Below are 72,089 nucleotides of genomic sequence, written 5' to 3'. Positions count from 1 at the left end.
TGGACATGTAATGACCTTGCTGAACAAAACGCAGAATAGTCCTTATAGTCACCATCTTGAAAGGTGGGACCCTTACAAAGTGATTGAAAAACTTCAGATCCAGAACTGGTCTGAATGAATTTTCCTTTTCGGGACAATGAATAGATTTGAATAAAAACCCAGACCCTGTTCCAGAAGTGGAACTGGTACAATTACCCCCGAAAGCTCCAGATCTGAAACACATTTCAGAAAGGCCTGAGCTTTCATAGGATTTGTTGGAACGTGAGAGAGAAAAAATCTTCTCACAGGAGGTCTTATTCTGAAACCTATTCGATACCCTTGAGAGACAATATTCTGAATCCAATGATTCTGAACAAAACCTGCCCTAACGTCTTGAAATAATTTCAATCTGCCCCCCACCAGTAGAACTGGATTGAGGGCCGCACCTTCATGCAGTTTTGGGGGCTGGCTTTGGTTTCTTAAAAGGCTTGGATTTATTCCAACTCGAAGATGGCTTCCAATTGGAGCCAGAGTTCTTAGGGGAAGGAGTGGTTTTCTGTTCTCTATTCTGACGAAAGGAACAAAACCAATTAGAAGCTCTAGCTTAACCCTTAGATTTTTTTATCTTGGGGCAAAAAATTCCCTTCCCCCCAGTAATAGAATCCAACTGAGAACCAAATAAATTATTACCCTGGAATGATAGAGATAGCAACCTAGATTTAGATACCATGTCAACATTCCATGATTTGAGCCATAAAGCTCTTCTAGCTAAAATAGCCAAAGACATATTTTTAACATCAATCTTGATGATATAAAAAATAGCATCACAGAGAAAATGATTAGCATATTGAAGCAAACAAACAATGCTAAACAAATCAGAATCTTTTTCCCATTGTGCTAAGCTATCCAACCAAAAAGTCGATGCAGCCGCAACATCAGCCATAGAAATGGCAGGCCTGAGAATATAGCCAGAATGTAAATAAGCTTTCCTTAGATAAGATTCAATTTTCCTATCTAAAGGATATTTAAAACAAGTACTATCTTCCATAGGAATCGTAGTACGCTTGGCAAGAGTAGAAATAGCCCCATCAACCTTAGGGACGTTTTCCCAAAACTCCAAATTAGCCATTGGCAAAGGGTACAACCTTTTAACCCTAGAAGAAGAAACAAAAGAAGTACCAGGCTTAGACCATTTCTTAGCTATCACATCAGAAATAGCACCAGGAACAGGGAAAACCTCAGGAATAATCAGAGGAGGTTTATAAACAGAATTTATATGTTTACTGGATTTGTTATCAAGAGGACCAGACTCCTCAATATCCAAAGTAACCAATACTTCTTTCAACAAAAAATGAATATACTCAATCTTAAAAAGATAAATTGATTTATCAATGTCAATGTCTGAAGCAGGATCTTCTGAGTCAGAAAGATCCTCATCAGAAGTGGATATATCAGTATGTTTTAGGTCATTACAAAATTCATCAGTATCATGAGTTTTAAAAGACCTTTTACATTTATTAGAAGGCGGAATAGCAGACATAGCCTTCTGTATCGCATCAGCAATATAATTTTTCATATCAACAAAAAAATTTTGCCGCCAAGTATGACGCATGACGCAAAAGGAAGTATAAATATTTTTGGGCGCCAACAAACATCCAGAAATGACGCAACTCGCGTCATAACAAACACAACTTTGCGTCAAACAACCAGGCGTCAACTAAGACGCAGGAAATTACTAACTTGCGTCATCATAGACACACATTCGCGGCAAAAAATTCTCAAGCCAAGAATGACGCAATAAATAACAGCATTTTGCGCCCTCACAAGCCTAATTTTCCCGCAGAATTAAAAAACAAGTCAAATTGAAAAAGAAGACTAAACCCCAGGTAATAAAAAAACTTCCTAAAACATGATTCCCATACTGAAACTACTAGACTGCAAAGGGAAATATACAAAGACCTGACTCATGGCAAATATAAGTAAATACATATATTTATAACTTTATATAAATACATAAAGCGCCAACCATAGCTGAGAATGTCTTAAATAATGATATATACTTACCGAAATACACCCATCCACATATAACAGACAACCAAACCAGTACTGAAAACTATCAGCAGAGCTAATGGTATAAGAGTATATCGTCGATCTGAAAAGGGAGGTAGGAGATGAATCCCTACGACCGATAACAGAGAACCCTTGAAAAGATTTCCCGTGAGAAAAACCATAAAATCAATAGGCGATACTCTCTTCACATCCCTCTGACAAACACTGAACTCTGAAAGAAATTGGGCTTCAGAATGCTTAGAAGCGCATATCATAGAAGAAAACAAAAAATCAAGCACAAACTTACTTCACCACTTCCATAGGAGGCAACGTTTGTAAAACTGAGTTGTGGGTTTGGTGGGAGGTGTATTTATAGGCATTTTGAGGTTTGGGAAACTTTGCCCCTCCTGGTAGGATTGTATATCCCATACGTCACTAGCTCATGGACTCTTGCCAATTACATGAAATAAAGTTATTTTAAAATGAATATTGTTCCTCACAACTTTGATGACCACTGATGGCATCATGATCTGGACTGCATATGGCTTCCAATCACAAAAGACTCACTAGTTGGATTTAAAAGACTATGCTATTCAGCAGAGTGCCTAGAGGCAGCCCAGATTGTGATGTCATCAGTGAGTGGAGCTTAGCAGCCATTTCAAAATGGCCAAAAAACAATATTCATTTTAATCAGTGCTATACATAATTTAAGGGCTCTTTTACCTATACATTTAGGAGGAAGAAGTGTTAGGTTATTGTGTCTATAACAAATCTAGGAAGAAACTGCTAAAAACAGTGGTATTGAAATGTATTGGGGAAGTTTTACTCAATGTGATTTAGATATTTTTGTGATCTATTTCTAGGCTGAAAGGGTTATTTGGTTTGTATCTATTCTTTCTGATTAATTTGCTAAGGAATTAGATCTTGTAGATCTAGGAGTCTCTTCTTGAGATAGAAAAGTCAAAAATGAAATCTGCATGGGAGCATTTTAATTTGAAATAGAAGAATTTTTGCAATATACTTCAATTAGCAAAAATGCTTCTAGTAAAAGTTAATGCTGTTTTTCAGCAGCATATGTACATATCCTATGAAGGTCTGTGCACCAGTATTCAAACACATTTTGAATCTATTGCCACTGTTTTTTTCAGTTTTGATATTATTCATCTTGCTGCTTTTATGAGAAGATAATAAAGTTTCTGTTTTTATTGGAACTACGGCTGGATCCTTTTTACTTTACCTATGCTTCAAACACATTTTCTCAAAAAGTCAGCAGTGGCTTGTATGACACAAATTACATCTAAACAGAAGCAATACACACCACCCCCAGCTCTCTGAGCAAGCATCGTGTTTGAATGTTAGTGCACAGGCCTTCACAGCATATGTGAGTATGCTGCTGAAAAACAGTAATGAGGTTTACTAGAAGCATGTTTGCTAATTGAAGAATATTGATAACATTCTATTTCACACTGATTTTTTTTTTTTAAATCATTTTTTATTCATTATTTGGTACATAGGGAATAAATCATACAAAAAGGAGAGAAGAAGAAAAAAAGAAAAAAAAAAGAAAAACAGCATTTCGTACATCTTGTCTGGAGACACAGCTCCACGTCGCTATATATCTAGCAAATCTGTACATATCTAAACAAATAATACATTAACATTGTGGAAATCATCAACACTAATTCCAATCTTCACACAGACTGAATGGTTCTAAACAGCTACCTGCCTACAAGGAATATGATTAGTGCTTCTGTCTAAAATAACTAAAAAATAGACAGTTGATGCCTTCCTTAGATGGATTTTCCTTACATTCCTGTCCACATATTCCTTGCCTTCAAAAAAAAAAAAAAAAAAAAAAAGCGGAAAAAAAGGAAAATAGTTATAAAAATCAATATTTCTCTCTCCCTCCCCACCCCGGACGCCACCCCCACCCCCCCAGTACGCAGCCGACCAGGGAACGCCTACCGTATAGTAATCCAAGTGTGTGGAAAAATATTAAGTAAAGTTAGTTCCGCAAAACTTACTGAAGATAGGAAAGAAGAGAGGATCCGCTTTTGCAAAGGAAGTGAATAAGATAAGATAACTGGCGTCCATTTCCAGAGAAACTTCTTGATTCGTTTCTCCGAAGCTTCATAGAAATGGTATGATTCAAAAACAATTTGATCTTGTAACATTTTAAAGACCATAGCTAATCCCGGTAGACGGCTAGCTTTCCAGTTTTTAAGTAAGCAATATCTAACAGTCAAAATAATAGTATTTAAACTATTTATAGTAATATCATTAACAGCCTCTTGTGGCGGAAGTAAAAAGATAACATCTTCCGCAGCTAATCCAATTGTTGTTTTATAAAGCTTATTGAAACCAGAAAATAACCTTTAACCATAATTGTCTTGCCATAGGACATGTCCAGAACATGTGAATCAAATCTGGCCTCTCATGTGCACAACAAGGACATAAACTAGCCGAAGTCGGATAAAATTTAGAAACTTTCCACGGCGTGAGATAAAACTTATTAATCAATTTCATGTGGGATTCGTTCCATGATGTCGGAACTTTACACTTACGTAGAGAATTAAAACTCTGAGTAATTTTTTCATGATTTACCGAGGGAATAACAGGAAGCCAGGCCTTACAAATATTATCCCTAAATAGGAGACTCTGCTTATTCAACATGATATCATACATCAGGGATATCGAAGAGTTTCCTGCAACAAATTTTTGTACAGCGAGCTTAATATCCGACCAGGCGGCAAAAGACGAGCAAGACCAGCTATGTGACGAGATAAAGTGGCGGATTTGGAAATATGCAAAAAGATTAAATCTAGGCAGATCAAATTTGTTAAAAATAACATCTGCCATTAATAATTGATCATTCTCATCAAATAACTGTTTTACATAGAGTAGTCCTTTATCAGCCCAGTCTTTGAAAACTTTTTGATAGAGACCTGGCAAAAAATTTGGATTATTTGCAATCGGGAGCCATTCAGAAAATGAAAAATCTATATCAATAATTGCACAAAACTTTTGCCAGGCTGAAACTATATTTCTAAAAGTGATAAGACTGCAAATATTCTGAGGAAGCTTCTGAATTGGAGAATGTAATATAGCTTTTAACGCGAATGGGGCGATCAAATAATTTTCTAGCTCTTCTGATGAAACCAAATTGGTGCCGGCAAGCCAGTCTATTGCTGTTTTAACCATCGCAGCCAGATTATACAATTTAAGGTTAGGAAGTGCCAATCCCGCTGACCCACGATTTTGCATTAATTTTGCAAGTGCAATTCGAGGCCTTTTATTATTCCAAATAAACTTAGAAATTTGAGCGTTGAAGAGCTTTAAATCTTTATTCAGTAAAAATAAAGGTAGATTCTGGAGAGGATATAATAGCCGTGGGAAAAATGATTGATTTTATTAGATTAACCCTGGCTGTGATGGACAAAGGAAAAGCGGCCCAGAGAAGCAGATCCATTCTTATTTTATGAAATATGGGCTCAAAGTTAACTTTATACCAGAGTTTAGGATTTTTGTGTAAAACTAAACCAAGATACTTAATAAGCTCAACCTGTTTGAATGGGATATTAAGTCCTACTAGCTGGGAATTATTTATACACATTAATTCACTCTTCTCAATGTTTATCTTATAACCGGAAAAAGAGCTAAAAGTTTCCAGCACGTTAAGGATCAAAGGGATAGACTGCTGAAAATTGGCCAAAAAAAACAACACATCATCTGCATAAAGCAGTGTTTTAAGACGCTGTAGACCAAAAGGGACTCCTATCAATACATCTCTGAATCGTATCACGAGAGGTTCCAGCGCGATATTAAAAAGAAGTGGCGACAGGGGGCAACCTTGCCTGGTACCTCTCTGCAATGTTATTTTAGGAGATAAAGATCCATTGATAAGTAAAAAGGAAATTGGATTACGATATAAACGCAAAATAAATTGTAAAAGTTCCCCTTTAAAACCAAACTTCTCCATCGCGCTAAATAGATATTCCCATACAATCGAGTCAAAAGCTTTGACCACATCCAACGAAAGAATAGCAACGTCTTGCCAAAGTGGCTTCTTCCTAGCCTTATCCACATTCCATGCATAATCCAAAAAGTTAATCAGTTTACGGATATTTTTTACTGGATTTCTGGCAACCATAAATCCTGTTTGATCTGGATGTATAATTTTATGTAAGCAGGTAGATAATCTTGAAGCAATAATGGCCATTAAAATCTTATAGTCAATATTCAGAACCGATATCGGCCTATACGAGGCCAGGTCCTCAGGGTTTTTACCTTTCTTCAAAATGAGAGATATATTAGCCGCCGAGAAGTAGCTAGAAATAGCATTATTTGAACTATAATAGAAATTGAAAAGTTTTTCTAATATTGGAAGTAAGACCTCCCCAATACATTTATAAAGCTCCGCTGGAAACCCATCTGGTCCAGGAGCCTTATTCAATTTCAGATGATCTAAGGCTTTTCTAATTTCATCCGATGAGATTGGGGCATTAATCATCATTAAATCGTCACTACTTAATTGGGGAGTCTTTATCATAGACCAAAAAGTGTCTTGATTATCCTTATTTATTTCAGCTCTAGAATATAGTTGTTGATAGTAAACAAAAAACGCCTCACTAATCTCATTAGTCTCCATATGTCTTCCCTTATTTGTTTGAATCACGGGAATAAAATTTTTCTTTTTTCTAACTTTGGTAAGTCTGGCCAAATATTTTGCGGAGGAGCCATGGACTCCTTTAAAGTGAAGATTTATTTTTACTTCTTCCTCTAACAGTTTTTGTTTTAAAAATACATCCCTTTCCTTCCTATTATCTTGATACTTTTTCCAGTTTGCCGAGGTACGATTTACACAATATTTTCTATATGAGTCCCTAATTTTATTCACGAGTTGTCTTTCACGTACTCTACTCTTTTTCACAGCTATGCCAACATATGTCTGTATTTCCCCCCGCATAACAGCTTTAAAGGCTTCCCAAAAAATTTCCGGTTTATTCCAGTAGCTTAAATTGTCGGCATAATATCGTTGCCACAAAGATCTTAAAAAGTTAACGAATTTGGGATTAATATATAAATGTCGGGGGAAGAAAAAACTAGACGATTGAGTCCTATTTTTAAGACAGGTGGGAAATGACAAAGAAATAATCGCGTGATCTGATATGATAATGTCTCCGATTTCTGTTTCTAGTTTCTGAATAGCGAGTTTCTCTGTGATTAGAAGAAGATCTATTCTAGAGAAAGTAGCGTGTACTTTAGACTCACAAGAGAATAACTGTTTATCTGGATTTTTTAAACGCCATATATCTACTAATTTCAGCCTCCTACAGAATTGTGATAAAAATTTTGCCTGTTTTTCGTAGACTGACCTATTTTTGTTAGAGAGTCTATCCAAAGCAGGACATAGAGTAGCATTAAAATCCCCCCCTATTATTACATTTTCAGTGATAAAAGGAAATAATTTAATTTTTATATTTTCCCAGAATTCTCTAGAAAATTTATTTGGCGCATAGACATTACATAATACAAATTTAATATTCTTTATAAACACTTGAATGAGAATATATCTAGCCGCAGGATCTACATCTACCTTATCTATCTTATACTCCAATTCTTTACGAAAGAGAATAACAACCCCACATTTTCTAGACACGCCAGTAGTCGAGACTACTTCCCCTACCCATTTTATCTTCAGTTTAAACGCTTCTTGCTCGTTAAGATGCGTCTCCTGGAGGAGAACCACATCTGGTTTATACTTTGCCAGGGTTTTGATAACTAATTTGCGTTTGATGGGGGAAGATATCCCCTCTATATTCCAGGATAGGATTTTAATTCCTTCCACCATCTAAACTCGGATAAATAGCCAATTTATACGGTACAACCCAGTCAAAATGCACCGCGGGCAAGCGGATTGCCGGGAGGGGTAAGCGGCGGAGAGGGGGAGAGAGAGAGAGAGAAAAAAAAAAAAAGAAAAAAAACACACAAAAATAAAATAGTTTAACTGTCCATAGACAACATCGCATGAGACCCAACAGAGTGTTTACGCCTTTTAAAACACTTTCCCTCATAGCTTGATATTTAAATCAATACAGTATTGTCTAGCTTCTTGTTCATTAAGTAAAATATGTGAAGTATCTGCATCTTCTATTACTATTCTTGCTGGATAGATTAGCCTAGCCTTATGTCCAGCATTAATTAACTTAGTGCAATAGGGAGCCATAACCTTCCTACTTTGTGAGGTTTCGCTAGAGTAGTCCTGAAATATCAGGATTTTCGCCTCCCCTATTTGCACTGAGCCAATTTTCCTATACAGTCGCAGGAGAGTCATTTTATCCTGATAATTTTGAAATTTGATCATGATCGCTCTGTGATGAGTCCTTCCATTTGTTCCTTTCTTATATGGACCAATTCTATGCGCTCTTTCTATAAGTAGGGGAATGTTTTGTTGTTGTAGCCCCAAAATTAAAGGTAGAGAGGTGGAGGAAAAATGTAGAAGATCAGAGAACTCACTAGTCTCTGGGAGCCCTACTATCTTTAAGTTATTACGGCGAGAGCGATCCTCAAGATCTGTCAGCCGGCCTTGTAAAAATGTAATCTGTTTAGTTTGCTCTAATAATTGAGAAGCTTGGCCATTTAAAGTATCCTCTGTTTCAGAGACTCTGTTTTCGACCTCATTAAGTCTATTAGAGAATTGTCTTACCTCAACAGTAAGATTAGCCATCTGGGACTGTATCAACTCAAATTGAGGAAGGAATATTTCTGAAAGCTGGCTCACTAATGGTTGAGTATCAATATTAGAGGGCACCTTCTCTTTTGCTATTTCGAGTGCCACATCTGAAATACGGTTCTTCTTATCTCTTTGTTTAACCGGCATGATTGGCGAATTAAGTTTAGGAGCCGAAAGATATCTGTCCATATATAGTACTCACTTTCTCCCTTAGAGCGCACACTATTACAAAGAAGTGCAACGTATAGTGGAAGAACCAAATAGAACCCAATAGTGATACGATAACTATGTGAAGAAAGTGGAGGTAAATTCCTCGTGAGAAAAAAAAAATAATATATACCAGTGCGTGACCAAATAAAGAATATAAAACTATTTGTGATTTAAGTTGGCGTCTTAGTCTTGTACGCCTTTACACGTATATGTGTAAGTAGCTGAAACCAAAGTTCAGAAAAGTGAATAAATTATCCCAGTGATAAAGTGAATACAATATAGGGGGAGAAAGAGGGCTCATTAGGTACGAAGTATTCAGAGGTCGCCGTTTAATATGTAAGCTACCAAGGGTAAAATAGAGAAGGAAGTGCCACAAGGGACATATCTATGGAAATCACTATATGGTATAATCGTAAATGGTACTTAAACCAGGCTTATAAATGTCACAGTGGGTTACTGAAAAGAGAGCACTATAGATTTAGTAATAACTTTCCTACCAAGCTATACATCCTAGTAAGTATTTCCCATAACAATTAGGGCTAGTAAATAAAGGATAGTATGCCCTGAATCCTATCAAGAACAGGCTAGTTATTTAGTAATAGCCTATATAATATATAGAAAGCAGAATGATATAACTGTAGTACCTAAGCATATACAAGCTTGATTGAATATCAAAGAGAAGAGAAAAAATAAATAAAAAAAAATAAAATATATGCATACAGAAAATAGGGATGCCACAGGGTTACTGTGAATACATCTATATAGCTGGATCTTACCAGGTCAGCAATAAGCTGCTTATATGTTAACCTAATGCCAATACAACCATAGACATATCCTATTGGCCAGCTTTCATATTGCACATGAAAATTTGTAGTGTGAGCGAGACTAAATTCAGCAGCCCCTAGACACCAATAATCATAAAGACTTTTCACAAAAAAACATGCAAATTCTTAATGGCTTAGTATAACTTATTATAAGCAATTAAGTTCAGTGGAAGTCCAGTCAAAAGAAAATTTTTCCCATAGCTCTGCTCCAGACTTATCTCAGTACTAAATTGGCTTCCCTGGGCAAACCCAGGTAGTTTGCTAGGATAAGAGGCAGAGTATAGATAATGCTTTTACAGTCAGCACACGAAAAAACTGAAAATAATGTTAGTTAGTAATATGTACTCCATAAAGTAAACACAATGGCCTGAGCTATGTTATGTCCAGGCAGCCAAGCGTGGATGGAGGGATCACAAGCTGGGACACTTTTTAAACAGGGAGAGGAAGATTGCAGATAGCTCGGTTAGTAAAGCTTTATGAGATAACACAAATACTTGCGCTTTTATGTCCCAGAGCCAACTTCAGACTCGTTGTATTAGTCCTCTTTCCTTTCAAGAGATCCGCACTTGCGAGGCCACCCGAGATCCTTATATGTAAGCTATTTTCCTGCTTATCTTCTGGCGGCGTTGCTCATCTGGGCAGCGTCTCGACAACTTTATAGAACAGACTTTATCCAAGGATCTCCTTTGTACAGGCATACAGCCTGATAAAAGCGCTGACCATTCCCGCTGCGCCTGTCTTGTCCGCACGAGTCGTACAAAGCACTGTGTCCCCCAGGGTGCAGCTCTCCAGGGAGATAACGGAGCCGCAGGGCATTCACATCGGGCCCGGCACAAATAGCCCTTCTTCCCTCCTGCTAGAAAGAATATCCCTCAGCTTCCGTTAGTTACCAGCCTCTTGCGCGTACGAGGTCAGAGTTGCACTGACAATACAGCTGATGGAGGTGCGTGAGGGGGAACACTAGCACGAACAGGTAAACCTTTGTTATCCTTTAATCAGCCGAAAAGTTCAGCCCGGCTCACCACCCGGTCAAGATCCCTCAGACTCCGTTAGTTACCAGCCTCTCGCCCATGCGAGGTCAGAATTACACTGACAATACAGCTGATGAAGGTGCGTGAGGGCGAGCACTAGCACAAACAGGTAAACCTTTGTTGTCCTTTAGTCAGCCGCAAAGTTCAGCCCGGCTCACCACCCGGTCAGGATCCGGCTCAATATAGAGAGCGCTCACTTGCGGCTCTAGGGACAGCCAAAGTCGAGCTCATGCGGTGTGTCCATTTGCGGCTCTAAAGACCGATCCGATGTTCAGCACTTCATAGGCTTCCTGCTTAGGCTAAGATGATGGTTGCCCAGCTCCCTAGGATGCAAGACCGCACCAGCAGCGGGAGAAAACAGCAGAGGGAGAAGTTTGAATTAGCGGCTGTCGATGCACCACGCCAGCATTCAGCGTGTTCCACTCTCAGACAGCACCTCCCACCGGAAGCCACTCCCTATTTCACACTGATAAGCACCCATTCATATTTCAAGTTTCTATCACTTTAAGCAGTCGGTCTGGAAATGCTTTTCCAACAGAAAGAACTAAAATGACATGTGAGTCCGACATGATCCGGAAAAACAAAAAAGCTCACAATATTGATAACCAATATCGTGACAGAGGTGCGCACACAGATATAATCTACGATGGTTGAAGATTGAGCCAGTATAAATACATATAAATAACCACACAATATTCACTCAAAATAAAAATGGTTAAACATCAATAGAATGAATGTCCTTAACCCTCGGTAACAGTCAGCACTCTCCGATAGAATGGAATAATGTAAACAATGTTCTGGAAGATAAAAAATAAAGAGGCAACTAATGGTGCATGATCCGGTCTCTGAAGTTTAGTAACGATCAGCAGGTTTCATACCAAGATGACCAGGTCCTGCAACAGTCAACCGAAGAGGCTACAGCCATGATGAGAGTTTAGAAGCCCTCTATGGACTAACAAAACAAATGCTTGTGATCTGTTGACCAGCACAGAGCACAACCTGACTGACTAGGCTGCAGTCGATTTAGTAGATGATGATACCTTGTCTGAGAAAACCATCAAGAGAGAGTAGAACCTGCAGGGAAAATCTATTCCAGATCCCTTATACTTTTCCAGTCATTTGGGGGGGGGGGGGGGGTTCTTTGCCCAGTGTGCTCTGCAACTCTACCTTAGAGTTCTTCTAGAGAAATAACTGGTACATTGGGTTAACCTGGTTGAAAAACAACCAGTAGTCAGCCATGAGCGACAAATGCCGTTATGTACATCCCAGTTGTGATTATGGTATTTCCTTTCTTCTGTAATACAATAAAGAAGTAACCAAGCTTCAATGAGACAAACATAAGAGGAAGAATGAACAGACATTACAACATGACTGGTATACGGAAGATAAAAGTGTTGGTGTATTTATCAGCAGCAGTTGCCACCAACGTGTTACGTATTGTAATTAGGAAAATTAATAATTAATAGCAGTATAAAATTATTGTCAAATTGATATAGCAGAATCTTGTCAATACATCCCAGTAAGATGTTAAATCTATGTAGTGTACCCCAAAATAACACTATTGAGAGATCTATAAATTTGACAACAATATTATTATTAAAAAATAATATGTAATCTCAATATAAAATATTCCTAAATTCCGTCCAGTTAATCTTTATATACACATTGATTATATTTATGTAGTAACTGAAAATCACCTATGACCAGTTATATCTATCAATTGAGCAATACAATATTAAAATAGAAATCAGGCTTTAGAGATATTTAGATTAAAGGGACACTAAACCCAATTTTTTTTCTTTCATGATTCAGATAGAGCATGCAATTTTAAGCAACTTTCTAATTTACTCCTATTATCAATTTTTCTTTGTTCTAATGCTATAGCGGTACTGTAAACTTTAGAGCCAGCCCATTTTTTGTTCAGCACCTGGGTAGCACTTGTTGATTGGTGGGGTATGTAGTAAACCAATCAGCAAGTGCTACCCAGGTTCTGAACTAAAAATGGGCCAGTTCCTAACCTTCCATTACTGCTTTTTCAAATCAAGATAACATGAGAACAAAGAAAAAACATAATTTATGCTTACCTGATAAATTTATTTCTCTTGTAGTGTATCCAGTCCACGGATCATACATTACTTGTGGGATATTCTTCTTCCCAACAGGAAGTTGCAAGAGGATCACCCACAGTAGAGCTGCTACATAGCTCCTCCCCTCACTGCCATATCCAGTCATTCAACCGAAACAAGACGAGAAAGGAGAAACCATAGGGTGCAGTGGTGACTGTAGTTTAATTAAAATTTAGACCTGCCTTAAAAGGACAGGGCGGGCCGTGGACTGGATACACTACAAGAGAAATAAATTTATCAGGTAAGCATAAATTATGTTTTCTCTTGTTAAGTGTATCCAGTCCACGGATCATCCATTACTTGTGGGATACCAATACCAAAGCTAAAGTACACGGATGATGGGAGGGACAAGGCAGGAACTTAAACGGAAGGAACCACTGCCTGTAGAACCTTTCTCCCAAAAACAGCCTCCAAAGAAGCAAAAGTGTCAAATTTGTAAAATTTTGAAAAGGTGTGAAGCGAAGACCAAGTCGCAGCCTTGCAAATCTGTTCAACAGAGGCCTCATTTTTAAAGGCCCAGGTGGAAGCCACAGCTCTAGTAGAATGAGCTGTAATCCTTTCAGGGGGCTGCTGTCCAGCAGTCTCATAGGCTAAGCGTATTATGCTCCGAAGCCAAAAGGAGAGAAAGGTTGTCGAAGCTTTTTGACCTCTCCTCTGTCCAGAGTAAACGACAAACAGGGCAGATGTTTGACGAAAATCTTTAGTAGCCTGTAAGTAAAACTTCAAGGCACGGACTACGTCCAGATTATGCAAAAGACGTTCCTTCTTTGAAGAAGGATTAGGACACAATGATGGAACAACAATCTCTTGATTGATATTCCTGTTAGAAACCACCTTAGGTAAAAACCCAGGTTTGGTACGCAGAACTACCTTGTCTGAATGAAAAATCAGATAAGGAGAATCACAATGTAAGGCAGATAACTCAGAGACTCTTCGAGCCGAGGAAATAGCCATCAAAAACAGAACTTTCCAAGATAAAAGTTTAATATCAATGGAATGAAGGGGTTCAAACGGAACTCCCTGAAGAACTTTAAGAACCAAGTTTAAGCTCCACGGAGGAGCAACAGTTTTAAACACAGGCTTAATCCTAACCAAAGCCTGACAAAATGCCTGGACGTCTGGAACTTCTGCCAGACGCTTGTGCAAAAGAATAGACAGAGCAGAGATCTGTCCTTTTAAAGAACTAGCTGATAAGCCTTTGTCCAAACCCTCTTGGAGAAAGGACAATATCCTAGGAATCCTAACCTTACTCCATGAGTAACTCTTGGATTCACACCAATAAAGATATTTACGCCATATCTTATGGTAGATTTTCCTGGTGACAGGCTTCCAAGCCTGTATTAAGGTATCAATGACTGACTCTGAGAAGCCACGCCTTGATAGAATCAAGTGTTCAATCTCCATGCAGTCAGTCTCAGAGAAATTAGATTTGGATGATTGAAAGGACCTTGTATTAGAAGGTCCTGCCTCAGAGGCAGAGTCCATGGTGGAAGAGATGACATGTCCACTAGGTCTGCATACCAGGTCCTGCGTGGCCACGCAGGCGCTATCAGAATCACCGATGCTCTCTCCTGTTTGATTTTGGCAATCAGTCGAGGGAGCAGAGGAAACGGTGGAAACACATAGGCCAGGTTGAAGAACCAAGGAGCTGCGAGAGCATCTATCAGCATTGCTCCCGGGTCCCTGGACCTGGATCCGTAACAAGGAAGCTTGGCGTTCTGGCGAGACGCCATGAGATCCAGTTCTGGTTTGCCCCAACGATGGACCAGTTGAGCAAACACTCCCCCGGATGAAAAGTCTGACGACTTAGAAAATCCGCCTCCCAGTTCTCTACGCCTGGGATGTGTATCGCTGACAGGTGGCAAGAGTGAGACTCTGCCCAGCGAATTATCTTTGAGACTTCTAACATCGCTAGGGAACTCCTGGTTCCCCCTTGATGGTTGATGTAAGCCACAGTCGTGATGTTGTCCGACTGAAATCTCATGAACATCAGTGTTGCTAACTGAGGCCAAGCTAGAAGAGCATTGAATATTGCTCTTAACTCCAGAATATTTATTGGGAGGAGTTTCTCCTCCTGAGTCCACGATCCCTGAGCCTTCAGGGAGTTCCAGACTGCGCCCCAACCTAGAAGGCTGGAATCTGTTGTTACAATCGTCCAATCTGGCCTGCGAAAGGTCATACTCTTGGACAGATGGACCCGAGAAAGCCACCAGAGAAGAGAATCTCTGGTCTCTTGATCCAGATTTAGTAGAGGGGACAAATCTGAGTAATCCCCATTCCACTGACTTAGCATGCATAATTGCAGCGGTCTGAGATGCAGGCGCGCAAATGGCACTATGTCCATTGCCGCTACCATTAAGCCGATTACTTCCATGCACTGAGCCACTGACGGGCGTGGAATGGAATGAAGGACACGGCAAGCATTTAGAAGTTTTGATAACCTGGACTCCGTCAGGTAAATTTTCATCTCTACAGAATCTATAAGAGTCCCTAGGAAGGAGACTCTTGTGAGTGGTGATAGAGAACTCTTTTCCACGTTCACTGTCCACCCATGCGACCTCAGAAATGCCAGAACTATCTCTGTATGAGACTTAGCAATTTGAAAGCTTGACGCCTGTATCAGGATGTCGTCTAGATACGGAGCCACCGCTATGCCTCGCGGTCTTAGAACCCACAGAAGTGAGCCCAGAACCTTTGTAAAAATTCTCGGGGCAGTGGCCAACCCGAAGGGAAGAGCTACAAATTGGTAATGTCTGTCTAGAAAGGCAAACCTTAGGAACCGATGATGATCTTTGTGAATCGGTATGTGAAGGTAGGCATCCTTTAAGTCCACTGTGGTCATGTACTAACCCTCTTGGATCATGGGTAGGATGGTCCGAATAGTTTCCATTTTGAATGATGGAACTCTGAGGAATTTGTTTAAGATCTTTAGATCCAAGATTGGTCTGAAGGTTCCCTCTTTCTTGGGAACCACAAACAGATTTGAATAAAATCCCTGTCCTTGTTCCGTCCGCGGAACTGGATGGATCACTCCCATTACTAGGAGGTCTTGCACCTAGCTTAGGAATGCCTTATTCTTTATCTGGTTTGCTGATAACCTTGAAAGATGAAATCTCCCTTGTGGAGGAGAAGCTTTGAAGTCCAGAAGATATCCCTGAGATATGATCTCCAACGCCCAGGGATCCTGAACATCTCTTGCCCACGCCTGGGCGAAGAGAGAAAGTCTGCCCCCCACTAGATCCGTTTCCGGATAGGGGGCCGTTCCTTCATGCTGTCTTGGGGGCAGCAGCAGGCTTTCTGGCCTGCTTGCCCTTGTTCCAGGACTGGTTAGGTTTCCAGGCCTGTCTGGAATGAGCAACAGTTCCCTCTTGTTTTGAAGCGGAGGAAGTTGATGCTGCTCCTACCTTGAAATTTCGAAAAGGTACAAAAATTAGACTGTTTGGCCTTTGATTTGGCCCTGTCCTGAGGAAGGGTATGACCCTTGCCTCCAGTAATGTCAGCAATAATTTCCTTCAAGCCAGGCCCGAATAAGGTCTGCCCCTTGAAAGGAATGTTGAGTAATTTAGACTTTGAAGTCACGTCAGCTGACCAGGATTTAAGCCATAGCGCCCTACGCGCTTGGATGGCGAATCCGGAATTCTTAGCCGTTAGTTTAGTCAAATGAACAATGGCATCAGAAACAAATGAGTTAGCTAGCTTAAGCGTTCTAAGCTTGTCAATAATTTCATTCAATGGAGCTGTCTGGATGGCCTCTTCCAGGGCCTCAAACCAGAATGCCGCCGCAGCAGTGACAGGCGCAATGCATGCAAGGGGCTGTAAAATAAAACCTTGTTGAATAAACATTTTCTTAAGGTAACCCTCCAATTTTTTATCCATTGGATCTGAAAAAGCACAACAACTGCCACAGCTCTACTGTGGCTTTTTACCTCCCTCAATACGACTTTTGAAGCCTTTTGAGCCCTTCAGAGAAGTCCTGGATCATGCAGGAAGAAGCTGGATGTCTGTGTCTGTAATTTTTGCTGTGCAAAAAAATGCCAAAATAGGCCCCTCCCACTCATATTACAACAGTGGGAAGCCTCAGGAAACTGTTTCTAGGCAAAATTCAAGCCAGCCATGTGGAAAAAAACTAGGCCCCAATAAGTTTTATCACCAAACATATGTAAAAAACGATTAAACATGCCAGCAAACGTTTTAAAATACACTTTTAAAAGAGTATGTATCTCTATTAATAAGCCTGATACCAGTCGCTATCACTGCATTTAAGGCTTTACTTACATTACTTCGGTATCAGCAGCATTTTCTAGCAAATTCCATCCCTAGAAAAATATTTAAACTGCACATACCTTATTACAGGAAAACCTGCACGCTATTCCCCCTCTGAAGTTACCTCACTCCTCAGAATATGTGAGAACAGCAAAGGATCTTAGTTACTTCTGCTAAGGTCATAGAAAACGCAGGCAGATTCTTCTTCTAAATACTGCCTGAGAAACAGTACACTCCGGTACCATTTAAAAATAACAAACTTTTGATTTTAGAAATAAACTAACTATAAAACACCACAGTCCTCTTACGACCTCCATCTTAGTTGAGAGTTGCAAGAGAATGACTGGATATGGCAGTGAGGGGAGGAGCTATGTAGCAGCTCTGCTGTGGGTGATCCTCTTGCAACTTCCTGTTGGGAAGGAGAATATCCCACAAGTAATGGATGATCCGTGGACTGGATACACTTAACAAGAGAAATTGATAATAGGAGTAAATTAGAAAGTTGCTTAAAATTGCACGCTCTATCTGAATCATGAAAGAAAAAAATTGGGTTTAGTATCCCTTTAATTACTATTCAATAGATAGTCTATTATCCCATGAATGGACGAAATATATCTATAAATTAACCTTAACTCAAAATTAATTAAATATCAAATATTACCATTAAACTTTACAAGAACCATTTGTAGTTAGCCATAAATATTAAACAATCCAATTTATAGCTTATTTAACGTTATATCCAAATCTCACAGTAAAATCTTAGCTTAACTCCCACAAATTTAATTAAACGTCCAGGGAATACAATTCACTATATTATCCAAACTAGTCATTTTATACTTCAAATAATCAACCAGAGATTGCTACACAATTATCAATTCAAAATATAGTAAGAAATAAGTTCAAATTTAGCCACAATGACTAGTTCAATTCCTAAGAGATATCACAGTGAATAAAAATAAATTTGTGAATATTAATACCTAATCCTTTCCTAAATAATAATTGACAACACTAGTATATTTAATATATGAAATAGCATGAAATATCAAATTAAGCCACAATGACTAGTGTAATTCCTAAGAGATATCACAGTGAAAAAAAATAATAATTTGTGAATATTAATGCCTAATCCTTTTCTAAATAATAATTGACTTAACACTAGTGTATTTAATATATGAAATATACTGGTCTATTTAATACTAGTTTACAACTATAAAGTACCTATTAAATCGCAAATACACTTGAACTATGGCTATAAAAATATCTTTGCTAAAGTCTACGAAAAATATACACTTTTAAAAGTATTAGACTGCGATACTTTACCAGATGATCAATATAAGAGTTAAGCTTTTTCAATCAGAGTTTTCCAAAGTCATACGTGAAGGTATTTTTGCAAACAGGGTATCACAAACACAGAGGTATTTCTCTCTTTCTAACAGAGAGTTATTCCAAGTCAGGCCCCAAACCAAAATATGTGAGTTTTTTGTGTCAATTCTTGACATCAGAACTGTAATACAAATGAATGTATTTAGCAATGGTCAAACAATATCCAAGTTTAATATTTCATTATATAAATTCATTATTCTATCTTATCATATATATGTATAATAATACCCTGACAAAAGTCTTACAGAGCTGAAGCAACCATATTTAGTAAAAGGTCTATGTTCAAAAACATTCCTGTCATCCGTTTTTAGATTTCGTTTAAATTATTTAATCAGGCATTTTGTTGAAATCCATTAGGTTCCAGCCTTTGCCATCTTCTCTAGTAGAAAGCAAATTTCACCCACTAACAAGGCATTCATATACGTAATATTTAAAATCTACAATCTCTTATCCAACACCCCCATCAGATTTGAACTCTGGCAATCCGGCATCGTCCTTTAGAGGAAGGGGAGTTGACTAATTTATAGTTAACATTGGTACAAGCAATTGGAGCAGTATAAAGGTTAATGAAAAGCTGAAGCTATAAAATTATTTATTTGTAACTTTATTTTAACCTATATTGCTAGTTGCATAAACAATTTAAGTCCATTCATCTTTAAAATATATTAATGTTGCAGTTTAGTTACATAGCAGTCATTGAACAGGTCTCCCTCTGTATTCATTCCACCAAATATTAGGCAGAGGTGGACCTGCTGCTCTTCATTTGTTTGGTTTTCATCCGCACAGCTCTTTTTAGTGTCCTCACTGAATTTGACTTCACAAAGTTCTGGTTTTGGAGGCTCTGTCCGTATTTTCCAGGGAATGACACACATGGAATGGTCTAAACGCCCAGCGGGGCCAGGGGAGTTGAACTTCATCTGTGACCAGCACTGTGTATCTGCAGAAAGGTAGAAAACGGATACATTTAGGCACGGACTATAAGGCTAGTAACAACTATGATGGCAATGAACTATTGTAAATGATGCACCAGTCATGCATTCCTTGTTTTATGGGCAATCCATTCTTTCAGAAGCACCCCAGTAAGCAGTGGTTCACGATAATTTAAGACAGAACCTTAAATGAACAGTCTATCTTTTTAAACAAGAAAAAGTTACAAGTAGATAATCCATTTATTACCCATTCCCCAGTTTTGCATAATCAACAGTTATATGAATATACTTTTTACCTCTGTGATTACCTTGTATCTAAGCTTCTGCAGACTGCCCCCTTATCTCAGTGCTATTTACAGACTTGCATTTTAGCCAATCACTGCTGATTCATAAATAACTCCACATGAGTGAGCACAATGTTATCTCTATGGCACACATGAACTGCGTAGCTGTTAAAAACTGTCAAAAGAGGAGGCCTTCAAGGGCTTGGAAATGAGCATATGAGCCTGGCTAGGTTTAGCCTTCAACAAACAATACCAAGCAAACAAATTTGATGATAAAAGTAAATTGGAACATTGTTCAAAATTGCAGACTATCTGAAACATTAAAGTTTAATTTTGACTAGACTGTCCCTTAAACAGGCCAGATATTAATTATATCTTAAAGGGACATTAAACACTTTGAGATGGTAATATAAAATGATAAATTGTATATAATAAAACAGCTCTGCAATATACTTTCATTATTTATTTTGTCCTCTTTGCCTGTAATTCCATTCTGAAATTGTGAGCTTTTCAGTTCCTGTTAGAAATGGAAGTGCAGAACACTGTTAAATCCAGCACAGCCATTGGCTGCACACTCTAATGACCTATTTATAACTGTCTCTAATTGGCCACAGCAGAGAAGGTAACACAAGTTACAACATGGCAGCTCCCAGTGTTTTATAGACACTAAAACTTTACACTTATTTTGTCACTTTTTAAACAACTAATGAAAGTTTAAAAAATACATCTTCATGTTAGTCATGGGCTAATCTTTTCTTTGAATGCATCATTCTATCTAGCATGTATTTAGTGTTTAATGTCCCTTTAACTAGAGCACAGGTGAAATAATCAGTAACCACGGTTACTAACCTGCTCTTGCCCATAGCATTTGTAAAAAAATACTACCAATAAGAAGGCCCCAATAGAAGGGATCTGGGAGATGATTGGGAATGTATCTACCAATGTTGTTAAAGACCGCAGCAAAGCGGTTTTATGGGCCCTTATTGAACTGTAGGTTAAGACGTTGATAAAGATGCTGGCCATAATGTACCTAACGCGTTTCAGCTAGAGCCTTACTCCTAGATGCTTGGATTCACAGCTTGCTGTGTACATAGTTAAAAGCTAAACCAAGCTTCCATTGCATAGTCACAACCCACCTGACCTGCTAAAACAATCTATTAAGGTGTACTTACAATAGTACATAAACATTGTTGCAAATAATATGACAACAAAAACAGTACAAAGCTATATCAAAAGATAAATATAGGTCATATATACAATTTGTAGAAACCACATTCAGCAGTAGGGTAAGCAATGAAGAGACATAACAAGTGAATCACACCCTTAATATAAATCAAAATATATGACCTGTATTTATATATATCTTTTTATAAAGCTTTGTAATGTTTTCTTGTAATATTATTTGCAACAATGTTTATGTATTATTTTAAGTCCACCTTAATAGAGTGTTTTAGCAGGTCAGGTGGGTTGTAACTATCCAATGGTGGCCTGGTCTAGCTTTTAAATATGTACACAGCAAGTTGTGATTCCAAGCATCTATGAGTAAGGCTCTAGGTGAAACTCATTAGGTGCACTATGGCCAGTCTGCATTGAACATGTTTTTAAACGAACAAATCAATAAATGTGATTAGATTTCCAACAATAATTCTTTTTTTACTTAAGTGTAAACAAATCTCTGGTAGCCACAGCATGTCTAGTAGAGAATTAGGGATCTTAGTGAATACCTTTGGGCCTGAGGCTAGATCAGGTGGAATGGCCACAAACCAAAAATGTTGGTGACTACAGGCAAAACGAAGAAAACCTATACTGAGTGAGATGAACAGGCATATGTAGGTAAATGTTTTCCCTGTCAGTTGTAGACCTGGGTTCTATAGCTTTCAAAAGGGTATTGGCATCTAGAATTGGATGGAAATCCAACAGGAATTTTGAATAACATTATCGATCCCATTCATGTCAGAGGGCAGGATAAATGACTCTTGCAAGACGGAAATCCTGCACTGTGGCTTGAAAGGCTGAACAAAAAAGAAGATCTGAAGAAGAGAGAAACCTGGTGGTCAGAAGGGAGGAATATGTATTTTATAGCTAAAGGAAACAACATTATGGTTAAACTTATCTGGCACATAACTCCCCACAGAAATGAAATAAGCAATTATTCTTCCACTGCAAGGGCCTCTGGCAAAGAGTTTGGCTTTCATGTGTTTGGCCCTAAAGGACTTTGGGGACAGTTGTGTGTAGGGTTGGGAAAGACCCTTTTGTTTTTATGTGGATTGTGAGAAAAGCTGATAGAGAGAGAAAATGAGAAAGAATGGAAGAGAGAAATAAGAGACAGAGAGTAAATCAAAGAAAGAGAAAGAAGGAGAGGAGAGAAAAAGCGAGAAAGAGAGAGAAAAAGGTGAGACAAATGGTATGACAGACAAAAACACCCCTTACTTTCACATACCTGTATCGTATCTGTACATACTGTCTATAGCCCCCATACTCGTCATGCCACCAAAGATGTAAATGTACTTTTCCCAGACCACATTAGCGTGGGCAGCGCAGGCAGGGGGGATATCTCCCTTCACTTGTAGACACTCCCACTTCAGTATATCTGCAAGTAAACCTATGTTTTATCACTATATTTTTGCACATACACAGATTAGTTTAAGTTGACACTTACTTGTGTCGATGCAGAAAGTATCACTGAAAAATGTTTCCTCTGCCATTCCGCCATGCACAAACAGCCTTGTACCTACTGCCGCCATAATGTGTCCATGTCGGGGCTGTGGGGGTTCACCTGTGGTCTCCGGCTGTGTCCATGTCATGGAAGCTATATAATAATTATAATATTAATAACAATAACAACCTACACTACATTAAAACTAGACTAAAGCCAAAATAAACCCTTCTGCCAACCCATTGAAGGTCACAAAAATGAATTTCTCCATGATTTAGGCGTGTACTACTACTAACAATTGGTTATGTATAGGGACAGTAAACTTGAAGCATGTGTTCACAGTAACACGTAGTATGTGCCTTGGGAAAACTTATGGGAGACCAATCTTTTTAAAGGGACATGAAAACCAATTTTTTTCTTTCATAATTCAGAGCATGTGATTTTAACCCCTTGAGTGAGTGCTAACGCTCTGAGCCGTTGCAAATTTTCCCACTCAGGTGCTAACGACGGCTCAGAGCCATCACTTGCACTCCCCCAACTTGATGAAGGTCTAAGGACCCCCATCCACTCCTACCCCGATACTCACAGGCATTGCCGGGGCTTCACGTTACATGCAGTGACGTCACGCGCAATGACGCGATGATGTCATCACACAACTTTATTTAAAACGGATAATTGTCAGTTATAGGGAGATGGGGGCATGCTGCTTGGATGCCTGTATCTTGGGCATCTAAGCAGCTACAGACCCCCAAGACCCACCATTGGAAAGGAGGTAATCGTCTACCCTTTCCAATGGTATAAGTGTTTGGGGTGAACAATAAAAAAAATAAAAAAATATTTATAAAAGTGAAAAAAAAAAAAGATTTGGGGGTCTCTCAAGGCACATAAATAAAGATCAAAATTGTCTAGAGACCTCTAAAATACATTTTATAAAAATAAACTTGTTTATTTTTTAAAAATAAATATCAGTTAAAGTACTATGGCTAAATGATCACCGTGGTAAACAGCGTTACCACAGTGATCACCTAGCTGAGAAATGTTGCATTCTCTTTTACAATACAAACCGATATTATATTTGTAATCCCATGATCATCTGGATAATGTGGTTACAAATTAATAAATGGTAGAGGAATGCGATTTAAAAAAATACCAAATAAGTGAGTGAAACACCCTTTTTATGCAGTTCTCTCCATCTTTCAAAATTTCTGTATTTTGAATTCACAGAAGCTTATTTTTTGCAACAAAAATTATATATTTTCTAGCGACATAATTGCTTTAAAAATATCTATTTATTTTGTAAAGAGAATTATGGTGAAACGTCTCTATGAACTCAGACTCTGATTCCTTTACTAATGATGCATACGATATATAAACTAAATATTTCTAGTAAGTACACAACAAGCCGCATCAAATGAGGGGTCACAGGTATTGCTAGCACAAATATAGACAATGTAATAATAAGTGGAATATGACTTTGCTAAGAAAAATGTTTTTTTATGCAAATCACCATATTCCATTAATTGTTGTGCACCTCAATTATGTGCTAGAGATACATGTAGCCCCTCATTTGATGCGCCAAAGGGTGTACTTTCTACAAATGTGTGCTTTGTGTACCATATTTCAATTTTCCAAGTGGAAATTAAGATAGATTAAATAAAGTTATTTTTTTTGGAAAGAAAACCCCTTGGCGCATCAAATGAGGGGAAACATGTATTGCTAGCACAAAAATAGACAATGTAATAAGTGGAATTAGTTGGCAATGCAACTTATTCCATTAATTGCTGCACACCCAAAATCCATGCTAGAAATACTTGTAGCCCCTCATTTGATGCACTAAGGGGTGTACTTTCTGCATATGTGTGCTTTGTGTACCCCATTTTAATTTCTCAGGTGGCTAGAACTGTTTAATTGCTGAAAACTACAACAAATTCTAAGATGCTGTTTTTGATAATTTATCAAATTGGCATGCCTGCAATAAAACAGTAAGGGAGAAAACAGTGAAATGTTCCAGACAGGTTACCTACTACAAATATTTATCCACACAAGTTTTGATGATAGAGCTTAGAAAAATAAAATTACATACTATTATTTATTTAGTCAGGAGTAAAAAAATACACTTTTTTCACATTATACGTGCTATTTTTTAAATCTGATGATACATACACATATAATAATGGTATATTTTGAATCTGCTGATATTACTAGTGGGAATATCACTCCTGGCCAGCAGGAGGAGGCAAAGAGATCACTTCCCTTCCCATAATCCCCAGTCATTCGACCGAAGGGAAATGGAAAAAAGGAATAACACAGGGTACAGAGGTGCCTGAGATTTAGTAAAAAAATACCTGTCTTAAAATAAATTAAGGGTGGGGTCGTGGACTCTCCTTATCCGTAAAGAAAGAAATTTTTATCAGTTAAGCATAAATTTTGTTTTCTTTCCTAAGATATGGAGAGTCCATGACTTCATCAATTACTAGTGAAAACCAATACCCAAGCTAGAGGACAGAGATGACTAGGAAGGGAGAACAAGACAGGCAGACCTAAACAGAAGGCACCCCCGCTTGAAGAACCTTTCTCCCAAAAGAAACAATCGGCCTAGGCAAAAGTATTACATTTGTAAAATAAGGAAAAAGTATGCAGAGAGGACTAAGTTGCAGCCTTGCAATTCTACTCCACAGAAGCTACATTTTTTAAAGCCCAGGAAGAAGAGACAGCCCTAGTGGAAAGAGCTGTAATTCTCTCAGGAGGCTGCTGACCAGCAGTCTCATAAGTAAAACGATTTATACTTCTCAACCAGAGAGAAAGAGAAGTAGCTGTAGCTATCTGACCTTTACGCTTTCTAGAGAAACAAACAAACAGGGCAGAGGACTGGCGAAAATCCTTAGTCGCCTGTAGGTAGAATTTTAGAGCACGCACAACATCCCAGTTGTGCAACAAACGTTCCTTATGAGAAGAAGGATTAGGACATAGAGAAGGAACTACAATTTCATGATTAATATTTCTATTGAAACCACTTTAGGAAGAAAACCCAACTTAGTACGAAGAACCGCCTTATCAGCATGAAAGATAAGGTAAGGCGAATCACACTGCAAAGCCGAGAGTTCCGAGACTCTCTGAGCAGAAGAGATAGCAATAAGAAACAAAACCTTCCAAGATAACAACTTAATATCTATGAAATGCAATGGCTCAAACGGAGCCTGCTGCAAAACTTTAAGAACAAGGTTAAAGTGAATGTAAATTTTTCCAGATTGTATAATATATTGTTGTAGAGAATCATACGATAAAGCATACCGCCACAATCCGTTTTTAATAAAATTTATTATTTCAATGTTATTTTATATAACAATTATCGATCATTCACTTACCCGCTCCTCCCACTCTCTGTTTGCTTATTCTTCCCCATATTACGTAAACAGCGGTCCCACCCGCTGTTTACGTATCGGCACTGCGCGCTCCCGCTGACCCTTCAGAGAACTAGCTGGCAATCCTTTCTCCAGTCCTTCCTGGAGAAAAGACAAAATCCTAGGAATCCTGACCCTACTCCAAGAGTAGCCCTTGGAATCGCACCAATAAAGGAATTTATGCCATACCTTATGGTAAATCTTTCTAATAACAGGCTTGCGAGCCTGAATCATGGTCTCAATGACCGACTCAGAAAAACCACGCTTAGACAGAACTAAGCGTTTAATCTTCAAACAGTCAGCTTCAGAGAAACGAGATTTGGATGAAGTAATGGACCCTGAGTTAGAAGGTCTTTCCTCAGAGGCAGCGTCCAAGGTGGAAGAGATGACATCTTCACTAGTTCTGCATACCAGATCCTGCGAGGCCACACAGGAGCAATTAGAATTACCAATGCTCTCTTCTGTTTGATACAAGCAGTGACTCGTGGAAGTAGACCAAACGGAGGAAACAGATATGCCAGACTGAAATCCCAAGGAAATGCCAGAGCATCTATCAGGGCGGCCTGCAGGTCTCTCGACCTTGAACCATACTTTGGAAGCTTGGCGTTCTGCCGAGACGCCATCAGATCCAACTCCGGCATCCCCAATTTGAGGATTAACCTGGAGAACACCTACGGATGGAGAGCACACTCCCCAGGATGAATAGTCTGCTCAGGAAATCTCCCAGGTGTCCACTCCTGGAATGTGGATGGCAGATAAACAACAATTGTAAACTTCCGCTTACTGAACAATTTGAGCAACCTCCTTCATGGCTAAGGAACTCTGAGTTCTCCCCTGTTGGTTGATGAAAGCCACCAAGGTGAAATTGTTCGACTGGAACCTGATAAACCAGGCTAAGGACAACTGAGGTCAAGCCATAAGAGCATTGTAAATCGCTCTCAACGCAAATATGTTTATGGGGAGAGCAGACTCCTCCCGAGTCCATAGTCCCTGTGCCTATAACGAGTCGCAGACTGCTCCCCAGCCCAGCAGGCTGGCGTCCATGGTCACAATCACCCAGGAAGATCTCCAGAAGCATGTGCCCTGAGACAGATGCTCCTGAGAAAGCCTCCACTGAAGAGAGTCTCTTGTCAACTGATCTAGATCTATCCTCTGAGACAGATCCAAACGGTCCCTGTGCCATTGTCTGAGCATGCATAACTACAGAGCTCTCAAATGGAATCAAGCAAAGGGAATGATGTCCATGAAAGCGACCATCAGACCAATTATCTCCATACATTGGGCCACTGATAGCCGAACAGTAGAATGCAGAGAGAGGCAAGAGGAAAGAGCCTTGGATTTTCTGACCTCTGTCAGAAATATTCTCATAGATAGGGAATCTATTATGGTCCCTAAGAAAACTACCCTTGTAGCTGTAACAAGGGAACTCTTTTCCAGATTCGCTTTCCATCCGTTGGAACGTAGAAAAGACAACAAGATCTCTGTATGAGAGTTTACTTGTGATGATCCCTGTGGATGGGAACATGAAGATACGCATCCTTCAGGTCTATGGTCGTCATGAACTGACCCTCTTGGACCAAAGGAAGAATGGAACGAATGGCTTCCATTTTGAAGGATGTTACCCTGAGAAACTAGTTAAGACACTTTAGGTCCAGAATAGAACGAAAAATTCCTTCTTTTTTGGGAACCACGAACAGATTTAAATACAGTTGTATGCAAAAGTTTAGGCACCCCTGACAATTTCCCTGATTTTCATTTATAAATAATTGGGTTTTTGGATCAGCAATTTAATTTTGATCTATCAAATAACTGAAGGACACAGTAATATTTCAGTAGTGAAATGAGGTTTATTGGATTAACAGAAAATGTGCAATATGCATCAAAACGAAATTAGACAGGTGCATAAATTTGGGCACCCCAACAGAAATATCGCATCAATATTTAGTAGAGCCTCCTTTAGCAGAAATAACAGCCTCTAGATGCTTCCTATAGCCTGTAATGAGTGTCTGGATTCTGGATGAAGGTATTTTGGACTATTCATCCTTGCAAAACATCTCCAGTTCAGTTAGGTTTGATGGTTGCCAAGCATGGACAGCCTGCTTCAAATCACCCCACAGATTTTCAATGATATTCAGAACAGAACATTGTACGTGTTCCTCTGCATAAATGCCAGAGTAGATTTTGAGCAGTGTTTTGGGTCGTTGTCTTGTTGAAATATCCAGCTCCAGTGTAACTTCAACCTTGTGACTGATTCCTCAACATTATTCTCAAGTATCTGCGGATATTTGTCAGGGTGCCAGGAATCAGACTGAGACGAGAAGTGCAAAAATAATCACACCTTTATTAATAGCAAAAAATAATAAAAAGTCCACAAGTCAAATAAGCCAGGAGTCAAAACTAGAGCTGGTAGTCAGACAATTCGAGTCAGGAGCCAAAGCGAGTAGTCAGACGAGCCAGAATCAGGAACAAGGAGAACAGCAGAGTCAGGAACAAGCCAGGGATCAGGAACCAGGAGGGACGTCAGACAGCCAGGTAATACACAGGAGCTCTCACAAACAGGTCTGAGACAACGCAAGGGCAAAGCATACTGAACAAAGGCCCTTTAAATAACAAGTGATGACATCACAATTCTGAGACTGCATCCTGTCTCACATGGATGATGTAAACCAGTCTGGCCATAAAAGGAAGTACAGGAAGTGAGCAGCATCTCCCAGAATGCACCAAAGTCAGCAAGAGAGGTGAGTAAAATGGCTGCCAGCAGCACATGGCAAACAAGTCAGGAAAAAACCCTGACAATATTGAGTGGAGTCCATGCAAACCCTCAACTTTAACAAGATTCCCAGTACTGGCACTGGCCACACAGCCCCACAGCATGATGGAACATCCACCAAATTTTACTGTGGGTAGCAAGTGTTTGTCTTGGAACGCTGTGTTCTTTTGTCGCCATGTATAACGCCCCTTGTTATGACCAAATAACTCAATCTTTGTTTCATCAGTCCACAGCACTTTCTTCCAAAATGAAGCGGGCTTGTCTAAATGTGCGTTTGCATACCTCAAGCGACTCGGTTTGTGCAGAAAAGACTTCTTCCACATTAGTCTCCCATACGCTGAATTGTTGAACGATACACAGTGACACCATCTGCAGCAAGATGATGATGTAAGTCTTTGGAGGTGGTCTGTGGACTGTTGTTGACCATTCTCACCATCCTTTGCCTCTCCAATATTTTACTTCTGGTCTTAACAAGAACTGTGCCTGTGGTCATCCATTTCTTCACTATGTTCCTCACAGTGGACACTGACAGCTTAAATCTCTGCAATAGCTTTTTGTAGCCTTCCCTTAAACCATAATTTTGAACAATCTTTGTTTTCAGGTCATTTGAGAGTTGTTTTGTGGCCCCCATGTTGCCACTCTTCAGAGGAGAGTCAACGAGAACAACAACTTGCAATTGGCCACCTTAAATACCTTTTCTTATGATTGGGTGCACCTGTCTATGAAGTTTAAGGCTTAATGGCCTCACCAAACCAATTGTGTGTTCCAATTAATCAGTGCTAGGTAGTTACAGGTATTCAAATCAACAAAATGACAAGGGAGCCCAAATTTATGCACCTGTCTAATGTCATTTTGATGCATATTTCACATTTTCTGTTAATCCAATAAACCTCATTTCACTACTGAAATATTACTGTGTCCTTAAGTTATTTGATAGATCAAAATGAAATTGCTGTTCCAAACACACAATTATTTATAAATGAAAATCATGGAAATTGTCAGGGGTGCCTAAACTTACTTGCATACAACTGTAGAATCCTAGAACCTGTTCCCTGACTGAAACTGAGACTATCACTTCCAGGGAAGAAAGGTCCCAAACTCAATTCCAGATTGCCTCTCTTTTTTATATGGAATGCAGATAATCTTGAGAGGTGGAACCTGCCCCTGGGAGGAAAAGTTTTGAATTCTATTTTGTAACCCTGAGATACTATGTCTACAGCTCAGGGATCTGGGACATCTCATATCCATGTTTGATAAAACAGAGAAAGTCTGTCCCCCACTTGATCCGATCCCGGATCAGGCGCAAACCCTTCATGCTGACTTAGACGGGTTTAGATTATTTTCCCTAGTTCCAAGACTGACTGGTTTTCCAAGAAGACTTGGACTGTTCCTGTTTGGAAGAGGAAGAGAAAGACTTCCCTTTGAAGTTACGAATGGAACCAAATTGTTTTGACGTCCTTTAGGTCTACTCTTCTTGTCTTGTGGTAGAAAAGACCCTTTTCCACAAGAAATATCAGAAATTATTTCTGCTATACCAGGTCCAAACAAGGTCTTACCCTTGTAAGGAAGTACCAGATGACCAAGATATTAGCCAAAACGCCCTACGGGCTAGCATAGCAAAGCCAGATATCTTGGCTCCCATGATAGCATCAGAAATAAAAGAATTGGCATGCTTAAGAGCATTAATTCTGTCTTGGATCTCCTCCAAAGGAGTCACTCTCTACCAAAATTGAATCAGACAAGTCGTCGCACAAATAAGATGCCGCACTAGACACAGTGGCAATAAAAACTGCAGGTTGCCATTGGAGACCTTGATGAACATTTCTGCAAACAAACCTCTAGCTTTTGTCTATTGGATCCTTAAAAGAGCAACTATCCTCTATAGGGATAGTAGTTCTCTTAGCCAGAGTAGAAATGGCCCCTTCTACTTAAGGCACCGTGCGCCCCTTAATGGAGTCAGCGACAGGAAACATCTTTTGAAAGACAGGAAACGGGGAAAAGGGTATCCCTGGCTTCTCCCATTCCTGTTAAATAATATCCATTACATGGTCTGGAACAGGAAACACTTCCACAGTGGAAGGAATATGATAGTATTTATTAAGTTTACTAGATTTCTTAGGGTTGAAAATGATAGGAGTATCGGAGTTGTCCAAAGTAGCCAAAACCTCCTTTAAAAATACACAAAGGTGTTCAAGCTTAAATCTGAAGGTTACTACTTCAGCATCAGATGAAGGAATTATACTGTCAGAATCTGAGATTTTACCCTCACAGATTTTACCCGACATATCCTCCTCATCAGACTTATGAAGGAGGGCAACCTAAGTAGCAATTAAAAGAACAGTAACCTTGTTATCTGAATTACTAATTTTCCTCTTGTGTTTTCCTTTTAGCATAGGAAAAGCAGAAAATATGATACCTGGGCAGCAATTTCTGCGGGGAAATAAACTCCTCCAGGAGGTTGAAAGGAGCTGCAGGGCACTGCATGTGACGCCATAGAGGCTTGGGACATTTGAGCAGAAAGCTGTGGCATTGCCTGAACAGCATCATCCTGAGAGACATTTGGCTCAGTGGGCAAAATTTTACTTTTACACTCTATGGTTCTAGCTAAACAAGAAGCACAGGATTGCATGTACAAAACAATTTGTGCCTCCAAACATAGAAAACATCTGTCAGTAAAAATTCCCAAAATTAACTGAGAGAGAAAAATAAATAAAATGACTACTGTCACTTTAAATCTCTTAAAACCCCAAGAGCGTTATTTTTCTGTAGCATAACACGCTAAACAAAACATTGACAAGATTTAGAGGTATAGTCTCTTGATTAATAAGAAATTCCACGCTCTCACTGTTTACAGTACTTAGCCCCAACCACTCTAGCAATATAAGCTGGGCAGCAATAATATTGAGATACGGTTGTACTAAATAACTACAGCCTCTACACCTCAGCATGCGACTGAGGCACCTAACTGCCCCTTTGTTAAAAAAACTGACAGCTTAACGAACATCTAACAGATTAGCCGGACTCACGCTTTCAGTTCAGCAGCCGCCACCGATCTGATCAGTCTGTGAGGAGCGGAACAAGGAAGTCACATGACCGGCCATCAATGAAGCTGCGCCATAGGATGGAAAGCGCGTGCTTCAAGCCAGATCAAAACTAACACTACAGTGAAAAGTGATCCACTTCCTGATAAAGTACAGTGTTTAAGCCGGCTGAATGATCGAATCCAATGTGATAAAAAAAAAGTGCTTTAAACACTTGATAGCCACACACAGAGTAAAACAGTGAACTGCTGACTAAATACAACCAACCCATGAGCCACCAAAATAGGGTTAACTCCTTCCATAAAGGAAATTAACCCCTAGTCTCTATGTCACATACATAATGTGCCTGCCCACTGCCGGAAAATAATCCTGTACCAAGGATTCTAGTCCCAAATATAAATACAGAGTTTTCATTATAACCCTTTCAGTGCCAGTCTCCCAGACCCAGAAGATAAAAGGCACTTTACCTGCAATCTAGCCTTCCGGCAGGAGGACAGCTTACACGGTGTGAAAGGACACATACTCCTTACAGAGACCAGTAGAAAAAGAAAGAGCAGATTAAACCTACTCTTGCTTTCTATACTACGGCAGCAAAATGTTAGGAAAATGCAGTGAGGCCCACCTCACAAGTTACTAACTGCTTTAAAGCCACCACTACCCTAATGAAGAGATTAACGTGGACAACGTCTAGACCCAAAAATCTTGCTTGTAGCTAAAGAAATCCAGTTTTCTTCAGAAACCAGAACTTCGCCTCCTGCATTGAGAGAGGCAAAGAGAATGACTGGGGATTATTGGAAGGGAAGTGATGCTTAACAGCTCTGCTGTGGTGCTCTTTGCCTCCTCTTGCTGGCCAGGAGTGATATTCCCACTAGTAATTGATGAAGTTGTGGACTCTCAATATCTTAGGAAAGAAAAAAAACAATATATAGTTTGTATAGTTTATTCACACAAACTTTATTTTTAAAAGTGTTTACACGTGAACTGCAACAAAAAGCTTAAAACTGGCTTAGCACACAGGTGGGAAATGGCTTAGCAGCCAAAGGGTTAAACAACTTTCCAATTTACTTCTATTATCTAAATTTGTTTTGTTCTCTTGGTATCCTTTGTTAAAACGGATACCTAGGTAAACTCAGAAACTGCTGATTGGTGGCTGCACATATATGCTTGGCTCACCCAATGCATTTAGCTAGCTCCAAGTAGTGCATTGCTGCTTCTTCAACAAAGGATACCAAGAGAATGAAGCAATGTTACTGTAAAACATTATTCATTTGTATTTTTATCAGCCAATGAGCATTAGTAGGTGGTACATATCGCCTAATGAGCATTAGTGGGTGGTACATTTTAGCCAATGAGCAAAGTAGTAGGTGGTACATATCAGCCAATGAGCATTAGTGGGTGGTACATTTTAGCCAATGAGCAAAGTAGTAGGTGGTACATATCAGCCAATGAGCATTAGTGGGTGGTACATTTTAGTCAATGAGCATTAGTAGGTGGTACATTTTAGTCAATGAGCAGTAGTAGGTGGTACATTTTAGTCAATGAGCAGTAGTAGGTGGTACATATCAACCAATGAGCATTAGTGGGTGTGACATTTTAGCCAATGAGCATTAGAAGGTGGGAAATGTTAGCCAATGAGCATTAGTGGGTGGTACATTTTAGCCAATGAGCATTAGCAGGTGGGAAATTTTAGCCAATGAGCATTAGTGGGTGGTACATTTTAGCTGAAGGGAATTAGTAGGTGATGCAGATTAGCCAATGAGCATTAGTGGGTGGTATTTTTAAGCCAATGAGCATTAGTGGAAAGTACATAATTAGTACTGCTTTATTAGTCCCAAACTTAATTTAAACAGATTTAAATTTATATTTTTTTTCTAGGCACAAAAATCAACATGTTTAAATGCTGCTCTTTTATATGATAGAAATATTTTGTACAGTATCCCTTTAATAGGAAAAAATCTAATATGTAAAATGAACATTAAACAGCACATTTCTATCATGCACATGGTACTGTTGCTTACATATAACTCAACCTTTGCAAATGGGTCAAAACACAAGGTCAGCTTCAGAGCAACAATGCACTACTGGGAGCTAGCTGAACACATCTGATAAGCCAATGACAAGCGACATATGAGTGTAGCCACCAATCACTAGCTAGCTTCCAGTAGTACGTTGCTGAGCCTACCTAGGTATGCTTGTGAACAAAGGTCACCAGTGATGATTAGTACATAGTAGTGTCCCTTCTACGGTATTCCCATAGCACTGAGCTCTATTACCTGCATCGAACACATGAAGTCTGGGGTCTGTTACTGGTTTGGCCATTTTGTCTCCTCCACCAAATACATAAAGTTTATCTCTGATGGCAGCTGAGGAGGTATGAAAGGTCCTGGGAGAGGGGGCTGCGCCTTCAACCTTAGGGCTTTTCCATGAGCAGCTACCTAAATAACACAAAACATTCAGTTGTAAGTGTAATCGCCACCCAGACAGTTTTCTCAACTAAAACAACTTTATTGACTAGTTCTAAATGAACACAAGTCAGTGGATAAAGTTTGTATGGTACTGAAGCCTAACTAACATACTTAAAGGGACATGAAACCAAAAAAAAATTCTTCATGATTTAGGTAGAACATAACATTTTAAAGAACTTTTCCATTTTACTTCTATTATCAAATTTGCTTCATTCTCTTGGTATCATTTGTTGAAGGAGCAGCAATCCACTACTGGTTTCTAACTGAACACATGAGTGAGCCAATGACAATCGGTATAAATATGCAGCCACCAATTAGCAGCTAGAACCTATGTTCTTTGCTGCTCCTGTGGTTTCCTAGATAAACCTCTCAGCAAAGGATAACAAGAGAAGGAAGCAAATTAAATAATAAAAGTAAATTGGAAAGTTGTTTAAAATGGTATCTTCTGTCTAAATCATGAATGTCTAATTATGACTTTACTGTCCCTTTAACTTACTGAAAGTGTATTACATGCAGCTCAGCCTTAAAGGGACAGTAAAGTCCAAAAAAAACTTTCATGATTCAAATAGGGCATGTAATTTTAAACAACTTTCCAATTTACTTTTATCACCATTTTTCCTTTGTTCTCTGGTTATTCTTAGTTGAAAGCTAAACCTAGGAGATTCATATGCTAATTTCTTAGACCTTAAAGGCTGCCTCTGCATTTGACAGGTTTTCACTACTAGAGGGCATAAGTTCATGTGTTTCATATAGATAACATTGAGCTCATGCACGTGAATTTACAGAGGAGTGAGCACTGATTGGCTAAAATGCAAGTCTGTCAAAAGAACTGAAATAAGGGGGCAGTCACCAGAGGCTTAGATACAAGGTAATCACAGAGGTAAAACGTGTATTATTATAACTGTGTTAGTTATGCAAAACCAGGGAATAGGTAATTAAGGGATTATCTATCTTTTAAAACAACAACATTTATGGTGTTGACTGTTCCTTTAAGCACTTTGCACCACACACCAAGAGGTATATTCCTGAGAATTACAACTGTATTGGCTCTAAACTGGCTGCTGCTAGTCAAGAAAAACATATATTTGAGTTGCCTCCCCTAATCTTCCAGGAAACTTATTTGTTTTACTTAGCAGGTTCTCCAGCTAAATGACTGTACACCCTCTATGGGCACTAAATGAACCCTACACAGAAGTCAGGGCTAACTATTGATGTATCAATGCTTTCCAAAACAGGTAACTCAATTCCGCATATCCTTTGAGTAATAACCACTTCATTATTTTTGCAACAAAAGAAAATACTTTGATCTATACTGACTGTTGTGTCCTCTTATTATTATCATACTTTATTTATGAAGCGCCAACATATTCTGCAGCGCTGACGATAGATACAATTCATTTAAAGGGACAGTCTACTCCAGAATTTTTATTGTTTAAAAAGAAAGAAAATCCCTTTATTACCTATTCCCCAGTTTTGCATAACCAACACAGTTATAATAATATACTTTTTACCTCTGTGATTATCTTGCATCTAAGCCTCTGCAGACTGACCCCTTATTTCAGTTCTTTTGACAGACTTACATTTTAGCCAATCAGTGCTGACTCCTAGGTAACTCTACAGGAGTGAGCATGTTATCTATATGGCACATGTGAACTAGCGCTGTCTAACTGTGAAAAACTGTCAAAATGCACTGAAGTGGCCTTCAATGGCTTTGAAATAAGCATATGAGCCTACCTAGGTTTAGCTTTTAACAAAGAATGCCAAAAGAACAAAGCAAATTTGATGCTAAAACTATCCTTTTAAATAAAACAATGATACAAAATTTAACAAATACAGGAGTAATTGAGGGCCCTATTCCCATGGGAATTTACAATATAAAAGGAGTAGGAGGTTGAGAAACATGAGGTGAGGACTGCAAGGGTGAGAATAATGTTAATACAGAGTTAGATGAGGGCAATTATTAGGTAAGTGGAATTCATTTGTTACTGAGTTGGGTAATAGGTAGACATGTGCGATTTGTTTCGGATCGATTCGGAAATTCGGAGATTTGGATCGATTCGAATTTCCGAATTAAAATACTGCCGAATCTACCGAATACATCCGAATCGATTCGAATACATCCAAATCGATTCGGATGTATTCGGTAGATTCGGATGGCCATGTATTACACTAGTATTGTACAGTATATTAGGTTTTATCACTCTGCTATGGGTTAAACCTAATATACAGTACATAATACTAGTGTAATACACAGCACATCCCACCTAACACTTACCGAAATTCCGAATCGATTCGAACCGAATCGAACCGGACCGAACCGAACCAAATTTTTCCGAATCCGAAAGAATCCGAATGAATCCGAAACAAATTTATTCAAATTTTTCCGAATTCGAATAGATCCGAATCGAAATTCGAATAGATCCGAATCGATCCGAACCGAAACGAAACAAATTTTTTGAAGCTGCACAAGTCTAGTAATAGGCTTCCCTGGATAGAAATGTCTTTAGGGAGTGTTTAAAAGAGGACAGATTAGAGGAAAGTCTGACAGCGCGAGGGAGAGCGTTCCAGAGAGTAGGTGTCGCACAAGATAAGTCCTGCAGTCTCGCATGGGAAGAGGTTAAAATCAAAGATGCACCTCTAGTAAATAGCAGAGTCTTAGTTCACAGTTTAAGAATTCAGTCTTACATGAAAACAAAGATACTGGTGTGAATTACACAACGTGTGATATAGTTTATGTATATTTGTTAAGCTAGAATAGGGGCCAAAGTAACCTGCCTGGGTTTAATACTTGAACGCAGTTTCTGTTTTCTGACTGTTGGGCTCCACCAAAGACCCAGATGCTTCCTAGGTTTGAGGAACTGATGAAGCTGGCATGTTCATAACGAGGTAAAAGACCCTCCCATTCCGGTGTATCCCACTCATACGCATCTGTAGAGAAAGAGTGAACGTCAGTGTAACCCGACTCTGCTCGCATTTGGACAACAATTATGGTCAGGGCAGCATAAGCTCTGCTCAGATATTTTTTATATATTCTACTAATTAAAAAGATTGTAACATATAAAAAAGCAACAGAACACAAAAAAAAAACCATTAAAGGGACATAAAACCCAATTTTTTTTTCATTTTTCAGATAGAACATACAATTTTAAACAGCTTTCCAACTTACTTCTATTATCACATTTTCATGTTATCCTTGGTTGAAAAGCAGGAAAGTTCAGGAGCGTCTGCAGCAATATATGGCAGCACTGTTTCCTGTCATGTAGTGCTGCAGACATGAGCATGTTACCTATCTCTTCAACTAAAGATAGAGAACAAAGTAAATTTGATAAAAGAAGTAAATTGGAAACTTTTTAAAAATCTGAATCATGAAAGAAAATGTTAATGTTTCATGTCCCTTTAAGAAATACATATATTTCATTGAAAAACTTACAACAGGTCACTAGAGTTAGTGCTAAAAGTATTTGAATGTAAATTAAAATGTAAAAAATAGCCTGGCCAATCTTTTTTTATTAGATGTGCATATGTATGTAATTCCGCTAACGAATAATGACGCTGCACATGGTTTATGCCATTCAGATAATTCCGACACCAGATATAACAGAATTGCAATGCAAAATATTTGTTAAAACGCACTGTTCTAAAATACCCAGTGCCAGAAACCGCAGGTAATTTCATTATTTGTTCACAAAAGAATAACGAATATGTGCACGTGTCTACTTATTATTGTGCGCACTCCAGGATTATCTGTCTGGATTCTACAAGTAGAGCTGCGCACACGCTCACACTCACCAGACACACCATGCCGATAATCAAAGTCCAGGAGCGCGCACAATAATAAGTGAATGAAGTGGATGGTACGGCTTCCTTTTTGCTGTGCCAACAGCGGTTTTGGAGTTGCCAGAAAGAGCGCGCCGAAAACAGTTCAAAAGGTAAATTTGGGGCATTTATACACTATGTTGCTTATCATTATTGAGGCAAGCTTTAAATGCTCATAATAAATATTTTTTAGCTTTACTGGCCTTTTAAATAGTTTTATTAGGCGGCATCAATGGTTTATTATTGTTTTTAAATTGCACTTTAAAATGTGTTTGAACAAAGAGTACTTGAGATTGAAAAGCAACAGTCAGTGTAAAAACGCTCAACTAATTAAAAAGAAGAAACCGTCTATATTAAACATCCTATCGTGCTATTACAGTTGGAAAATGACGTGCTTTAATTCATTAGAGCATGTCATTTTAAGACTAACAACACTTTAATGCTATATTAAGGGCCATGATACAAAATGATGAAGCACTTGAAAGTGATGCAGTATAGCTGTAAAAAGCTGACTAGAAAATATCACCTGAGCATCTCTATGTAAAAAAGGAAGATATTTTACCTCAAAATGTCCTAAGTATTCACACTCCATTGTAAAGGACTTTAAGCATCAAATCAGTATGTCTGTCCCGAGACCAGCAAGGGAGCGTGCCTCATGCACACTCGTGTTATTTCCCTATTCAGTTTAAGGAAGTTTACTATGAAATCTCATGAGAGTTAAAGGGACAGTAAACCTAAAAAATAATGTTATATAATTCTGCACATAAAAAAAATATGCCGGTTTTACAGACCAGCTCTCTGCAGAGCGGGTCTGTTTTTTTTACACAGTGCATCGGGCCAGCTGTATAGTCACACAGACAGAGCTGCTGTCAGACAGAGCAGGAGCGAGCTGCACTTAATGTTATGGCGCGGTCGCGCCGGCGTTGTGACTATACAGCTGGCCCGATGCGCTGTGTAAAAAAAACAGACCCTCTCAGCAGAGAGTGGGTCTGTAAAACCGGCATATTTTTAAAAAATTCAAATGGAAAAAAAGCTTTTATAACAATAGCACTAAAATAATGTTATATAATTATGCACTATGTGCAGAATTATATAACATTATTTTTTACGTTTACTGACACTTTAAGTGAAATCTCAAGAGATCACAGTAAAAGAGTTCATGACCTCAGCATTGTTGATGCTGATTGGCTGCTGTTCATTCTTCATTATTTTTTCTTACCTGCAGCTGGGCAGTAACTGAAAGATAACGTTTTACACAGCACTTACTCTGGTGAGCTGAGAGATGAAAGAGATGCTCAGGTGATATTTTCCTATCAGGCTTTTACAGTTATGCTGCATCAGTTTCAAGTGATTTAGCACAAGAGTATTATGTTCCTTTAACCCCTGCAAATAGGTTAAACACATAGGGCTAGATTACCAGTGCAGCTCCTAATTATCGCGTTACAGTAAACAGACAAATTTGCCGTTTGCGGGCACGCAAGCTCGCGGTAGCAATTAGCGCTTATAAAATTAAACAGAGATGAAAGTGTTATTTAGTGCTCTACTGTAATCTGGTACATAGTAGAAATGCTGCTCGGGACCTGCAGAGCACTGCTGGTCGGTAGAGGAAACTGACGTCAAGTCAAACAACTCAGCTATGTGACTAGTTGCTGCCGACTGGATCACCAGCAGTTTCTGCTTGGGACCAGGTGTCGAGCAGTACTTCTACTATTTGTTTAAGCCCTTTGCAAGGGTTAAACACATAGCATTAAAGGGGTGCTAGTCTTAAATGAATGAATTAATTAAAGCATGTAATATGTTTTGACTATTTATAAAAATAATGTTAAAGGGACATTAAACTTAAAAAAAAAATTCTTTCATGATTCGGATAGAGCATGCAATTTTAAGCAACTTTCTATTTTACATCTATTATGAATTTTTCTTCGTTCTCTTGGTATCTTTATTTGAAAATCAGGAATGAAAGCTTAGGAGCCTGCCCATTTTTGGTTCAGCACCCTGGGTAGAACTTGCTGATTGGTGGCTACATTGCTTAAAATTGCATTTTTTTATCAGAATCATGAAAGAAAAAATGTGGGTTTAGTATTCCTTTAAAGGGACAGTCTACAATAGAATTTTTATTGTTTTAAAAGATAGATAATCCCTTTTATTTATCATTCCCTGCTTTGCATAACCAACAGAGTTATATTAATATACTTTTTACCTCTGTGATTACCTTGTATCTAAGCCTCTTCTGACAGCCCTCTGATCACGACTTTTTATTTATTATCTATTGAATTGCATTTAGTACTGTGCTGACTCTTAAATAACTCCACGGGCATGAACACAATGTTATTTATATGGCCCACATGAATTAGCAGTCTCCTTTTGTGAAAAGCTAATAGAAAAACATGTGATAAGAGGCTGTCTGTAGCAGCTTAGAAACAGGCAGAAATTTAGAGGTTTAAATGTTATAAAGTATCCTATATAATAAAAGGCCAGGTATGTTTGTCAGATGCAGTCATGCGCAGTAGAGACTGCACAAGGACAAACATACCTGGCCTTGAGCAGCAGAGGAGTGCGCACTGCTGAAGCTTCCTGGTGGGGGCATGGCCGGGCGTGCTGTGATGGGGGAGTTACCGCGCGTGCCGTGCCGTGATGGGGGCGTGACTGGGCGTGCCGTGATGGGGGCGTGGTCGTGCGGTAGCGCGCGTGAAGGGGCATGGCCAACGGGAGCATCCGTGGTGGCAGTGGCATGGTCAAGTGAGAGAGAGAACAACAGAGGGGAGAGGAGGGGGGGGGGAGAGACCAAAAGAGAGGAGGGAGAGACCAGAAGAGAGGAGGCAAAGAGCAAAAGAGAGGGGGGAAAGAGAGAAAGTGGGGGAAAAGAGAGGGGACAGAGCGCAAAAGAGAGGGGGAGAGAGAGCAAAAGAGAGGGGGAGAGAGAGCAAAAGAGAGGGGGGGAGAGAGAGAGAGCAAAAGGGGGGGGAGAGAGAGAGAGCAAAATAGGGGGAGAGAGAGAGAGCAAAAGAGGGGGAGAGAGAAAGAGCAAAAGAGGGGGAGAGAGAGCAAAAGAAGGGGAGAGAGAGCAAAAGAAGGGGAGAGAGAGCAAAAGAATGGGAGAGAGAGCAAAAGAGGGGGAGAGAGAGCAAAAGAGGGGGAGAGAGAGCAAAAGAGGGGGAGAGAGAGCAAAAAAGGGGGAGAGAGAGCAAAAGGGGGAGAGAGAGCAAAAGGGGGAGAGAGAGCAAAAGGGGGAGAGAGAGCAAAAGGGGGAGAGAGAGCAAAAGGGGGAGAGAGAGCAAAAGAGGGGGAAAGAGAGAGCAAAAGAGGGGGGGGGGAGAGAGCAAAAGAGGGGGGGGGAGAGAGAGCAAAAGAGGGGGGGGAGAGAGAGCAAAAGAGGGGGGGAGAGAGAGCAAAAGAGGGGGGGAGAGAGAGCAAAAGAGGGGAGAGAGAGCAAAAGAGGGCAGAGAGAGCAAAAGAGGGGGGGGGGGAGAGAGCAAAAGAGGGGGGGGGAGAGAGAGCAAAAGAGGGGGGGGGAGAGAGAGCAAAAGAGGGGGGGAGAGAGAGCAAAATAGGGGGAGAGAGAAAGAGCAAAAGAGGGGGAGAGAGAGCAAAAGAAGGGGAGAGAGAGCAAAAGAAGGGGAGAGAGAGCAAAAGAGGGGGAGAGAGAGCAAAAGAGGGGGAGAGAGAGCAAAAGAGGGGGAGAGAGAGCAAAAGAGGGGGAGAGAGAGCAAAAGAGGGGGAGAGAGAGCAAAAGAGGGGGAGAGAGAGCAAAAGAGGGGGAGAGAGAGAGAGCAAAAGGGGGAGAGAGAGCAAAAGGGGGAGAGAGAGCAAAAGGGGGAGAGAGAGCAAAAGGGGGAGAGAGAGCAAAAGGGGGAGAGAGAGCAAAAGGGGGAGAGAGAGCAAAAGGGGGAGAGAGAGCAAAAGGGGGAGAGAGAGCAAAAGGGGGAGAGAGAGCAAAAGGGGGAGAGAGAGCAAAAGAGGGGGAAAGAGAGAGCAAAAGAGGGGGAAAGAGAGAGCAAAAGAGGGGGAAAGAGAGAGCAAAAGAGGGGGAAAGAGAGAGCAAAAGAGGGGGGGGGGGGGGAGAGAGCAAAAGAGGGGGGGGAGAGAGAGCAAAAGAGGGGGGGGGAGAGAGAGCAAAAGAGGGGGGGAGAGAGAGCAAAAGAGGGGAGAGAGAGCAAAAGAGGGGAGAGAGAGCAAAAGAGGGGAGAGAGAGCAAAAGAGGGCAGAGAGAGAAAAAGAGGGGGAGAGGGCAAAAGAGAAAGAGCAAAAGAGGGGGGAGGGGAGGAGAGAGAGCAAAAGAGGGGGAGAGGGCAAAAGAGAGAGAGCAGCAGAAGAGGGGGGAGAGCGAGAAAGAGCAAAAGAGGGGGGAGAGAGCAGAAGAGGGGGGGAAGAACGAGAAAGAGCAAAAGAGGGGGAGAGAGCAAAAGAGGGCGGGAGAGAGAGCAAAAGAGGAGGGGAGAGAGAGAGCAAAAGAGGAGGGGAGAGAGAGAGCAAAAGAGGAGGGGAGAGAGAGAGCAAAAGAGGAGGGGAGAGAGAGAGCAAAAGAGGAGGGGGGAGAGCAAAAGAGGAGGGGGGAGAGCAAAAGAGGAGGGGGGAGAGCAAAAGAGGAGGGGGGAGAGCAAAAGAGGGCGAGAGAGCAAAAGAGGGCGAGAGAGCAAAAGAGGGCGAGAGAGCAAAAGAGGGCGAGAGAGCAAAAGAGGGCGAGAGAGCAAAAGAGGGCGAGAGAGCAAAAGAGGGCGAGAGAGCAAAAGAGGGCGAGAGAGCAAAAGAGGGGGGAGCGAGAGAGAGCAAAAGAGGGGGGAGAGAGAGAGCAAAAGAGGGCGAGAGAGCAAAAGAGGAGGGGGAGAGCAAAAGAGGGCGAGAGAGCAAAAGAGGAGGGGGAGAGCAAAAGAGGGCGAGAGAGCAAAAGAGGGCGAGAGAGCAAAAGAGGGCGAGAGAGCAAAAGAGGGCGAGAGAGCAAAAGAGGGCGAGAGAGCAAAAGAGGGCGAGAGAGCAAAAGAGGGCGAGAGAGCAAAAGAGGGCGAGAGAGCAAAAGAGGGCGAGAGAGCAAAAGAGGGCGAGAGAGCAAAAGAGGGCGAGAGAGCAAAAGAGGGCGAGAGAGCAAAAGAGGGCGAGAGAGCAAAAGAGGGCGAGAGAGCAAAAGAGGGCGAGAGAGCAAAAGAGGGCGAGAGAGCAAAAGAGGGCGAGAGAGCAAGGCGAGAGAGAGCAAAAGAGGGGGAAAGAGCAGAAGAGGGGGGAGAGAGCGAGAGAGCAAAAGAGGGGGGAGAGAGCAAAAGAGGGCGAGAGAGAGAGAGCAAAAGAGGGGGGAGAGAGAGAGCAAAAGAGGGGGAGAGAGAGAAAGCAAAAGAGGGGGGGAGAGAGAGCAAAAGAGGGCGAGAGAGAGCGCAAAAGAGGGCGAGAGAGAGCGCAAAAGAGGGCGAGAGAGAGCGCAAAAGAGGGCGAGAGAGAGCGCAAAAGAGGGCGAGAGAGAGCGCAAAAGAGGGCGAGAGAGAGAGCAAAAGGGGGGGAAAGAGAGCAAAAGAGGGGGGAGAGAGAGCAAAAGAGGGGGGAGAGAGAGCAAAAGAGGGGGGAGAGAGAGCAAAAGAGGGGGGGAGAGAGAGCAAAAGAGGGGGGAGGGAGAGCAAAAGAGGGGGGAGAGAGAGCAAAAGAGGGGAGAGAGAGCAAAAGAGGGCGAAAGAGAGCAAAAGAGGGCGAGAGAGAGAGCAAAAGAGGGCGAGAGAGAGAGCAAAAGAGGGCGAGAGAGAGAGCAAAAGAGGGCGAGAGAGAGAGCAAAAGAGGGCGAGAGAGAGAGCAAAAGAGGGGGGAGAGAGAGAGCAAAAGAGGGGGGAGAGAGAGAGCAAAAGAGGGGGGAGAGAGAGAGCAAAAGAGGGGGGAGAGAGAGAGCAAAAGAGGGGGGAGAGAGCAGAAGAGGAGGGGAGAGCAAAAGAGGGGGGAGAGAGAGCAAAAGAGAGGGGGAGAGAGAGAGCTCAAAAGAGAGGGGGGAGAGAGAGAGAGAGAGAGAGAGAGAGAGTGCAAAAAAGAGGGGGAGAGAGAGGGAGCAAGGGTTGGAACCGCGGTACTTAAAAAAATTGTCCCATGTACACAGGCTTTAGAACTAGAATTAATATAACAATGTTGGTTGTGCAAATCTGGGGAATGGGTAGTAAAGGTGTTATCTATCTTTTTAAACAATAAAATGTTTAGTGTAGACTGTGCCTTTAAGTTTAAGCATTTTTTCCACAGGCCCAATTTGTCAGTCAGGTGTGAACCGAAACTTTTGAATACATAAATGTTTTACCAAGGTCTATGATGTGAGCTTCGGGAAAGCAGCCACTGGGATTTGCCCCTCCAAGAATCACAACTTTATCATTTTCAGAATCTCCAAAGCTCGGCAAATACATACAAGTGTGACCCACACGAGAGGTTGGGGCTTCACCATGGGGACCCAAGGCGTACCTAGAAGCGCACAAAGATCCATATCATATTTTCAGTTATAAATTTAACAGACATGTAACATCCAACACAAGAATTACGAGAAAGAATTGATGAAATTATTAGAAAAATGACATTTATATATGATAAATTGATAATGTACATTTTTCTAATAAAAAATGAATAAATTATCCTGGATAAGGCACTATTACCCAGAGCAATGGAAGAATAAAGGGATAACTTCTCACACACCATATTTGCTCCTTAGGTTCATCTTCAATCTCCAGCACAGGCGCAAATTCCATTGTTATAAAATGTAGCCTAAAACACAGAATTATCGGTTACACAATGTACATTTGGTTACAATATATCTATATATATATATATATATATATATATATATATATATATATATATATATATATATATATATATATATATACACATATATATACATACCACAAAGCAAATGCACTCTCAGGACTTTTAGCAAGAAAATTCATAAATTTGTGAATTTTCTTGCTAAAAGTCCTGAGGGTGCATTTGCTTTGTGGGATATTTACTATATATTTATGCACAGGCGGATGACCCTTGAAGGGCAACACTGTAGTTTGGACATTTTATATATATATATATATATATATATATATATATATATATATATATACACACACACTCTGCAATATACTTTTATTATTTATTTTGTCCCCTTTTTCTGTAATTCCATTCTGAAATTGAGAACTTTTCAGTTCCTGTTAGAAATGAAAGTGCAGAACACGTTTATATTCCACATAGCCATTGGCTGCACACTCTAGTGACCTATTTATAACTGTCTCTAATTGGCCACAGCAGAGAAGGTAACCTAAGTTACAACATGGCAGCTCCCATTGTTTTATAGACACTAAAACTTTACACTTATTTTGTCGATATTTAAACAGCTAATGAAACTTTAATAAATACATCTGCTTGTTATTCTCAGACTAATCTTTTCTCTAAATGCATCATTCTATCTCGTATTTGTTAGTGTTTAATGTCCATTAAACACTAAACTGCGCACAGCAGTTTATTGTCCCTTTAATCACATAATTGAATCCCTCACAAATTAAATAACTTCCATGGTTGAGATACAGCGTGTAATTCTAAGAGACGTTTCAGTTTGCTTCTATTAACTAATTTGCTTTGGTTTCATGGTATCCTTTGTTGAAAAACATACTTAGGTAGGCTCGGGAGCAGAAGGAAGCTAGCTGATGTTTGGTGGCTACACATATATGCCTCTTGTCATTGTCTCACCAGATTTGTTCAGCTAGCACCCAGTACTGCATTACTGATCTGTAGCTGACGTTACCTATGTGCTTAACCCCTTTGCAGGGGTTATAAAGACATAGTTATACGCAACCAGTAGTGCAATAATAAAATGTCCTAATGCATAAAATAATTTTCTTTTTGCACTTTTATCTCCCTTTAAAGAAAAAGTAAAATTGCCTGCACCTCTATGCCGCAAAGCAAAATACAGCTCAAAATAACTTGAGTTTAATTCATGATTTTTTTTAGATATTATAGATTTATCACTTAAAAGTACCATTTAGTTTGCATCGCTATATCGCCGTTTCTTCCGCCTGCCTCAAAAAATTTTTTCTTTTCCTATGACGAATATCGTTATAAATCTTTCTATTGGTCCCCCAGTGGCGTCTGGAAATTACACTAAACGCCACCACCTTCAATTGCGCATGCGTGTCTCATTAAATGTACTCCATGTCTAGACACGCATGCGCATAGAGCTCTAAATGGGAAACAGCCAATGACTTTGATGCATCGGCACTAAGCACGCATGCGCAATACATTTAACTGCTCAAGAATGCGCACGGATGAACACGTAAGACCGCTCTTAAGTGTAAAATACCAAAAACAGGAAATGAAGGGGGGGCGGAGGAAGATAGGAGATGGTTATAAGGGATGTAAGTGCAATATATTTAAAATAAGAAGGAATACCAACAAAAAAAGTTAGCGACTAGATATAATAGGATAATTGTAATCCATGGCATTAATATTGATTATCAATGTTTACTTTCACTTTAAGAAAGATAAAGCAAAACTGTAGTGCACATTTAGTATTAATATAAAAAGAAAGAGAGATGCACTCAGCTGAGACAGAACAAAAGCTAGAAAAACTTCTGTGCCTGTTAATTTTTGGGTGCCACTCAGGGTGCATACTCTTTTAGCACACTATGCCCCTTCACAGAGAAAAAAATATCCTGTAGCATATCAGTCTGACCCTGCCCAATGACAGTCCAGCTCCGAAATACCAGGCAATTCTTCTCTGAACAAGAGAAACAACAACCCCAGACGATCGTTTCGGCCTTCTGTGGGCCTCGTCAGTGAGGTGCAGTCGCATCTCTCTAAGGGCATGTGTGCAAGGAGTCCACGTCTGGTTTCCCCTTTTACTCTTAGGGAGACCCAAGAGCAATTTGCATAAATATAAAAAGAAAGAGAGATGCACTCAGCTGACACAGAACAAAAGCTAGAAAAACTTCTGTGCCTGTTCATTTTTGGGTGCCACTCAGGGTGCATACTCTTTTAGCACACTATGCCCCTTCACAGAGAAAAAAATATCCTGTAGCATATCAGTCTGACCCTGCCCAATGACAGTCCAGCTCCGAAATACCAGGCAATTCTTCTCTGAACAAGAGAAACAACAACCCCAGCTATTATGCTATTGTTCGTTCCCAGGTTGAGCGCTTCTCTCTTTTTATTTATGCAAATTATGACACTTAGGGAAGTCTCCCTAAGTGTGATGCGGGAATCCAGACGTGGACCCGTTGCTCAGTGTGCCTAGAGGGATATGACTGCACCTCACTGACGAGGCCCACAATAGGCCGAAATGTACGTCTGGGGTTTTGCTGTTTCTCTTGTTCAGAGAGGGATTGCCTGGTATTTCAGGGCTGTACTGTGAAGTCAGGATCAGACTGATATGCTACAGGAAAGTTCTTCTCTGTGAAAGGCACATATTGAGCAAAAAGAGGCTGCTTCTAGGGTGGTAACTAGCCATAGAACAAGCTATTATGCTATTGTTCGTTCCCAGGTTGAGCGCTTCTCTCTTTTTATTTACACATTTAGTATTAATTTGCTTTGCTTTTGCTGTACAATTATGTTTGTTCCAGGATCCCTAGAAAGGCTGTAAGTCAAAATCTGAACCCTATGTATGCTGTAAAATTCCTGACATTGCTACATAATACACAGTGATTGCTTAGAACAGTGCACAGCTAGTCACTTTCAACAGAGAAACTTAACAGGGTTTTTATATTCATTTGCAAAACTCTGCACATTGTGATTAAAAAACTTTTCAGACAATTGTGTTGTATGTAGATTTTTTGCAATCTAGTGCTTAAAGGGATATAAAACCGAACATTTTTATTTCATGATTCAGATAGAGCATACAATTTTAAACAACTTAAAATCTTTGTTGAAAAGAGAGCTAGCTGAATGCATTGGGTGAGCCAATTAGGTATGTGCATTCGGATCCTTTTCTAAACCGGATTGATTCTTGTGCAAGATCAGCACGTTAAAATCTGTGCAAATCTAGATCTTAAAGGGGCAGTAAACTTACAAACTAATGTTATATAATTCTGCACATAGTGCAGAATTATATAACATTAGCTTACCGGCACATTTATACTTTAAAATATTGCAGAGAAATTGTAACCAAAACCTCCTTTTACCAGAACGCCGCTCCTTGCTCTACTGAGCGGGTCTGGATTTTACACAGCGCATCTATGCAACACTGTGTGCCTGGTTGCGCCATTAAAATTAATGTAGCTCTCTCCCGCTCTGGTCTAGTAGCGGGAGCGAGCTACATTCATTTTAATGTATATATATATATATATACACACACACATACTGTATATATACACATGCACACTTTACATATAAAAAAAGATATTAATTTTTCTTTAAGACTGTCTTGCTCTTGCATACAACATCACACAATATGAAGTAGACAGAGCTAAATCAGGGATATCCAACCATTTCAAAGGGCCACATTACAAATATATATTATACACAAAAAAGTGGAGCCATATTTTTCCAAGTGATATCATTTAAAATAAAAAAGATGGTCTCTACAAATATATGTCCAATAAGGTAAGAATCCCAAAAGTACACATGCAGATCTACACAAAAGGCATTAGGTATAAGGTTATAGCATGTATGCTGTTGCAAATGGGAAAGCCCAGATGCCTTCTGTTCTCCCAGATTAAAGGGACAGTAAAGGCAAAATTAAACTTTCATGATTCCGATATAGCATGCAATTTTAAACAAACTATCCAATTTATTCTAATATGACATTTGTGTTGTTCTCCTGGTATCCTTTGATGAAAAGCATACCTAGGTAGGCTCTAGGGTTGCCACCTCAGCCATGTTTTCTTGGATACTTATGAGTTACACATGTTGCAGGGTGTGCAGGGAGGAACATCTATTGTGTTTCTGGACAGCACTATTTATATTCCACCCTGCAGCATGTGTAACTTATAAGTGTTCTGTATTTTAAGGGACGGTGGCAACCCTAGTAGGCTCAGCAGCAGTAATTTACTGCTGGGAGTACATATATATATATACACACGCACGCCTCCATACATATATATCTTATAATATAAGTACTTTAGAATGCTCTGACACATGAGAGCTTAAAGGGATAGGAAAGTCAAAATTTAACTTGCATGATTCCGATAGAGCATGTTGCTTTAAGATACTTTTAATATTGCTTCTATTTTCAAATTCACTTTGTTCTCTTGGTATTCGTTGTTGAAAAATAATATGTAAATATTCTACACTAGTGGGGTGGAGCTAGCTGGTGACTGGTGCCTGCGCACATTTGTCTCTGGTGACTGGCTGAGTAATTGTGTTCTGCTAGCTCTCAGTAGTGAATTGCTGCTCCTTCAGCAAATGATGTCAAGAGAATGAAGCAATTTTGATAATAGAAGTAAAATTGGTAGGCATCTGGAGCACTACATAGCAGGAAATAGTGCTGCCGTCTAGTGCTCATGCAAATGAATAACATTCTTGCAAAACTGCTGTCATACACATGCACATTCCTGAGCTTATGTCCTGCTTTTCAACAAAAGACACCAAGAGAACTAAGAAAATAAGATAATAGAAGTATATTAGAAACTTGTTTAAAATTGCATTTTCTATCTGATTCATAGAAGAAAACATTTGGGTTTCATGTCCCTTTAAACACGTCATCAAGCTTTATTCATAAATGTATAACAAAACAGTAACAAAATAAGATAACTGAAATAAAATGATTCATAAACATTATTGCTATTATTAATAAACACAATTTATTAGCTTAATAGTCATTTTCTGCTTATAAAAACAGAGCACATACCGGGTGCAGAGCCTGTCACACACTTATAACTCCCACTCAAGCCTCGCGTGAAACTGTCACGGAACTAACCCGCAGTGTCACTATAGCAACCACGTTTGCAGCGCTGTGCGATTCTACCAATGGAACCTCGCGGGGTAATCTGACCAATGAAAACTCGCGTTATGACTGATGGTCACGTGACAATATATTATAAGAATGGCGCCTCTGTTGCTTCAGCAGCAATCGATTTTCTGTTATTTGAAATAGAATAGTGATACGTGTAAAATCTATGTGGTCACATAAGGGGATGAATACGCAATATTTTTTTTAGATAAACGTTTTTCGAACTTTAAAGCTAGTCAACTTGGTACCTACTGGCTGCAAAGCGTCAGTTTTCTGTGGGAAGGGTTGCTCCTCGACTACTTAATGACATACTTCGGTTCTGTGCTTCTCTTGTCTAGTAGTCCCTAACTTGTGTAGCTAATTTTTACCTCATAACCACATCCCAGGGCAGCATTAGAGTATTGAACCTCGCTAGATAAACCATTGATCATTCATTTTTAATACAATATATCTGCCCCTTTCATGAAATTTAAAACATAATGACCAAATTGATTGCAGATTTCTGTTTAAGATTGTGAGACAGGAAAATCCTGAGGTGTTTAATGCTTTTGCTTGGACCGTTTTAAAAATTGTACTGAGAATGAAATTGGTCAGGTGGAAGACAGCATAAACGTTTGCAAGTTGACCTTATAATATAATAAATGGCCAAAATTATTTAAGGCAGTAAAAAGGTGAGGAAAAGATCTTTCAGGATTAGTTAAAGGGACACTAAACCCACATTTTTTTCTTTAATGATTTAGATGGAGCAGCAATTTTAAGCAACTTTCTAATTTACTCCTATTATCAATTTTTCTTAATTTTCTTCTTGCTATCTTTATTTAAAAAGCAGGAATATTAAGCTTAAGAGCCCATTTTTTGTTCAGAACCTGGGTTATGGTTGCTTATTGGTTTGCTATTGCCACCAGTAAGCAAGCGCTACACAGGGTGCTGAATCTAAAATGGGCTGGTTACTAAGCTTTTTAAATAAAGATAGCAAGAGAACAAATACAAATTTATAGTAGGAGTAAATTAGAAAGTTGCTTAAAATTGCTTGCTCTATCTGAATTATGAAAGAAAAAAATTGGGTTTAGTATTCCTTTAGATTGTAAGGTTGTGTAATGCAAACTTCTGTAGTGTGTCATGAATAAAGAGGCCTTCTATCTCATTATTACTAACAATCTCTGTAGCTAGCGTTTCTATCGCTAAGGCAAAAAGGAGGGGAGACAGAGAGCACCCCTGTCTAATTTCAGACGGGAATAGAGTTTGAGCAAAACCCACACCTATTATTTTTGCTGACAGAGAGGTATATAAAGCCTTGATCGCTTTATTGAAAGGTTCAGGGAGCCCAAAGTGCGATAATACTTCAAACATAAAGGGGTAGATTTATCAAAGCCATTCTCTTTTAATTCCGTCCAAAATAGCGCATACAAACTGATCGTCATATTCATCAAAGCACTATGTGCCTATAATTGCGCAAATCTGAAAGAAACCGCACTCCGCTTGCATTCGCCTAGGCACGCTCCTGAGTGCAGCAATATACATTAGTAATAGGCGTAATTCAACAGCCCGACCTACATATACGTCCTGTTTCTTATTTATCATTGCTTTGCACCGATAGGGAACTGAAATTTCGGCTTCAATTGCGTGTTGTATATTTCGCCATACAGACTGAGGCGAACACCATTATAATACATGCTTTTACATCTTGTGATGCAGTACTTCTTTTAACTAATTTTTCAAAGGCTCAGCGCCAAGAAGAAACTGTTATTGCCAGAAATTTGAACTTCCACAGGCGCATATGGGTACCAACAGTTTTATATATATATATATATATATATATATATATATATATATATATATATATATATCTCAAGCGATATAATATTATCAACATATGGCAAAAACAGCACAGAAACATTATATAATATAAATATAAGCTAAATAGTTACCTAAAAACACTTTTTTAATAATCAAAACATGGCGCCGTAAATATCTATAGGGATGTACTGTGATAAATAGGGAGCAAATGCTTTTTCCGACAGGTGAAAATTATCATTATTACGCCCCAGCTTGCCTACGCAAAGTTACGTCTATTTTTTTTATAAATTCACATGTGCACTTCTCCGAAGGCGAGCTGGGGCTCAGTTACAGGCGAAGCACATACAGAGTTTGCCTAGCCTTTGATAAATCTAGCCCATATTCGCATCTCACCCTGTCCAACATCTTTTCAGCATCTAAAGACAGGGCAAGATAAATTGGGAACATTCATATCAGCAGCCTCTGAACAAATATTCAGAATTGGCCTTAATATTGTCAGATCCCGGTCTACTTAAGATGAAGCCAACTTGGTATAATGTACAATCTTAGGGAGGACTGGGTCTAGTCGACAAGATTTTTGCATAAAATGTCTCATCAATGTTAATTAGGGAGATGGGTCTGTAATCTTTAGAGGGAATCGTCTTTATCTGGCTTTGGGAAAATCAGTATTGTAGCCTCCAAAAACATCTAAAAAATATCCTCCAGGAAAGGCATCATTGAAAAGATTGACCTTCTATCAACTCTCACATCAGCGACTGCTTATCTGGCATTTCCTCCTGGATGGCCTCTCACCACCTAAAAATAAATATGTCCAAGACCGAACTACTTCTAATTCCCCCCTCTAGCTCCACTCCAGTCTCTAATTTTTCTATCACTGTTGGCGGCACCACTATCTCCTCATCACCCCAAGTCCGCTGCCTCGGAGTCACGCTTGACTTAAATCTGTCCATTCCCCACATCCAACTGCTCTCTTCATCCTGCCGCAACCACCTACGCAATATCTCCAAAATTTGCCCGTTTCTGAGTGCTGAAACTACCAAACAGCTCATCCACTCCCTGGTAATTTCCCGACTTGACTACTGTAACAACTTACTAACTGGCCTCCCTCTCTCCCGCCTCTCTCCCCTCCAATCCGTCCTAAATGCATCTGCCAGACTAATCCACCTCTCTCAACGCTCTGTTTCTGCTGCGCCTCTCTGTGAGTCCCTTCACTGGCTCCCCATTCACAACAGAGTTAAATTCAAAATTCTCATCCTGACCTACAAAGCCCTCACCAATGCTGCCCCACCCTACCTGTCCTCACTCATCAACAAATATACTCCTGCACGTCCCCTAAGATCCAACAATGACCTGCTTCTTGCGTCCTCTACCATCACCTCCTCTCATTCTAGACTACAGGACTTCTCTTGTGCGGAACCAACCCTCTGGAACGCACTTCCTCGAGATGTCAGACTTGCCCCTAACCTCTCCTCCTTTAAACGCTCCCTAAAGACCTTTCTGTTCAGGGAAGCTTATCACCCGACTTATTAACAAACTAACTTCAATTAACTAACAGTTGCCCTCTATCTCCTCACTAATATCATTCTCACCTCTGCAGTCCCCACCTCCTGTTTCCAATCCTCCTACCCATCTAGATTGTAAGTTCCCACGGGAACAGGGCCCTCAATTCCCCTTGTATTTGTCTGTAAAATTTTGTGTCTTATCATATTGTTTCTCCACTGTACTGTTATCCTTGTACCCATGGGCAGCGCTGCGGAATCTGTCGGCGCTTTATAAATAAAGAATAATAATAATAAAGGAGAAAAGCCATCTGCTCCAGGGGTTTTACCCAGTTTTAAATCTTTTATATCTGTTGTAACCTCTGATAACGTGATAGGATCTGAGAGTTGATCTGATGATTCCATAGGTACATCGGCTAAAGTATCTCTTACTGTAGTGTCTAGGTTATATAAGGAGGAATAATGAGCAGCAAATACACTACCTATATCCTGGGGGGGAAATAATTTTTGTCGAACTCTTCTGAGGAATGGAATCCTGTGGGTTTCTATTCTCAGATAAATAATTTATTAAAGGGATATTAAACCCAACGTTTTCCTTTAAGGGTTCAGATAGAGTATGCAGTTTTAAGCAACTTTCTAATTTACTCCTATTATCAAATTTTCTCTGCTCTCTTGGTATCTCTATTTGAAAAGTAGGAATGTAAGCTTAGGAGCCGGCCCATTTTTGGTTCAACACCTGGGTAGCGCTTGCTGATTGGTGGCTAAAGGTATCAAACAATCGGTAGCTTAACCTGACAGAAAACCTACAACTTCTTGTTTGAAAGAGGGTTATCATCTTTTTCCAATGTGTAACTGAATATGCATCTGGATGACCTTTATGTTTTTATGTTGCTGTGATCCTTAATAGAATAGAACAGAATCATTTATTCGCCAAGTATAAAAAAAAAAAAATATATACACAGAATTCTTCATGGTGCAAAAGGTATCAGATGACACTGAATAAATAAATACAATTAGCAGTGTAAAAATCTAACCATCAAATATAGTCACAAAGAGTGAATTAAGTGCAATTTTTCGTGCCAAAAGTGAAATAAGAAAAGTGTTCCTGTTTACTATTTTAATAGCCTAAGGAAAAAACTATTCAGAAAATGGTTTGTCCGAATTCGTAAAACTCTCAACCTTGGCCTACAATAAAAAGATAGACAAACGGGGCGTGACTAAGCAGCAGCCACGATCGGACGCACTTCTTGAAGCTCTCTGGACTTTTCTTCGTTAAATTACTAATTACTCAAAAGTATAACCCCATATTTTGGTTTTTCAATCATATTATACTGGGGTTAACCTGACATGCTGTGAATATTTTATTTGGACTCCCAGAGATCTGATTTAGCCCATTGGAACACATACGGAGGCCCTCACACAACACCTAATACCCCCCCCACCCACCCACCCCGGGTAAGAGCGGCAATAGTCCTGATGATAATCAGTACTGCAAAAAAAGTAGTTATTCAGCACTTACAGTTCCGGAACATCAAACAAAGCCGGTTACTCCTTTGAGGTGGAGGTGGGAGTGTTAAAGTTGGTCTGCGTGAGTCACGCAAATCTCCCAGTATGGATGTACAATCGTGTGCGGCCCGTGACGTTGACGAATCTTCTCTAATCACGTCAGGATAAGGAAACACTGAAAAAACAAGAATGAAACAGGCGCAACCCGATTCAAGTGAAGTAAGATTTAATACAACGTAAGTGCGCAAGTGACAAGTGGCAACTTACTAGATTAAAAACAAAATCAAGCAGATATATTGTTAAAATCCAAATTGATGTAGTGACGGCAATTATTCCACTGTGGTAAGGGCACGTTCCATGTAACACATCCACCTCAGCCGTTGCTTAACCAAGTGTAGAAGATGATGTTGGAAATGCCTTCTGAGTGTTTGCGGTGTAATGCCAAGCATACACAAAGTCTCTACGTGTTTCGTCTGAGAGCGCCCAGACTTTTTCAAGAAAAAAAGTCTTGAAAAAGTCTGGGCGCTCCCAGACGAAACGCGTAGAGACTTTGTGTATGCTTGGCATTACACCGCAAACACTCAGAAGGCATTTCCAACATCATATTCTACACTTGGTTAAGCAACGGCTGAGGTGGATGTGTTACATGGAACGTGCCCTTACCACAGTGGAATAATTGCTGTCACTACATCAATTTGGATTTTAACAATATATCTGCTTGATTTTGTTTTTAATCTAGTAAGTTGCCACTTGTCACTTGCGCACTTACGTTGTATTAAATCTTACTTCACTTTAATCGGGTTGCGCCTGTTTCATTCTTGTTTTTTCAGTGATAATCAGTAATGACATGATTAAGGACTGAGGTCCGAAACGTTATCTTGTGCACCTTGGTGTTTCAATAAATTTCTGCAATTTTGGAAGTGGTGAGTGCTGCTGCCTTTTGGACTGTTTGATTTGTACTTGGGACCTGATGTGGAGCTCTTGACAGAGTTGCACCTTTCTGTCTATTGTGCTGTTCCTATCTCTGACTACCATTCTATTTGCTTCAATCTAAATATGGAAGGGGACCACCTTTCAGTGCAATCACTGCTTATAAAGCTGGATCAGCAGATATGGGGCAACTTTTACGATCTCATGCACTCCATCAGAGACTCAGGTAGAGGGGATGATACTACCATACTTAAGATGGCAGAGAGAGGAGGTGTCACCACGCAGTACATAGAACCTCAAGCCACTGCCAATAACCTCTATCCCTCGGCAGTTAATAATCATCATAGATTACTACGGTCTTGCGAGACAGAAGAGGAGCAAACTCTGCTCATGAGTGAACCAAGGGATCCTTATCCCTTTGCTGGATCAATCACCGCCACAAAACAGAGGAGTTCTCAAGTAGATTTCACACTGACTGGGACTCAGGATGGTGCGGCCAGCCTCCTGATAAGTAATATCAAAATAACTGAAGTCTTAAAAGCACGCAGTCAGACTCCAGCTGAACTGGGAGAGAGAGAAGTAACCCGACTTAAAGGTGGTAACTGTAAGAAGCAAAATAGCACAGTATATGGAACGCATTTTCGTTTTGGCCCACTGCTCTATGGCAATCTCAGCAGTCTGAACCCTTTTACTCAGTGGCAGTACATATCCCAACCGTTCAAAACCATATGGCAGCTCCTCCACATACAACATGTGAACCAGGTTGTGGTCTCTGGAGTGGGTTAAAGTGAATGTAAATTTTTATGCTAAAGTGCCCGTTTTTTAAAAATTTGATTAAAAACAGGGGCACTTTAATTCATCAAAATTTACATTCCACTCCTGTTGTGAAAAAAAACTTACCTTTTAATCTTGACAGCAGCTTCAGCTTCCTCCACCTGTTGCAAAGCATCTTCCTGGGTCTAAAATGAGGAATCCGGCTTCCTCTAATCACGGCATTGAATCAGACACTGATTCCCCCGGGGGGGGGGAAGCCGTGATTGGGGGATGACCTATCCATCATTTCTGACATCAGAAATGACTTGCGACAACCGGAGGAAGCTGGACCTGCTGTCAAGTTTTCTTTTTTCACAACAGGAGTAAAATGTAAATTTTGATTAATTAAAGTGCCCCTGTTTTTAATCGAATTTTTAAAAACCGGGCACTTTAGCATCAAAATTTACATTCACTTTAAGCAGAGACGGTTACTCCATAAAACTCATTTCAGTTGTATGATCTAATTTAGACTTCAAGCTGTTCTTTTCTATGGAGTCGAGAGACCATTACAATATCAGATGTCTCAGAGCACATAGTTTGATTTGACTTGTTATTTGTTATACACCATGTTTGAATTGCTGAGCTATGCTACCTTAGCTCTTGTTTAAATCTACATGCAAATGTTTTTACAGCCATGAATATTAGTGTACATCATTTTTTTTACTATGAAGGTAGGCACATAATTATTCTTTACTTAGACCTCTCCGTATTTGTCCGAGCAGCGCTCTCTAATACATCTTACATAACTGTCAGTAGCTAATTTTGTTAACCCTCCCTGCTATAGATCTGGTATATTGTTTAATATTCAAATATTCCCCTTATGCACCCAATCTGTGTGGTGGTAGTTTCTTCTTTTGCTACAGGCAGATGCTAAATCACACTGCAGACAAGTAGAATTGATACATGTATACCTAGGGAATAACTACTTAGGTACCTGTATAATACATTTGTTACAACTAAGTCCAGTGAGCACAGACAAGACCGAAGTCCTCCTCCTCGGTCCCACCACATCCTCTTGGAATAACTCCTCGTGGCCCACAGCCCTCGGACACCCTCCAACCCCCACCGACCATGCACAAAATCTAGACGTCATCCTGGACTCATCGCTCTCCATGGACCGGCAAATCAACGCCGTCTCTTCTGCATGCTTCCACACACTCCACCTGCTGCGAAAGATCTTCAAATGGATCCCAACCGAGACCAGGAAGACTGTCACTAATGCCCTCGTCAGCAGCCGACTGGACTATGGTAATGCACTCTACGCCGGCACCACCATCAAGCTCCAAAAGAGACTACAGCGTATCCAGACCACCTCGGCCAGACTAATCCTTGACATCCCTCGTCAATGCCACATCACCAAACACCTGCGGGACCTGCACTGGCTCCCCATCAACAAAAGAATAACCTTCAAGCTTCTCACCCATGCATTCAAGGCCCTCCACAACATCGGTCCTGAATACTTGAACCACTGCGTTACCTTTTACACCCCTGCCAGACAACTTCGATCGGCCGACCAAGCCCTCGCAGTCATCCTCCGCATCAGGAAAACCACAGTGGGAGGCAGATCCTTCTCTCACCTGGCAGCCAAGACTTGGAACACCCTCCCGCTGCACCTAAGACAAGCTACCGTCCTAACTAAGTTCAGAACGGACCTCAAGACCTGGCTCTTCGACTGAACTGCAACCCTCAGCGCCTTGAGACCCTTACGGGTGAATAGCCACACTTTACAAGAACCCGATAGATAGATAGATAGATAGATAGATAGATAGATAGATAGATAGATAGTGTTTACATTAGGTTCCTATCTCATTGTAGGTTATTTTTACTATAAACATGTAATTAAGACATACTAAATATTTATAATGATCCTCCTTATTTATAGCCTCCTAGATGGGGCATTGATATCTTACTGGAGATCCGCATGTGACTCGTGCCTTGGCAGAAGGGACGTTAGAACCAGAATGAAAAACAAGGGGATTGACACAATAAAAATACACTTCTGATTAGGTGACCTCTCTTTAACATGCTAAATAATGTAGGTTTCTCCAGCGCCAAAAATACTACTACTCCAGCTCCTGAGTGCAAGATCTCTTGACCAGACCTTTAGAATATCAAAAGAAATATAGAGGGCTATAGGAGCGCTTGGGATACCTAATAGGAATCTTAGCTGAGTAGGGTCAAAAGTATTTAAACCAAACCAAATGTTTATAGATGGTTTTTAAAATACGTATTTATTACACAATGTTAAAAACAATATCATAAAATATAAAATCGGTATGCAAATGGTATATATAATTTTACCATGATATATAAGTAGTATAGAGTATTAGCCCTATCTGAACATACAGTATGGTTGTACTATAGAGTATTAACCCTATCTGAACATATATCTCTATCTGACAATTTGAATATAAGATCGCTTTGCAAATAATTAAAATTCTATGGTTCACGGTATGTGGTTCAAAACTTGAGAGACTTTTCAGCCATGAGATAAAAAACACTTAAGATAAAACAACATATGTGAATTCCCAATATAAGTGATAACGTGGTAAACCTTAAAAAAGTAAAAAATGTGTAAAAAATGAAAAAATGAAAAAAGTTTAAATGAAAAAAGTTTCAAAGCCGGTGTACACCTTTAAAGGCTTTAATGTGGATGTCCTTGCAAATAGTGACAAAATCGTGAAAAAATATATATATTGTGAAAAAAAATATATATATAATTGTGAAAAAAGTCTTAGTTCAATCTGATGTTCTTTGTGTGACAGTTTATATCCGATATGTGTTGATGTCAATGTTCTTGTAAATGATGTTTGAATCCTAATATTCCTTTAGTCCAAATGTCGATATTCACAGATTCTTCTATGTCCTAAATAGAAGAAAATAGACAAACATAGTGCAATATGCCCATCCAAATGTGGCTTAATAGGTATAGAACTCACCGATTGGGGACCTGAGCCTTCAATATCAGTTCACAATCTACGCGTTTCGATCCTGCTGGATCTTTCTTTCCTTGAGAAAGATCCAGCAGGATCGAAACGCGTAGATTGTGAACTGATATTGAAGGCTCAGGTCCCCAATCGGTGAGTTCTATACCTATTAAGCCACATTTGGATGGGCATATTGCACTATGTTTGTCTATTTTCTTCTATTTAGGACATAGAAGAATCTGTGAATATCGACATTTGGACTAAAGGAATATTAGGATTCAAACATCATTTACAAAAACATTGACATCAACACATATCGGATATAAACTGTCACACAAAGAACATCAGATTGAACTAAGACTTTTTTCACAATTATATATATATATTTTTTCACGATATATATATTTTTTCACGATTTTGTCACTATTTGCAAGGACATCCACATTAAAGCCTTTAAAGGTGTACACCGGCTTTGAAACTTTTTTCATTTAAACTTTTTTCATTTTTTCATTTTTTACACATTTTTTACTTTTTTAAGGTTTACCACGTTATCACTTATATTGGGAATTCACATATGTTGTTTTATCTTATGTGTTTTTTATCTCATGGCTGAAAAGTCTCTCAAGTTTTGAACCACATACCGTGAACCATAGAATTTTAATTATTTGCAAAGCGATCTTATATTCAAATTGTCAGATAGAGATATATGTTCAGATAGGGTTAATACTCTATAGTACAACCATAATGTATGTTCAGATAGGGCTAATACTCTATACTACTTATATATCATGGTAAAATTATATATACCATTTGCATACCGATTTTATGATATTGTTTTTAACATTGTGTAATAAATACGTATTTTAAAAACCATCTATAAACATTTGGTTTGGTTTAAATACTTTTGACCCTACTCAGCTAAGATTCCTATTAGGTATCCCAAGCGCACCTATAGCCCTCTATATTTCTCTCTTTAACATGCCCCAGCTTCAACTTCAACATAGTTTTTATATATTTATATATTATATTATCTCACACTTAGTGTAACATACCTCACTAGTATTACCTACATCAAAGGTCCATAAGTGGCCAGCTCATTAGTCTCTTATAAAAACTACCAAGAATTATAATATGGAGGTTTCAGATGTCTATATACTTGTAATCATCTTACTGCTTGTTTATATATTTGTACTATGTTTCATGAATATGCTGTAATGTTACGACATTTATTGTGTGTCTATCTTTTTTTCTCACGCAAAACCTCAATAAAAGATTATGGGGGGAAAAAAAAAAGAATAAAGTTACATATAATATATCTATTTAAAAAAAAAAAAAAAAAGATAGACAAACATACTGCTTTTTCAAATAAGGATACAAATAGAACGAAGAATAATTGATAATAGGAGTAAATTAGAAAGTTGCGTAATATTGCATGCTCTATCCGAATCATGAAAGAAAAAAAAAAATGGGTTGCATATCCCTTTAAAGGGACATTGTAGTCATTGTCTTTATTTCGTCTAAACAAGCGCATTTCTGGATTTTACAGGTTTCTTTCTTTCTTTTGCATATCTTAAAGGGACACTGAACCATATTTTTTATTTTGTGATTCAGATAAAGCATGACATTTTAAGCAACTTTCTAATTTACTCCTATTATGAATTTTTCTTCGTTCTCTTGCTATCTTTATTTAAAATAGAAGGCATATAAGCTTTTTTATTAGTTCAGAACTCTGGACAGCACTTTTTTATTGGTGGATGAATTTATCCACCAATCAGCAAAAACAACCCAGGTTGTTCACCAAAAATGGGCCGTCATCTAAACTTACATTCTTGCATTTCAAATAAAGATACCAAGAGAATGAAGAAAATTTGATAATAGGAGTAAATTAAAAAGTTGCTTAAAATTTCATGCTCTATCTGAATCATAAAAGAAAAAATTTGGGTTTAGTGTCCCTTTAAGTAAACCAATTTGCCAGGCTTGTAGAGGTGTGTCCTTCTCCACCAATAAAGGTGTGAGTGCTGCACATATCAGCCAATGAGCATCCGTATAAAGTATAAAACTGATACTATTGTATACGTTTCAGTTTCAATGTCTTTTCTTTAAAGGGACATTCTAGAGTAAAAAAATAAAATGTTCTGTGTGATAAACTGTTTAATATAAACAAAGGAATTCATTTTAATATGTGTTTAACCCCTGCAATGTGGTAAAAACCCAATCTGTGTTGTACTCCTCCTGTGACAAATCAGGAGCAGAATAGGGATAGTAAAGAAAATGTGATTAAAAGGAAAACAATTTATGATTTATTGTGTAATTAAAGGGACAAATTAAACTTAAAGGGACACTCAAGTCAAAATTAAACTTCATGATTCAGATACAGCATGCAATTTTAAACAACTTTCCAATTTACTTCCATTAACAAAATGTGCACAGTCTTTTTATATTTACACTTTTTTAGTCACCAGCTCCTACTGAGCATGTGCAAGAATTCACAGCATATACGTATATGCATTTGTGATTGGCTGATGGCTGTCACATGGTACAGGGGGAGTGGAAATATACATAACTTTGCAATTTATTTAACAAAAATCTACTACTCATTTGAAGTTCAGACTAAGTGCTATTGCATTGTCTTCTTATCATGCATTTGTTAATTATGCAAATCTACAGTGTTGACTGGTCCTTTAAAGGGATATGAATCCCCCAAAAAATATTTTGTGATTCAGACAGAGCATACCATTTTAAAAGAAGTTTCCAATAGTAAGAGAACTAAGCAAAATTAACAATAGAAGTAACTTGGCAAGTTCTTTAAAATCACATGCTCTATTTGAATCATGAAAGTTTAATTTTGACTTTACTATCCCTTTAAAAAAAAAAATCCAATTGACTTATATAATAAAACTTGCTTATTTATATTGGTATCCGTCGTTATGTAATTTCTTTCCACAAGAGCATTCCTAGATATGCTTGTGCTATATGGCAACAGTGTTTGTAACAGTTGCATAGTTATAAACATGTTTATTTTGTTTTTTAATGCACTCATAAGTCTAGTTTCATATCATACCAACATTTTGCAGTGCCGCAACAGAGCCATTTATTTTTTATACACTAATGTCCTGTTAACTTTTATTCATGGAAAAAAATCCTTTTAAAAACTGCTTTTTCACATGAATATTTTTTTGTGGGCAGAGTGGCCACATTTGACAAAATTCTAAGTATCCTGTTATGCTGTGATTACAGCCCTGGGGTGACAGAAAATGAGTAAGAAGGAATCAGCACACTCGGTAGTTTACACGTTATCTAATATCTAGTCGAGGTCGGAATATCAAGTGATGGGCGATAACTGTTTTGTTCCTGTTCACATAAAGTTATTGAAACCACAGAGCGCTAGCTCGCTAAGGCCCCGCCCATTTAGGAAGTTATAGCCTAAGGAAGTGAGGCCGCCTGCTGGTAGGCGGAAGTGACGTTTGCCCGGTGCCTACTATCCGAGCCGTTGCACAAGATGGCGCCTCTGGACCTGGATAAATATGTGGAGATCGCGCGGCAGTGCAAGTACCTCCCAGAAAACGACCTCAAGGTGGGCTCGGCTTGCCGGTGTCAGGGGGCACTTAGTGCTGTGTACATGATACGGACATAGGGGCTGTACATATAGATGAATGGGGCCTGTCATTTTGTGCAAATAAGTCACACTTCATTGGGTATCTGGGATTGATCTTGTAATGACAGGAGCTGGCAAGATCCTATGTGACATTAACTTTCCCTCCTGGCTAACTCCAAGGGCAGGTGCTGACAGATATGGTTAAAACTCAGGCGCCACCTAGGTTACTAAGTAGCTACCTGAACATTCAAAATCATCCCTAATCACTATGACAAATACATGATTGCATTTGTTATATACAATATTATGCAGAAGTTTCCAAAAAGTTAAAATAATAAAGTCAAAATTAAACTTAAATGTTTTTGAAAGAAAACAACATTTTAAGCAACTTTCCAGTTGTCTTCTATTATCAACTCTTCATCTTGGGATCCTTTGTTGAAAAGCATACATAGGTAGACTCAGGGGCATGCATGTGTCTAGCAGTCTGTGGCAGCAGGAATCACAACAGTGTTTGTAATAATGTTATACAGTGTGGTGCAAACCCTGCTGCCATAGAGTGCAAAAGGCGTGTGCGTGCTCCTGAGTTACTATGATCCTATCTAGGTATGCTCTTCAACAAAGATCAGAAGGATGATTAACATTTCATGCTCTGTCTGATCCATGAAATTATAAGTAAGACTTTACTGCCCCTTTAAGAGCCATAATAATTTTTGGTGATATTTTCTAATGTTGTACACAATTTGACATGTCCTGTGAGCAAAGGAATTCCTGAAACATTACTTCTGGTACCTAACGCTTTGGGTTATTTTCTATATTAAACTATTTAAATTAATTCAGTAACTCATTAAAAATGTTGATACTAAGGGAATCATTATCCCAAAATGTATGATTCTGGCTCCTAGCTTACATGAATAACTGAATATACAGACCGGGTTCTTAACCCCTTGGTGACCAGACCATTTTTCAATTTTCTTACAGTTAAGGACCAGGGCTATTTTTACATTTCTGCAGTGTTTGTGTTTAGCTGTAATTTTCCTCTTATTTACTGTACCTACACATTATATATCTTTCTCACCATAAAATGGACTTTCTAAAGATACCATTATTTTCATCATCACTCATCATATATCATTTACAATCATTTTATTTGGATAAAATATGATGACAAAATTGAGAAAACTCACTTTTTCTAACTTTGACCCCCAAAATCTGTTACACATCTACAACCACCAAAAAACACCCATGCTGAATAGTTTCTAAATTTTGTCTTGAGTTTAGAAATACCCAATGTTTACATGTTCTTTGCTTTTTTTGCAAGTTATAGAGCAATAAATACAAGAAGCACTTTGCTATTTCCAAGCCATTTTTCTTTTCCTTTCAAAATTAGCGATAGTTACATTGTAACACTGATATATGTCCGGAATCCCTGAATAACCCTTCACATACATACACACACACACATATGTATTTGGTATATTTCATGCCACCATTTCACCGCCAAATGCGATCAAATAAAAAAAAAAAAATCATTCACCTTTTCAGAAACTGACATTCTAGCACGGCTATTGGTCTAGAGGTAAAAAAAAGTCACCTCATTGAAGAAAGCGCTGTGCCGTGGGCAGCTGGAGGCACTGTGTTAGCAATCTTCTTTCCTTACAGATAGAGAGGTTAACACAGTTTCTCTCATCGTTTCATAAAAAAACAAACGTTTATTTTTTGTGATGGTAAATCCTTTGTTATACGCTTTGATTTACCATCACTTTAACCTTAGTATATTTTTTCATATGTAGTATATCTCTAATAAAAAAACGCTTTTTTCTAGAACTCTTAAAAAAAAAAAAAAAAAATCTGATGAAACAAAAGGATTATACATTTGTTTTGCTACCCTGTGACTAGCATGATGTAATGATGCATATTTAAAGGGACAAAAATCACTTAGTAATTCTATTTTTCTGTGGTCTTCAAAAATGTAACATACTAGGTGAGTGTTAAAAAAAAAAATGTGAATGCGTTAACGCCTGGTTTGTTACAGTTGGTTCTTCAATACTAAAACAGCTACTTTTTTATTTGAAGCTGCCAATGCAGACTTGTCACTGTCATTCTGTTAAGAAATGTCACATTGCTCTAGCGCAGGCGTGCTAAGGTGGAGGGAGAGTGTTATCGTCATTATAATAGCTGATATGATTGGCAAGGAGCCGTGTGGTGTCTGGCGTGTTGATTACATTTCTTCGCTCTGCCCTTCTCTAACCCGAAGCGGTATGAAGTCTTGTACACTCTGATTAATTAAGTAGAGTTTACAAAATAAACATTTAATATTACAAACTGTTTCATGTTTTTGGGCTCAATGTTTAAAATGTTTATTTAATATGCCATTATTTGGGTGCGTAATGACCTTTTAAGCTAAAATTTAGCCAATATTAAAAATGTTACATTTTTATTGCACAAATTGTCATGGATTTATGTTCAATTCTGCAATTCATTTGTACTTTGGATAGCAGAAAATGATAAAATATTACACTGCCCCCGGGTAAACCTGACATTACCCTAGTGGCTGTGGGTAAAGCCTGATATAATGTAATTCCCCCATCAACACCCAAGTGAACATTGGGAATGAGGTTTACAAGGGGGGCTTCGCCCCCTTCAACCGCCCAGGCGGAGGTAAAAAAGATAAAGATGTGTGAATCACAGTGCATCATATATGTTTGATGCAGTCACTCTGAAAAGATTAATCATGTTACGTCGGACTTTACCCACAGCCGCTTGGGTAATGCCAGGATTACCCAATTTCTTTACCCGTATACATATACACACACCACATAGAAAGTCTGGCACACTCTTGCAAGCACACAGCTAGATTAAAAGCAAAATGGAAGACTCGGGGAGGAAAAGACCTTGACTTGGTCCTGGGCCTATTTGGCCAAATGCTGTAGCTAACTCTTCCATGTTGCTTTTAATCTATCTGTGTGCTTGCAAGATAGTGGCAGACTTTCTATGTGTTGAGTTGATAAATTTATTTTGTAATTTTCCCTATGCGCTTTGCACCCAGGCTTGTCTAGGGTTAATTGCCTGAGTCCCCAAAAGCTGTGTAGCTGTCTGTGAGTGCTGTTAAACACGCAAGGGCTGTGAGTTTTGTAGGGTCATAGGATGTGCACCCAGTCCGGTTTGAGAGTGCAGTCCATTTCCATGTTTTTGAGAGAGAATTAATTAGTTTGACAATGAAAAATGGCAAATTTCAGGCATATAAAACACACATGTAACAGCAAATTTAACACCTTAATTCATACTCTGTGTGCTGAATTGTTAATTTACAAACTCCAGAGTCTGTATAAATTATCAAAATGCTATGAAGTACTTGTATTGTTTTTTTTTTTGTTTTCTTCCCGTGTTTAAAACCTCTCATGACCCCCCCCCCCCCACCTATTTGAAGCTGGGCGTGTACCTTTTTCCACACATATATGAATATTACCTTAGCAACCCATGTAAACAAAGAACGTCTGAAATAATACAGCACCAAACGGAGCACTGCAGTGTTCCTGGTACATGAAATCTGAGTTTAGACTCCATGTAATGTAGTAAGGATGGACTGGAATCACCTTAGACTTGCACGCATGATTACGTAATGTACCACAAATGGATTGAGCACATGTAATTGGTTGACGTTTATCACAAAGACATTAAATGTATCTGTTAAAGGGATAGTTAAGTCCAAAAATGTTGTTGTTTAACACAGTTAGGACATTCCATGCCATCCTAACTGCACTGGGCTTTAGTGCCGTTAAGACGGCATAGAACGTCCTAGACGTTCTGCTTTTCTGAAGCAGTTACGGCTTCCTAACTGGGATCGCAGACTTCTATTTAATTTGTTTAATTTTCTTGGTATCCTTTTGTTGAAAAGAATACCTAGGTAGGCCCAGTAGCAGCAGTGCTTTACTGGGAGCTAGCTGCCAATAGTTTGCGGCACATTTATGCCTCTTGTCATTGGTTCAACAATGTTCAGCTAGTTCCTAGTATTGCATTGCTGCTCCTTCAATAAAGGATACCAAGAGAATCAAGCAAAGGTTACTTAAACCCACAGAAGTTCACTTTGGATGCACTCTTGAAAGCAACTCCTTGCGATGAGCACTGAAGCAGGCACACAGTATCTGGTAATGCTGATGGCTGCGGCTAACCATGGTGGTTTATAAAACCAACACACCAGGGTTAGTGTGACACCTAGGGGACATGGCACTCCACAGGGACATTGTTCTAAAGCTTTGAGGTTTTATTGTTTCAGTATTGATGATAGGAATATTAATAACATTTTTGCAGACCTACTATTTGAGTCTGTAAATCAGAATTCCGCAGCCCCTCTGCATTTAAGCGCAGTAAAGAGATATCCTAGAGTATTGTTGCTGTATATGTAACAGTGACATCATCAAGCCCTGAAAGAAGCCGCGCGCGTTTGCAGACCAGTGACAGCGGGCACGCGTTTGCAGACAAGTGACAGCGGCCGCGCACGTTTGCAGACCAGTGATGTCAGCTTTTTCAGAACTGTATTGAGTGCTTCAGGTTTTGAGCTTTTATACACTGTTTAAAAGTTACGTATATTTAAAAAAAAAAAAGCTGCGTGTTTAATATAGAGCAATGTAACAAGTGCAAAAATGTAAAGCTCCCTCTCTGTACCATGTGCGCTAACCTGAAGTGTACAATAAAGCTGTGTCACTGATCTGTGAATGCGCCACACAGTGTAAGAATACCTATGCTCCAAAATGGTGGCACTTCTGGTAAAGGTACCAGTAAGGAGTTAATATAAGAGAGGCTTTGAAGAGAGCTGTAGGCGCAGGATGAAACGCTATAGCATGGCGAGAAGTAACAGTGCTACTGTACTGTACAGTTTATTATCCGTTTAACCCAGACAGTTCTGCTTGCTAAAAGAGTTCTGATGTAAGCAATCACTCTGTAGTATGTTGCAGGGGAAGTGAACATGCTACAGTTTACACAAGTTTTATAGAAGTTTATTTTGCCTGCTCTTGCTGCAATTTGTCAGGTTGGTTTTAGTTTAATGTCCCTTTAGTAACCTGATTATTAAATTACTTTAGCCATTGTTTTACCTTTTTTAATTTATCTATATACAGAAGGGTCTTTGCTTTTTCTGACTGACTGTAGTGTTTTTTTATTTAGATTTGTCAAGATCTGTTTGTATATGAGCATAAATATAAACAATATTTCCAGTGTTCTCCCCAGGACCTTTTTAATGGGCACACTACCTGACTGATTTTACAGACCACTGGGATAAAATTTAAAGGGACACTGAACCCAAATTTTTTCTTTCGCGATTCAGATAGATCATGCAATTTTAAGCAACTTTCTAATTTACTCCTATTATCAAATTTTCTTCATTCTCTTGGTATCTTTATTTGAAAAGCAAGAATGTAAGTTTAGATGCCGGTGTTCTAAAAGAAGTTGTATACCGCATAGGAATGTGCGACCTACGTCACTTCCGGTGACGTGAATCAGCTGCTGGAGGTGTGTGGCGCTCAATGCGCATGCGCAAGAGGCCCAACCTCCTCCAAACAGCTGTTTAAAGCGACTTCTTTGAGAACAACGGGTCGAGGAATTCTATGGGCCGTGCCGCGCATGCGCACACGGCCCTACTCTTCACTCATCAGACGAGTCACTAGCGGCACACTGGACCCTATTGGTTGTACAGCCGCTGACTTGACAGACACACGGACCAATCAGATACTGCAGTAACGCTTTTTTACTATGTATTATCTGATCGGTCCATAGTCCGTTTGATTTGCCCACCTCTATTCAATTTCCAAATTGTTCCATCGCACGCCGCTGACTTCCCGTGCCTGGGGGGGGGTTGTGCTTCTGGGGGTTACAGGGGGTGCTGATGGAGCTTATGTAGGTTACCCCCTCTGTAACCTACATAAGCCCCATCAGCACCCACTGTAAACCCCATAAGCACACCCACACCCCCCCCCCCCCCCCCGGCACGGCAAGTTGGCGGCGTGCGATGGAACAATTTGGAAATTTAATGGAGGTGGGAAAATTCCTTGACCCGTTCTCAAATAAGTCGCCTTAAACAGCTGTTTGGAGGCAGTTGGGCCTCTTGTTCATACGCAGTGAGTGCCACACCCCTCCAACAGCTGATTACATGTCACCGGAAGTGACGTGGTGCACACATTCCTATGGTATACAACTTATTTTAGAACACCGGCCCATTTTTGGTGAACAACCTGGGTTGTTCTTGCTGATTGGTGTAAACATTCACCCACCAATAAACAAATGCTGTCCGGGGTCTGAACCAAACATTGTCTGGCTCCTTAGCTTAGATGCCTTCTTTTTCAAATAAAGATAGCAAGAGAACGAAGAAAAATTAATAGGAGTAAATTAGAAAGTTGCTTAAAATTGCTGCTCTATCTGAATCACTAAAGAAAAAATTTGAGTTCAGTGTCCCTTTAAGCAGATATTAAAGGGACATGAAACCCAAAAATTTTCTTTTAAGATTCAGATAGCAGTAAATTGGAATGGTGTTTAAAATTGTATCCTTATCTGATTTGCTTTGTTCTCTTGGTATCCGTGGTGGAAAAGCATACCTAAGTTTAGTAGCTGGGATCTAGTTGCTGATTGGTGGCTGCACACACATGTCTCTCGTAATTGGGTTCCTGATGTGTTCAGCTAGCTTTCGGTAGTGCATGGCTGGTCATTCAATTAAGGACACCAAGAGAATGAAGCAAAATTAATAATAGAGGATAATTGGAAAGCTGTTTAATATTGTATGCTCTTTTATTACCAATTCATACCTCTCTATTACTCACCCCCCTATTTTCGATTGAAGTTAGTCTGTGACGGAGAGAGCGGACGGAGAGAGTAATGCGCGATCACAAGATCAGCAAAGCCACGCATGCGCAATAGTTCACGCAAAATTGAAATTTTATTTCAGTTGATACTATTATTTTATTACATAATGTTTCATAGTTGTATATTTTACACAAGGCATCCAATTGATCGCTTTAGTTTATTTATAAAATATTGTGATGCGCAATATACTTAGGTTTAATTGCTTTAGCGAGTCGCTGCAATATATGTATTATCAGTCTCAGCTGAAGCTGACGTACAGGAACAAGCACAAAGTTATTGAGCAGAGAAAATAACCAGCGCATGTTAAACAAGGGCCGTCTTTTCTGTAAGTACTATTGGCTATTAAAAAGAAAAGTCCTAAAAAAAAAATGTGCATCTGAGATCGGCTGAGGATAAAGGTAATCAATATAAAGGCAATATTGATAATATATTTATTAATATAGAAATCTAAAAAAATTATTCACTGAAACTTCTATTTAATTTTGGGGAATATTTACATGCTAGTTTGCAGTTGGGTCGAGTTAACCATCACTATAATAGAGCTGAAACAACTAATCTTGAAAATAGTTGTCAACGAATCTCATAATCGATTAGTTGGTTTGCAATTAGTTGGTCTGTGCACAACACCAGCTGCTTCACTCCAATGAACTCCTGCACATGGTATTGTGTTTTATGGTTATGTCCTTAGCCTAAAGGACGTCTACAGACGTTTACTTTTTACTTTTTACTTTTTCAGGACAGTATAAGTTTACAACTACCCCTGGCTTATGTGCAACCCAGATATAATAGTCATCATTTGAATTGTTTATATTAAATCTGGTGATTTGGAACGATGCTTTTCATGATATAGTGCCAAACTTGTTATTTACACATAGCCCCTAGATTGATGGGAGTTATTTAAATTGACGTGCACTATTATCTGTTTGCACAATTATTAGCGTATTGCTTGCTATTGCTGATTATATGTACTGTATAAATAAATGTATAAGGCTTTGTCCTGTTATTGATATACAGTCCTTAGCGCTTTTGATTTGTTTTTTATTGTTTTTTTATATTTTTAATAAATTGTGATAATATGTACCAGATTTAACCTTTATAAGTATATCTTTGTTATTTTTAGAGCGGACTAGATATTTACCCCTAACCTTATAGCTGGTTATTTACCATTGCATATAAATATTCAAGATATTTTTATGTTAGAATGAAGTTAAGGGTTACTTTATTGAGAGGCCCCTCGCCAAGGTAGAAAACACTTTGGTGAAGAGCTAACAAAGATAAATATCCCACTTTGGTGAAATTGGCAAAACCCTACTTATACACCTCAACAGCCTTTTCTCTGCTGCAGGAAATATGCTGCAAACGGAGAACCAGCCTTAGCCAGAAGCGTGTGGACATGCTGAGATGTTTGCATTTCAATGCGAAGTTTCTGAAAGAGTGAATAACAGAATGTTATTAACAGTGATAGTCTAACTCTTTCTAGTTCTACCTCTTTTCAAACAGTTTGTGGTTTTGTTTTGTTTAATTATAAAACTGTGCTCTGCTGCTTAAAAATTGAAGAAACAGTTGTGTTAATGTAAAGTTTTAGTCTGAAGTTTATATTTGTAACACTCATTATGTGGATTTTATTTAAAACATAGAAAACTATTATTGATTCTCTTTTTTTATCTGATTAGTCGATTAATCGAAAAAATAATCGGCTGATTAATCGATTATGAAAATAATCGTTAGTTGCAGCCCTACACTATAATAATTTTCTTTGGAGAGGGCGCTGATTTCTATATGCTTAAAGGAACCATAAACGATTTCAGATTGTAATATAAAATGTTTATTTGTAGTAAAAGAACTTTGCAATTTACTTGAATCATTGTTGTACCCCCTTTATTTGTTAAAGTTAAGATTTTAGTTTTCAGGTCTGAGACTGTCAGGTTTCACAAGCCAATCCCTGCTACATGGTCTCAGCGGAGGAATATCAAATAAATATCTAAATAGTAATTTTGCTGTCATAATGGCATGGGGAAACCTCTAGCAGCGAGTCTAGACTGGTTTCTCCAAATAAAGCAAGTAGTGGTTTGGGTTTGGCTTGTTTTGCCAAAAACAAGGTGTTAATGCATTTAAAAAGAAATCACGCTCGGGTAGTATGTATGTTCCAAAATTTCCGAAACCTCTTGTAATTACAAGGTGCATCTTCTGAATTTTAATTTGAAATTGATTTTAAAAGTCACCCAAGGTTTACCAGTAAGTGATGAGTTTGTTCCTTTTACAGAGATTGTGCGATTACGTCTGCGATCTTCTGCTGGAGGAATCAAATGTACAGCCAGTATCTACACCGGTCACTGTG

General features: G+C 39.2%; 2 protein-coding genes across 2 annotated transcripts in view; one reads left to right on the top strand and one right to left on the bottom strand.

Annotated features, from left to right (window-relative positions):
- Nucleotides 1-19,186: 19,186 nt before the first annotated feature.
- Nucleotides 19,187-49,812, bottom strand: RABEPK (Rab9 effector protein with kelch motifs). Its single transcript, XM_053696206.1, has 8 exons — nt 49,734-49,812; nt 44,603-44,671; nt 44,217-44,374; nt 36,916-37,072; nt 33,953-34,110; nt 22,471-22,620; nt 22,252-22,401; nt 19,187-19,535 (listed from the first exon to the last, which is right to left on the bottom strand). The coding sequence occupies exons 2-8, from the start codon at nt 44,653-44,655 to the stop codon at nt 19,264-19,266; spliced, it is 1,098 nt and encodes a 365-aa protein (XP_053552181.1). The 5' UTR covers nt 44,656-44,671; nt 49,734-49,812; the 3' UTR covers nt 19,187-19,263.
- A 12,912-nt stretch (nt 49,813-62,724) lies between these two features.
- Nucleotides 62,725-72,089, top strand: part of PPP6C (protein phosphatase 6 catalytic subunit) — an 18,537-nt gene continuing 9,172 nt past the window's right edge. Inside the window, exons 1-2 of the mRNA XM_053696023.1 lie at nt 62,725-62,881; nt 72,015-72,089. The exon at nt 72,015-72,089 is cut by the window's right edge and continues 21 nt beyond it. Coding sequence (XP_053551998.1) covers nt 62,807-62,881; nt 72,015-72,089 — 150 coding nt within the window. The 5' untranslated portion in view covers nt 62,725-62,806. The remainder of the gene's footprint in view (nt 62,882-72,014) is intronic.

Source organism: Bombina bombina, chromosome 12, assembly GCF_027579735.1.
Source record: "Bombina bombina isolate aBomBom1 chromosome 12, aBomBom1.pri, whole genome shotgun sequence".
NCBI classification, from domain to species: Eukaryota; Metazoa; Chordata; class Amphibia; order Anura; family Bombinatoridae; genus Bombina; species Bombina bombina.
Note: the sequence above shows the minus strand (reverse complement) of the source record. Positions and strands in the feature narration are given on the sequence as shown.

Bases quoted from the DNA above. Each gene is read 5' to 3' on its own strand.
- RABEPK (XM_053696206.1), bottom strand. From the start codon at position 44,655: ATGGAATTTGCGCCTGTGCTGGAGATTGAAGATGAACCTAAGGAGCAA. The intron at 44,375-44,602 runs GTGTGTGAGAAG...GTGCGCTTCTAG, and splicing joins GAACCTAAGGAGCAAATATG to GTACGCCTTGGGTCCCCATG. The intron at 34,111-36,915 runs GTTACTTTGGCC...TTATTTAGGTAG, and splicing joins CAAGTATTAAACCCAGGCAG to CTGCTCATGGAAAAGCCCTA.